The sequence below is a fragment of the Lutjanus erythropterus genome, chromosome 15 (genome assembly GCF_056507025.1).
Source record: "Lutjanus erythropterus isolate fLutEry1 chromosome 15, fLutEry1.hap2, whole genome shotgun sequence".
NCBI classification, from domain to species: Eukaryota; Metazoa; Chordata; class Actinopteri; order Lutjaniformes; family Lutjanidae; genus Lutjanus; species Lutjanus erythropterus.
The window spans coordinates 1,244,830-1,310,000 of NC_139331.1; the positions used below are offsets into that span (position 1 = coordinate 1,244,830).

Here is a 65,171-nt window from a genome sequence, read left to right on the forward strand (position 1 = left end):
ATCATGACCAGCCCGTCAAGTTCATCCTTCAAGGTGCCTGTCCTGGTCAAGAATGAGACGGCACATGACATTAAAGTGCCTGCAGGCCACATCATTGCTGAGCTTTCTCTTCCTCAGACAGTATCTCCATTGCCATCGCATGACACCAAAGCTTCATCAAGCAAGCCATCCCGCCCTGCACCAGCCTCTGCAAAATGCAACTCCATGAATGTGTCTGATTCTGGCAAACTCACCTTTGACTTTGCTGATTCTCCCTTGCCTGAGGAGTGGAAGGAGAGAATCACCAAAAAGTTAAACTCAATGTCAGAGGTTTTTGCCCTCAGCGACCTCGATTATGGCCATACCACTGAAGTTAGGCACAGAATCCGCTTGTCAGACCCATCTCCATTTAAACAGCGACCCAGACCAATCCATCCCTCTGACTACGAGGCTGTCAGACTTCATTTAAAGGAACTTCAAGATGCTAACATTATACGTGAATCAGACAGTCCCTTTGCCTCTCCTATTGTTATAGTAAAGAAGAAAAACGGTGACATCAGGTTGTGCGTCGACTACAGGAAACTGAACAGGCAAACCATCAAAGACGCATATGCTTTACCCAACATAGAGGAGGCTTTCTCAGTCCTGTCAGGGTCAAAGTGGTTCTCCACTATGGATCTCAAGTCTGGCTATTATCAGGTGGAGATGGAAGAGGAAGACAAGTACAAGACAGCTTTTGTGACCCCTATGGGTTTCTGGGAGTTTAATAGAATGCCACAGGGAGTCACAAATGCTCCCAGCACTTTTCAAAGAGTAATGGAGAAGTGTATGGGTGGCATGAACTTGAGTGAAGTTTTGGTCTTTCTCGATGACTTTATTGTTTTCTCCGCCACACTTGAGGAGCATGAGGATCGACTGCTGAGGGTACTACAGAGGCTGAAGGAATTTGGCCTGAAGCTTTCGCCTGAGAAATGTCAATTCTTCAGGACATCCGTCAGATATCTTGGCCATGTCGTATCAGCTAATGGGGTGGAGACAGATCCAGCTAAGATAGCTGCCCTTACCACTTGGCCCAGGCCAAACAACATCAAGGAGCTTAAGTCTTTTCTAGGTTTTGCTGGATATTACAGAAGATTCATAAAAGATTACTCAAAAATCGCAAAACCTCTAAATGACTTAACAGCTGGATATCTGCCACCAAAGCGAAAGTCAGCCTTTTCAAACAGCAACTCAAAGTGTCCCTCAAATGCAGAGTTCAAAAAGCCCTTCAATGAGAAGTGGACACAAATCTGTGAATGTGCGTTCAAGACTCTCATCCAAAAACTCACAACTGCTCCTGTTCTTGGGTTTGCAAACCCTGAGAAAGCGTACATTTTGCACACTGATGCAAGCATCCATGGTCTTGGTGCAGCCTTGTATCAGGAGCAGGAAGGCAGATTAAGAGTGATTGCCTATGCAAGCCGAGGACTCTCCCGTTGTGAGCGGAGATACCCTGCACATAAACTTGAATTTCTCTCTCTGAAGTGGGCTGTTACAGAGAAGTTTTTCGACTATCTGTATGGAGCGAAATTCACAGTTGTGACAGATAATAACCCGCTCACATATGTACTGACATCAGCCAAACTTGATGCAGCAGGACATCGATGGCTGGCAGCTCTTTCCAGCTTTGACTTTAATATCCAGTACAGAGCTGGGAAAAAGAACCAAGACGCAGACGGTCTCTCAAGGCGTCCACACCCTCATGACCAAGACTTGCCTGATTTCAGTTCTGAGAATGAACATAACCGTATTGAGAGGTTTGTTGCTCAGTTTTTGCAGGATGACAGACAGCCTGATTTCCCAACTGAGGCTGTGAAAGCAGTGTGTCAGAGACACCACCATACTCCATCTTCAAGTACAGAGCCAGAAATCATCCAGCTGCCTGTACCAGTTGAGTGCTTGGCCATTGAGGTCTCTGCCATACCTGAAAATTTCTGTCAAACTGATGTACTTGGTTCCTGTACTCTACCACAAATGTCACCTGAAGACTGGGTACGAGAGCAAGGACAAGATCCAGTCATAAGTAGAGTGATAGCTATTGTGAAGGCAGGAAAGCGCCTATCATACCGAGCAAGGCAAAGGGAAGACCGAGGAGTGCAGCTGATGTTGAGAGTAATGGACCAGTTGGTTTTCACCAATGGAGTTCTATACCGAAAACGTATCAGCCAAGGAGAACCCTCCTATCAACTTGTCCTTCCAGAGAGCTACAGAGAGCTAGCTCTTGAGAGCCTTCATGACGCTGTAGGGCACATGGGTGTTGATAGAACCCTGGACTTAGCCCGCGCCCGGTTCTATTGGCCCCGTATGGCCATGGATGTGAATGAAAAAGTCAGGACCTGTGAGAGGTGTACCAGGAGAAAGGCTCGAGCTGAGAGAAGTGCTCCCCTGGTGAATATTAAGACCAGTCATCCCATGGAGTTAGTCTGTATGGACTACCTTTCCCTGGAGCCAGATGGAAAGGGGACAAAGAACATCTTGGTCATAACTGATCATTTTACTAAGTATGCAGTGGCAGTTCCCACAGCAGATCAAAAAGCAAAGACAGTGGCAAAAGCTCTATGGAGCAACTTTTTCATTCATTATGGATTTCCTGAGCGTTTGCACAGCGACCAAGGTCGTGACTTTGAGTCCGCCCTGATCAAAGACTTGTGTTCATTGCTTGGCATAAAAAAGACAAGGACCACGCCCTACCATCCACGTGGTAACCCCGTGGAACGATTCAACAGAACCCTCCTGGAAATGTTGGGAACACTCGAAGAGGGAGACAAGATCAGGTGGAGGGATTTTGTGCAGCCCCTTGTCCATGCATATAACTGCACTAAAAATGACACCACCGGCTTTTCCCCCTACCAGTTGATGTTTGGCCGGCAGCCAAGGCTGCCAGTCGACATAGCTTTTGGTCTGAGTCCAGACGGACATAGTAAATTGTCCCACTCTGAGTATGTCAAGAAGTTGACAGAGAGTTTGACTGAAAGTTACAAGCTAGCTACTGAACATAGTCAAAAAAATGCATTACAGAACAAACAGAGATTTGACAACAAGGTGAGAGAGTCCACCCTGGCCACAGGAGATCGAGTTCTTGTAAGGAATGTTGGCATCAGAGGAAAACATAAAATTTCTGACCGCTGGAGTAAGACCATATTCACTGTTGTTAAACAGATCAGAGATTCTCCTGTCTATGTTGTGGTGCCAGAAAACACAAGTGGACCTGAAAAAGTCTTACACAGAGACTTGCTTTTGCCATGCGGATTTCTGCCCTCCACTGTGGAGGAGGTACCCCTTCCAAGACCAAAGTTCAGACAGAAACCAGATGACTCACAACTTCCTGATTCTTTTAGAGTTGGGAATGAAGAGGAAATGTCTGAAGTTGATGATGAAGTTGAGTATTACTCTCCTTATGCCCAACTTTTGGATGAGGCAAAGGTCACGGAAAATGACTGTGAACAAAGCAACAGGACTTTACAGGAGGAGATGAGACTTGAGGAAACTCCTCATGTTCAGAGACCAGCTACCAGAGACATTCAGATGGAAAATGAGTCTGTCTCAGAGAGCCAGGAAGCCGACTTGAGGTTGGATGTCCCTACACTAAACCCAGTCGCTCCTGAGTTCCAACCTAAGGAAGTCCTAGATGATAGAAACAGCGAGGTGATTCGAGTCGAGCACCCATCTGAGCCCGATGGAGGTGAGGAAGGCCTCTCAAATGTTGCATTCAGAAATCTGAGTAGGAACTGTGACATCACAAATGGAGCAGAAAGTGAGCTGGAGAAGATGGAGGAAAAAGAGTGTGGAAAAAAACAAGTGGAATCAGAAAAGAGTGGTTCTGACCATGATGAGCAAATAGGTTTGAGAAGATCCTCTAGAGAAAGAATAGCTCCTAAAAAGCTAACTTATCCAACTTTGGGTAACCCATTAATGACTGTTATGCACTCCATTTTAACTGGGTTAGACCAAGCTTTATCCCAAACCTTTACTTTAGATACTGCACCTCATATATGCCATCTAACACCTTTAACCTCTGAGGCAGTGTAGGGTGCAGCATGCAAGGATGCATGCAGATTTAGGGGGGGAGGATGTAACCCACTCAAAATAGCCTAAACTTGAATAAACTTGTTTTCAGTTTTTTTTGTGTGCAGTAGCCACTTTACGTCAGTAGATGGCAGTGGCAGTGCAGCAGAGAGAGGAAAAATCGACAATAGCAGCAGAGAGAGGAAAAAATCGACAATAGCAGCAAGTTGAAGCAGAGAGTGAAAGGGAATGTAAACAAAACACGTGGAGTATAAAAGTATGAGCAAGGAGTGAGTTTAAGGGCTCTTCTGAACAAAAGTTATTTTAAAGAGTTTCAAGGAGTACTGGTTGAACTTCTGTCCAGGATTTAAGAGTTTTGTATCCTGTTCTCCGGTGAGTGTTGTTGAAAATTTCACATGCAGTGCTAGCTGACATAGCTGAGCCGATGTCCTCTCTTACAAAGAGTAAAAAAGAAGAGTGCTATTAGCTTTGCTATTTTCTGTTGTTGTTGTTTGTAATTTTGAAATTTGTTGAGAACATTTACTAAAAAAACCAATCGGAGTATGACTTGTGTTACCTAAACTACAAGTACAATTAGAGGAAATTAAGAAGAACGTTTTTCATGCTGCTTTGTGTGATTTACATGTGTAGCAGTAAGATAATTGAATGTATAGTAACCTTGAAGGTACAGTAAATTTATTATTTTAGTTTTTTGAGTGATATAAATTCCAGGTCTGGTGATATATGAGAGAATAATTAATGTTGCCCTGCTTACGCAGGTTGGTTTTTATTTACCCTGACGAATTGAGAGAGAGAAAGACTGTTTCACTGAGCACATCGCCGATGGACATACAGTCGAGCAGAGGACGTGCCACAGAAGAGCAGAGATTATACTGCAGGTGTGAAGAGGAGCATCTTGCCAGTAGAGAGGATCATTCAACTCCACGTTTCTTCAGTACATCGTACAGATAAGCACTGAAATATCGTCACACTCCAATTAAAAGGAAAAGAAAAACACACTACCCGGGTAGATGAACATTGGTTCTATTTTATTTAGTTTGTTATTTTGTCAGAGCTCTGATCTTTTGTTTCTATTTTAATTTTCTCCTCAACCTGAACTGGTTGAAAGGTCAAGAAAAAACTACCAAGTTTCCCAAACTTAAAGGACAGAAAAAGGGAAAGGACAATTTAAACTGAGGTGACTAACACACTGAGCCGCAGCTCAGGTTTAGTGGGACTAAGGGAGGTTTTGGTGGTTCACTTTAAGGGTTGGTTAACAAGAATTGCGCAAAGGGAAGAAAATAGTATTGTGTTTAGCGTTGCTGTTAAATAAATGCCGGCTATATGTTCTAAAAAAAATCTAAGCAGGTGTCCAAGTATTTTTTCTCTACTCCTCTTTGAAAAGTACCTAAGTTAAGTGCTTGTGCAACTTTCTATAATTAGTAAAGGAAGTGTTACATAGGCAAATGAAGCTTTTGTGAAGCTTTGAACCATTTAAGCCAGTTGTACTAAAAATAAATTCATTACTCGAGGATTTGGTGACAAACAGTGACTTCTACTGGCAAAGTGCAGAGAGGTGCAGCCTAATTAGAGAGATCAGTGTCATCAATATGTGAGACTTAACACACATTCACATTATAGACCTTGTCAGTCTTAAGACATTTGACCTAAATAACTATCTTCATTATGAATAATAATTCACACTACGTAGCAGTATAGATTAAATCAATTAGTGTGTGTGTGTGTGTGTGTGTGTGTGTGTGTATTTGGGCAACATGGCAGAGTGTGTGAAAACAAGATTTTCTCAACTGTTTTTGGACTGAGGTGGTTTCTTTCATATGCTCATCTACTAAAATATAATACAATAACAATTGTGCATTGTTCTGAGTGCATATACAGCAGGAAAGCCCTTTCAATGTTCAAACTTTTCTCCCCCTTTCCACTAAGGGAATGGACCATTTGCTGCTTCAGACGTCATAGGTCACATGATTTTGTCCGCACCAAAGCACGTATCGGAGCATTGGTGTCTGGTTGCCATCACTAGCCACTGCCCTCTGTCCCCAACCACGACATCTGCCTCACTGTTCCTGGTTTCTGTTTGCCTGTCCCTGAGGCTGTTCAGCATTTCCCTGCAACAACATTGCAGTGTGAGTTTCCCTGTCTTCCTGCCTGTGTGTTTCTCCACTGGATTCCCAAATCTCTGCTTGGCCTCAACCCACCTTCTGCCAACATTACATGCTTAAATGTTAAAAATAAAAAAAATAAAACAAATTACCATATAGAAATTCCACTTAAACGTGGGTACTCTTAATCACTTGATAATTAATAATTTTTAAGGTAATTCAAATATATTGTAGAACTGGTGCTTAGTGAAGGAGTTGGCATATTTTGAACGTTTGTCAGGTCAAACTGAGCTGTTTTCTCATCAGTATGTCAGAAAACTGTCAGCAGAGGCGTGGTGAAGGCACCGATGTGGTTCTTACATCAGGCCTTTGAGAATGTTGGTGTCAACAAGGCAGCTCTGAAAGAAAGGTTTACTGGTCAGGACTCATGTGCTCAGCCAGGCGAGCAGTGCACTGGGCTGTGATAGACGTGTGGATTTTGCTGAGTTGAGGGGGTGATGTGATGTGAATGTACAGCAGATAGATTCACCAAACAGCTGAGCACATACAACTCATTACTGCTCACATATGGTGTACACAGGATACAGCTGTGTTCTGGCTTTGTCACCTCTACTGGAGAAAGGCAGTAGGCCTTTTTGGCCAGTGTGAGTGTGTCCAGCAGGTCCATGACCATGGCTTTCAGGGGAACCATATTTTCTGGTGTGTACGGTGACTGTGTGCCTGCTGTCAATTGTTGGGTTACTGCAAAAACATTGTAGGGTTACTACTCCAGACAGTTAGCAATGTCAACAACATTTCATACATGCTAAATAACAATAGCATAAAGCTACTGTTTCAAACTCAGTGGACCTAGTCAGATGAAAAATAAAGTAAATAAGCGAAGAAATCTCAAAATCAGCAGTGGGACACAGGCAACCTTCTGCTTCTCCTATTCACACCTTCAAGTCACACATCACATGGTAAATTCAATAAAGCTTAAACATTGTTTAGCAAACGTTTGCTTAATTACAGTGAAATAAAGAGACACCCTGTGCTTTTGCAACTTTTACAGCCTCTTATCAGGTATCAACATCACTGTATGTATGTGTTTGTGAATGTACACTAATACGAAAAGTTCTTGAATCAAAATTAAGTGAAACATTTGTTTTTATATAAACAAATGTTTGGAACTTGGAGTGTAATAAGATAATCAACAAGTTTTTACTACTATACATTTCAGGAACCTTACTTTACAGAAGAACATAAAATAGAACGTTAAAATAGCAGAAAATCAAAAGTTACTGTCAACAACAGACATGTTGATGCTGGAGGAGGTTGTACCTCTTAAGGAAGAGATGTGAACTTCTGTTTGTCTCACTTGTACTAGTGGCTGCACTGCTACACTGTCCCCATTAACCACCAGTGTTTGATCACTGTTGTGGAATTTGCCTCACTTGCCTCACTAGCTCTTAGATTGTTCCCTGAGTCTCTCTTTATATGGGTGACAACGCAGTCATGAAGGGTCCAGTCATAGGTCATCTAACCTGAACAGACACACTAGTAGTTGGTCACTCTGCACAACTACAATCCACAGCTGCACAAGTAGGAGAGTAGTGCATCCCCCAGATACTTTCTCCTGAGGTCCCAAGGTTATGGCTTATCGGGCAGACAGATTGTCTCCACATTCTCTAGCAGGGCACAATACATGAGCAAGGCCGACAGATACAGTGATTTAGAGCAAAGAGGTATGCATAGCTTCTTGTTTTGCACTTACCGTAATTTCCGGACTATAGAGCGCACCTGATTATAAGCCTCACCCAGTACATTTTTAAAGGAAAAACCATTTTGTACGTACATAAGCCGCACCTGTCTATAAGCCGCATGTGCCCACATTGAAACATGAGATATATACAAAGAAAGACGGTACACAGAAAGAGTTTTCAAAGTTTTAATAATATACCTTAGCTTTTCTTTCCCAACAGTGCCTGTGACGCGGCAGTAACACAGCAGCAATACGGTAGTAACACAGCACTAACAGGGCTGGTTAAAAAAACATACCTCACCATCGATTCATTTATGCCAAGTTTACGTGCAGCAGCTCTGTTTCCTTCTTTATCGGCCAGCTCGATTGCTTTTAACTTGAAAGCTGCATCATATGCATTTCTTCTTGCATTTTCCATGATGACGGTCTGTTCATGCTAATTATATTCATGCACAAAGCGCGAAGTTACATTAAACTTGCGTCTTCCTCGACACATATATTCCACCTGTCTCACTCTTACCTTTTCTGCTCGAGCACCCCTGGCGGCCGTTAGAAAAAATGCATAAATTAGCCGCATCATTGCATAAGCCGCAGGGTTGAAAGCGTGTGACAAAAGTCGCGGCTTATAGTCCGGAAATTACGGTATATCCAATAGAATTTGTGTACACATAGATAGACACATCAGGCCCATACATGGTGGCGTGTCAAATTCCAGGGAATGTCAGGGGACAGTTAAATACCTTCACTCGAGAAGTAACCTTCTTAATTGGGTTGACAGTCACAATATTCTCAGTGTATTGCTAATCTGAATTCTCCTCCATCGAGCTTCATTAAATGCTCCTGTGTAAGTCATCTGGGACTCCTGAACTCTTCTTCAGTGTCTGAGTGAACCATTCTTCAGAATTTCCACTACAATCCCTAATGCATTACTAACTTATTACTATAATATTATCACTTTACCCTGTAATAGTAGTGCTACAGATTACAATTTTCAAAATGCTAATTATATTATATTATATTCTAGCTACTAATCATAGTCACTCAGTTACTGAGGTACTTTTTGACCTAGGTAGGCTAACTTGTGATGTAATGAAGGAATCTAATCTGAAGGCCACACTCAGACAGCTTGACTTTGTTTACACCACAGCTGACATCTGGACAGCTACAACAAATGCTTTCTGGGTGCTAACAGTTCAGTGTGTATGTATGTATGTATGTATGGGTGGTGTGATGGTTCCATCAAACCCCTGAAGTGTTAGTGATGTTTTTAAATAAATCACTAGACACTAGTTTTTGGTTAAACATATTTATTGGTTTCCTTGATTTATTTAATGACACTGTTTCCAATTTGAGTACACGCATTTTGGTTAACATTTAGTAGTCATTGGTTTTTGTAAAGATTTTGAGTTACTAATGATGTTTGATACCTGTTTCCTTTGTTCTCCACATGCTGCTTGAAAGATGCCTGGTCAAAGGGGGAAGTGGAGCTTCGCATGGCCCTTTATCCTGGAGCACAGGAAGTGGAAGGTGCCAACTCCCAGGGCTCAGCAGGGCAACTCTGAATTACAGGGACTTAAATCAAAGCAGCATGTGGACATTTGTTCGGGGTTTTGGGTGTTATTGGCATTAATTTTTCCTAAGTATTGAAGATTTTTGGTCTTTGCTGGTAGTTGGGTTTATTTTGGGTTTTATATGGTATGGATTTAAGGTTTCTCCCCCTTTCTTTTATATGTAGGCTAGCCCATGTGTATATATAGCCCTTCTTTTGTGTCATTCGGGAGGTCAGGTTTGTTCAGTTCAGACTTTTGTTACTGTATTGTTTTTTGACCTCAATTTTGTTAAAGGGCCTGGAGTCATATTTTTGTTGATATTTTCCTTTTGCTTATGCATTTTAAACATTAAGATGTTGTTGATGTATGGATTGATTTGCCTAAATAAAGCCTTAAAGTTCTAAAATAAAGCTTGTGTCCCTGTCCTTACTGCTTGGTCCATGACAGGTGGACAACTCACTGCAAAGAAAACCTGAACCTGAAACTGAACCTGAGGTTTTCTAATAAAAAGACTGAATGCAACTGTGTATTGCAGACTAGTTGGACAATGATAAAATGTGTTTTGAGAGTTTTGATAAGCTGGAGAGACCCACGAAGAGGGTCAAAAACGCAATTGCCTATGCTTTTGAGGCGATAAGGGCAACTTCTGTAGAAAGAATGTTACCATGGAGTTGGACAACAGCGACGAAAGTGAAAGGATGCCTCCTGAACCTGAAATGAAGTGGATTGGAAACAATTGGTGGTGCCAGTGCGGAGCTTGTATCCCCAGGTCAACCTGGAGCATCTCACACAAGACTGCCGTATTACAACCAATCCAACATGTTGTGCAAAGAGAGTACTGGAGTTGTCGATGCTATCCCTGGGGTACGCCCAAGCAAGACACTGGTGCAACTGATCAACAGCTTAGCCTAATGACTACATTCAGCTGAAGGTTTCTTCTTCAATGACAAGCCACATAAAAAATTTCTCCACACAAAATTTCTGCTGTACCACAACAACAATGCCAGATGCTTATAACATTAGCTAGCAGCTAATAGCCACTCTAACCCAGCGGTCACGTCCACTGATCACAATATCACAATCAACATCAATCCCACCTAGAAGCCGAGTATAATTTCATTTTCTACATTTCACAACATTGTTGAAATAAACAAACTCATGACTCATCATCAGATCAACTGTCGGGGTTGTGTACCACTTAAAATTATCCTGTATCCATGTGCATTTCAGGTTTGCTAAGCTGCTGGTGCCACTTTAGTTTTACATTCATGCGCCCATCGTCTTCTCTGTGGAAATAATATATATTTGTCCTTGACATGGAGACACCAAAATCTTGCTGGCTCCTCAGTAAAAAACAAGAGCTCCATCCTTTGTGACAGAATGGACTTATGGGCTGGTTGTTGCTGTTATTGATGATGTTACCCTCACTTTAGAATATGAACTAAAGGTTTTACTCTGATTACTCCTCATCACCATTGTAATGGCTCTTCTCCCACTTAAACATATCCATATAAGTAATCAAATTCTTCTGTCAAAACATCAATTAAAATTGTGCATTGTCAGTATGCGCATTCTGTCTTCACTATGCGCATTGTACATACTAATTATATTTTATAGCCTAATGTGACAACTAGGGGTGTGTGATACTCAGAGGTTGCGCTAGACTTTTTTATTGTCTGTCATTTTGACTGACAGGGTCATAAAAATCCTGTCATAATCTATTTTTACCTGTCACTTTAATTTTTAAAATTCTAATAATTACATATTCAATAGCATTTAATTTTGATTCATTTTTAATTAATATTCAGTCCAAACAAGCTGAACAGAGAATACACACCGTACCTCTTTTATCAAAACCATCATCGTTATTGGGCTTTTTGAAGAAACTTCAGCTGCTGACACTCAGCTGCCGTGACACTAGGTATGTTCGAGATGAGCCAGGCCTGCCCAGAATTGATCAGCGGTGATCGCCACATAGTGCATGCTGGTTAGATTTGTGTCCCGACTTGATCCCGACTTGCACATGTGGGCAACAATAACCTCACGAGATCGAGGCGACCGCAGTTTGTAGAGCCAGATGCCGCAGCTGCTCTCCACTGACTGCAAACGCCTGGCTGTCACCTGATTGACAAGCTGACAGGCTCTGATTGGCTCATAATTGTAGTAGTAGTTGTATAAAATACTAATTTTCTGTGTAATTGTAATATTTAATGCTGGACATATCAGTCTTTTGTTGTGCAATGAAGTTTTAATCTGTCAGCAAGCAGATATTTTGTGTCTGATAATAATAAAGGTTATATATATATGACTTATCAAAAGAACAGTTTAGTGCTTTACAAGGCAGATAAAAGAACAGATGTTACATGTGTCAAAAGGAGGATCTCTTCTATTTTAACTTCAATCAACGATCAAGAATGCACTTTATTTCTTCAGCTATGATCATGATCTGCAGACTACAGGTAACCTACAAGTGATCTAACAGGATGTTCGCATCTCTTCCTCTACTCTTCCGGAACACCTCCCCAGGGAGGCACTCAGGAGGCATCCGATATAGATGCCCAAGCCACCTCAGCTGACTCCTCTCGACGTGGAGGAGCAGCGGCTCTACTCTGAGCTCCTCCCAGGTGACAGAGCTCCTCACCCTATCTCTAAGGGAGCGCCCCGCCACCCTGCGGAGGAAACTCATTTCAGCCGCTTGTATCTGAGATCTTGTTCTTTTGGTCATGACCCAAAGTTCATGACCATAGGTGAATGTAGGAACGTAGATTGACCGGAAAATTGAGAGCTTCGCCTTTCGGCTCAGCTCCTTCTTTTCCACGACAGACTGGCACAACGACCGCATTACTGCTGCCGCTGCACCAATCCGTCTGTCAATCTCGCGTTCCATCCTCCCCTCCCTCGTAAACAAGACCCCAAGATACTTGAACTCCCCCACTTGAGGCAGGGCCTCTCCTCCGACCCGGAGGGAGCAAGCCACCTTTTTCCGGTCGAGAACCATGGCCTTGGACTTGGAGGTGCTGATTCTCATCCCAGCCGCTTCGCACTCGGCTGCAAACCGCCCCAGTACAAGCTGAAGGTCCTGGTTCGAAGGAGCCAACAGGACGACATCATCTGCAAAAAGCAGAGATGTTAAAATTTAATGAAAGATAATGGTTTGTTTAAATCAGGCGTCCAAACTATTCCACAAAGAGCTGAGTGGCTGCAAGTTTTCCCTCCAACCACCAGCACACCTGACTTGACCAATCAGCTGTTTGAAGACTAAATTCAGTTGATTAAATGAGCCAGGCCTGGTGTGCTCCGGCTTGGTAGGAACGAAAACCCGCAACCACATGGCCCTTCATGGCATAGTTTGGACATGCCTGGTTTAAATTAGAACTCTCACAAGATCTTACGCAGATCAGGATTACCTTCTAGACACAACCAATTATAACACTAGCTACTGTCAAGAAAATGAGCCTGTCAGAGATATGCTAGTGACCTACTGGATCTGGGGAATAATGACAATAGTTACTCCTGGCTAACTCCTAGAGTGAGCCATGACAGTACAGTCTACATCTACTTGATTATTTGTCATACAAACCAATTATAAAGAAACAGCCTGACATGAAGTAATGTGCTAAAACAGAATCTAATCCCTTTAGCCCCCTGGGGGCTCAGGTCTGGTTAGTACTTGGATGGGTGACTGTCTGGGAATACCAGGTGTTGATGTCTCCTCATCAAAAAAAAAATAAAATAAATAAAAATAAAAAAAATAAAAATAAAAATAAAAAAACAACATTCATAAAAGGTCATGTCAAAAATGATGGAGAATTGAAAATAGGGTAGTTTTGATTGCTATTGTGACCTATGGCCACACCACCCTGAGCATGCTGGATCTGATGCCAAGCAGAGTTGGGCCTGGTTAGTACTTGGATGGGTGAGTGCCTGGGAATACCAGGTGCTGTAAGCTTTTTGGCATTTTTCATTAATATGCATACATTTTCATGAGAGAGATGATGGGCATTTAAAAATAGTATATTTTGAAATTCCATGTTGGCTTATGGCCACACCTCCATGACCATGCTTGAGCTTGTCTGATCTCAGATGCCAAGCAGGCTTGGGCCTGGTTAATAACACGTTTTCACTGGTCTGATAGTTGCCAGTGTGCATTTGACTGTGTTAAAGCCTTGCTGACCAAGTCCTGGCTGTGCCCACACTCGATTGTCCATTTAAACTCTCTGTTGATGCGAATGACACCTTGGTGGGCACTGTCCTCCTTCAAGATGGATACGATGGGGTGGAGCACCTGGTCTCATATTTCTCCAAGAAATTTAACCAGCATCAATGTGTGTATGATTGAAAAGGAGGCTCTCTCACTTATCTTGGGCTTCAAACATTTTGAGGTCCACTTGTCATCTCATGAAAGCCTTGATCCTCTGCAACAGTGAGGGGTGTCATGTCCTTGATGATCATCTGTAAAATGCTGCTGGAAAGTTCAGCAGACAACTGGGGTGTGCATGGATTAAGACTCAATTTGTGGAAAAAGTCATCCACACTGTTTTGCCTAATCCAGAAAAACAGACACATAAAGCACATTGGAACAGTGGCATATGGGGACATGGGGATGATGAAGAAATGTTTGACATAAGAAAATCAAACACTACCAACAGAAACATGTTCCACATGTTGATAATCCTAATATATTGTGCTTGGGTGTTGACAAAAAGCAAAAAGGACTTAGAGCATCCAAACTTGTTTTGGTGGTTAATAATGCATGTCTGTGGTATGACGACAAACTCAGAACACATTTATTGTTGCTTTATACAATCTTTAAGGGGAAACTTTTGAAGATGGAACATATCAGGTATCAGAAAATGAAGGATGTTTTGAAGCTTTGTCTTGAAATAAAGCATCACTGTACTATGAAGTGTTTCAGTTTTTAGCAGAATGTACAAGAGGCAGAGGTGCCAACATGATGTCATGTATGGTGTGAACACACCTAAAGACACATGTATCTGTGTGCCCTCTCTCCATGTTATGTCTGCCAGCATCCAAATCATTTTCACATGATATAATGACTTTCCAGTGTGCCCACACAGTCATGCAAACATATACACAGCAATAAGTAGCTGAGGGACTTTGATGACAACAGGGAGAAAAATAGGGACAAACAATAGTTTTAGTCTGCGTGGGCCTGATCCTATTTGGATGCAAATGCACAGAGCGGTTTTCTGCTCCGGTCCTCCATTTATTCTGCTTTATGCAAATGTTACAATTAGGCTGCTTATCTCAACAGGATGTGCAATTCCAAAACAATGGGACATAATGGATCCTATCAGAGGCAGGTCTCTGAGGGGACAGGGGGTATTAAGATGAAGCTAGCTCCATCCCCACAGATGATGAGCTTCTGTAAATGGATCTGTGGTGTGGTGTGTCTGCTGATGGAGACAAGGTGATTCTTGTAGCTTGTGTTTGTTTTTGTCACTGACAGGTTCTGATTGTTATTTTAAGTGTCTGACAACATTACGGAAAGGATCACTGCAGTGAGAGGTGTTTTTTTAAAGCATAAGATATGTTTTGTTTAACCAGAATTAGCAGATTTATTGCTCTCACTAAACTTAACCAAACTCCCTTTCATCGTCACCAAAAATGTCTTGGTTCATCTTTCCATTGTTCCAACAATTATCAACTCTGGTTTGGCTGAAATAAATCCGTCAAGGAGCACTGAGCCTGCTGGCCTGAAATCAGACATAACCAAGTGTGTATCATAATACACCATGTTACAGTGACTGCACACTAATTCTTGCATGAGTATTGAATATTGGCACTGGATATGTATTGGATGAATTATGTATTAACAAATCATCCAGTCATCCAAGTAGGGGTAGTTATCACTGTTTTAAACATTAAGCTTTTTTGTCCTTTGTCTCTCTGCCTCTTTTAGCTGTCCAAAAACTGCCCACACTGAAAAAACAATTAAGTCGGGGCCAGAATAATATATTGCTTTAAGACACAGGAGAAAAAAGATCCATCAAATGTGACGATGGTATCTGCAGGACTTAACTGAGCTCTGATAAGCTTATCACAATTTGTTGCTAAAAGACAACAGCCTGGTCCCGACCACAGCTGACAGCAGAAGGTTTGGAGCTTCGGCCAAAGGGGTAGTAAACTGCAAATGCACTAGTAGTCTAAGTCATTGGTCAGCAAATGCACTGTCATTTGGATATGTAGTAGGGACAATTCATATTATTTGAAGTGTGGTTGTATGAGGTACTTATCTATGGTCAGTGTATTACCTGCAGTAGGTGGTGGTTTACACACCCCTAGTTTGGAGGAGCAGCAGCAAATCCTATTTTAGACATCTTAAGAAACCAACAGCAGTTTATGTGTATGCTATATTTAGAATATTTCCACTATTTTAGCTTGTTGTCACTGCCTCTATATAAGCCAAATGTCATCAGACTCCTTTGTCAAAAACAGTAATTTTACCTCACAGAATATGAGAGTTGCTGGTCTACCTCCGTGGGTGCAGTTTGTGTTGGGTCAGGGTGATCACTGAATCCTTCAGTGGAACACTCACTCTGGTTTCATTATGTGGTATAGTGGGCTGCAGGGCTGAGCAGAGACCTTTGGAGGGGCAGGTGCTCAAAGTTGAAAGGGGGCCACGAATTTGCTCCATGGTGCTGATTCATAATCTGCCCTTTATTATTCGTAGTGCTAATAATAAAGTAAAAAATAATTAAATGATATAGAAATCATGTATTTAAATGTATTTGTGCTTTTATTCAGTTTGACTATCCACTTTGTGCAAGACAGCAAGGTTATAAAATTTATATAATTTATATTTATGCATATTATATTGAATTTGTGTGTATATATACAAATGTTATAAACAAGAACTGATATGTTTAAATGAGAGGTTGACAACAATCTATGCCTCATTGGAAAAACACTGCAACTCACTTGACAGTAAAATGATACATCTCGCTAATGTACTTTGCCCATGACAAAAGAAACATAAAGACAAAAAGAAACAAAAAGAAGCCTGACATACTTTTTCCCCTCAGCACACTGTGTGTGGTTAACTAGCGGCTATAACTTATGAGAGGTGTATGCAGAGTCAGACGCACACACACAGGATGCTCACGGATCGTATCACGGTTTTGAGTAACGGATCGGATATTTTCTTAGATCAGCAAAAAAGAAAAAACTGGTGGGATTAGGGTTAAATTATTTTAAAAATGCACTTGTCTTTGATCTTTGTCTCTCTAATTATCACCATAGTTATGTAATGTAATAATAATGATAATAGTAATGATAATGGTAATAATATTAAAAACTTCAAACTTATACAGTGCTGTACTATGTATATACTATACATATATTAGATCATTATACACTGTACAGTATAATACATAACTACACTCTGTAGTCTGGCTCAATGTCCCGCCTACAGCAGCACATCTGATTGGTTAGAAGTCACGATCAATCAGCAGACACACTGTGTCACAGACGGGGCGAGACAGAGCTGCACCGGTCAGCAGAGAGGAGCTGTGTAGAAGTTAAGACAGCTGATATCACCAAAGTTTCAATGAACATCACAGTTTTATGATCTGTTTCTTTGGTGATAGCAGAGTAACATCAGTGAAAAAAGTTATGGTCTGGATTTCACTCAAGGTGATGTGACGGCATTTAAATCAGTCGCTCTTCACAGAGATGCGCTGCACACAGCAGCATCTGTCCTGTCTTTTCACTGCAGCTCTGCATTGAGATTTCGGGTATTATAACTTAAACAAAAGTAACAGTGACAGTACAACTATGATGCTCACATGTGGTCCGCGGATCACATGCATGCCGATCCGTACGGGACACGGGTCATCTACGATCCGTTGCTTAGCAGCACTAAGCTACAGGGCACATCTGGGCACGTCAGGGCAGTGAGGGCAGTGAGGGCATGTCTACATGGATCATGTGACCAACTGAGGGTAGATCTGAATTAATATTATTTTGTTTTATTTATTATTTTGGGCCACACAGACAGACTTTCACACAAACACTTACAAAAAACAAATAAACAAACAAAAAAAAAAACACTTGACAAAAGGGCACTTTGGGCATCAAGGGGCAAAGGGGCAGGTGCTCCAGCACCCTCCGCCCCCCCCTTCTGCACGTGCCAGGTGGGCTGTAGTGATGCGTGGGTCAACTGACCAACATGTTGATTTACTAGAAAGTACTATTAGTTTCATGGTTCAAGTGACAAAGCAATGGTCTGAGAAAGTTACTTACAAAAACACTGCATACAGTAGTCCATCTCCCACTTTCTTCCCCCTCATCTGCAGCTCCTACTCTCTCGCAAACGCATACACATGCTGCAGTGCATGCAGCGACTAGTGCATCCAGTTCGGCCTTAGCTCAGTTGAATGGCACTCAGAGCTGATCTAAACAGTTTAAAAACAGGAATTCAAACTTCAAACCCTTTCGCTTTGCTAGCAGAATAGAAACTGGGAAAAACATATCTAAAATATTCAGAGGACATGGGAATATATTCAGAAAATATGTGGGTGTACTGTACTTTCTAAAGCATATTCATCAGCTTTGTGTGCGCACTGGTAGAACAGCTGTGTGTGTCTGTGTGTGTGTGTGTGTGTGTGTGTGCAGATAGAGCACACTGAACACTAATTAATTGATTCACAAGCACAAAACACTGTGAATTCAAACACTTATGACCATCAATTCAGTTAGCACAGTAATTTGTGGCTCTGCCATCTAAATTATTTACATTTACATTTTATATTTTAAAAAAAAGTGAAGCCCAAAGCATCAAGAATACTGGATTCAGACTTTATCCAAAACACTTCTGGCTGAAATACTGGTAGAGAGGCAGTATATGAGGGATTTAAGTTCAGCAGTTCGCTGTGGCAAAAAAGCGCTCCTCTCCTGAAGAATCCATCTGACATTTCAAACTGAGTGAGTAAGGGCTTTTTTTAATTATTTTTTATTTGTTTAATTATTTTTATAGGGTAGCTGAAGATATGACAGGAAAGGGGGAGAGAGAGTCTTTGAATGACATGTAGCAAAGGGCTGTAGGCGGGAGTCGGACCCACAGCCTCGGTACATGGGAAATTGAAAATACTGAATGACATGCTTTAAGGAATTTTGTTCACTTCCACGAGATCACAGACAATAAACTTTGTCTTTCATCTTGGCAGCTACGGTGAGAGTCAAACGCTGCACAGTATATATTTAGTTCATTATACTGTTGATTAATGTTGAAATAACATTCATCTGCCTCAACAATTATTAATTCCACCAGATAACAAACTAAAGCAGTTATGGTTTAGGATGCACTTTTCTCTTTGTTAGGTATGCTGTTGCCTGAAATATGACCAATGTGTTTTGACGGTAGCCGAAATTCTACCTTAAAAACAAGTTAATTTTTAGGGATTCCCAGAACTTCTTTTTCAGAGATAGAAAATGTCTTGTTTTTGGAAAATATTTATCCTTAGTCAGAATGTGAAAAGATACCCACTGGTATCCTGATTATGAATTGTTGCATAAATTAAACCACTATTGTATACATTACATTTCATCTAGATTTATTTTATTATAAACAAAATCACTCAATAACACTAACAATAACTAACTGTTTGAAGCAGCAGTAGATCAGCAACTCCCATGTTCTTTGCGGTAAAATTACTGTTAGTTACAAAGGAATCTGGTGGCTTTGGGGAGAACAATATTTGCCTTATATTACAGCAGACTCGAATCAGAAAAGTCTGTCTGACTGCAGTGAAATTATACTAAACATAGCACACACACACACACACACATACAATGGTAAGCTGAAGTGTATGCATGTGTCCGTGTCTGCTTCTCTGGAGTCTCTATTATAGTACAAAATGCAGCAGTGGGACTCTGAAAATAGGCTGTTGTTCATTAAAGATTTACCAATTCATCAAACAATCATTAATCACAGTGACTTCCATGCAACAGCAGCTGGCCTGAAAGCTGCCCCACTCAGAGAGCATAATGGATTACCTCTGCGTGTGAAATACATGCCTTCATTACAATACAGAATACATGATTCCATGCACGGGTATATTTCAGTATGCGTGGCAGATATGGGTTGTCAGAGAAAGTACAATTAGAGAGGCATAATATATAATATATATAATATTTCCTACATGATGAACAGTCAGAGGTTTACAGAGAGCTGTAAATTTAAATTTTGGACAGGCACATTGACACATCTTTTTCTTTATTGAATGCAAAAGTTCATACAGTTACAAAGGCAAAGCTCAATTCTAAATCCACAATAAAGACCACTCTATGAGCAGCAGAACAGATAAATATGGACACAAAATACATAGAAAAGACATAAAAACAAGGTAAGTGAGGTTAGCCCAGTTGATGTAAGGAAGATTGTAGTGACATATACCATAATCCTGCATATTTTGATTCCATACATACAAGTACATTATACAAGTTTATGTGAATATGTTGTAAAAGAAGATATGAAAGATCTATACTTGTATTTATAATTCTTTGCCAAAATAAACAGGTTGCCAATCAGAAAAATGTCACTTCTTCAGAACAAAAAGTGTAAAGATGATGATCTTTTCCAAATTGTGCAAATAAATATAAAAAAAAAACCCAAAACATACGGCAACATACGACACAGTCCAAATAAAAATTATGTGTAGCTACTATGTAGCAATTCATTCTGAATCTTAAAATGTACTTGTTTTGCTGATAAGAGTTTTAATGGTCCTCTCTCACCTGTAGTTTGGTTAATTTGGTATGGACACAGGGAGAATATTATACACGATTGCCTTCTAATTCTGGTCCAGTTCATGTCCACATGACGCTTTACAAACAAACCTGTAGTAAACATGAAGTTATACAGACTGACAGTGATTGAACAGTTTTGATGACTTTCATCCTGCAACATCAGCAGCAAATCAGGAAGTGGAGAAATCAAAATTTGAGTGACAGATGACATTGCTGCACCTCATGTATATTTATGTGTATGTTTAAAGCCCAGTTTCAGTATATTCTGGCTTTTTTATAATATTCCATCAGAAAAATGCCAATTATTCATTATGGTACTGCACCCTGAGACAAACTGTGTTTTGTAATTTTAAGTGGATGTTAAATTTGATGTGATTCAAGTGTGCACCATACCCCAGTGATAATACCGTCCTGCCACAGTGGGTTGGGAATGGCTTATCGCCGTGCACCCCATGAGAATGTGGCATTACCTAGTTAACTGTGGATGTAGCTTGTTCACTGCTGAGCTGGATGAAGGCTTGGGAAAGAACGGATGTGGGACTTTAGGAGACATGGATTACGCCAGACAAGCAGTATGGACGCATTTTATTGTTTCTTTCCCATTGTTTTTGTGTTTGAAAACTGGTCAACATTCACTTCCATTTTTTGGGAGATTCTGCAACACTGTTTTCCTGTGAAATTGCAGCAGTGTTTTGTGGACTAACAAAATAAACCTGTCCTTCAATCAGCATGAGGCAGAGAAGACAATGACTGATTTTTCATTTTTGGATGAACTTTCCCTTTAGGTTATTACCCTATTAATATTAATTATAGGTATCATTAACTAAGATAATCCATAGACCTATGAGCAGTTTCATGCTGGAACTATTTTCTTTCTAGTAGAAAAAAAGCAGTTCCAGTAGAAAATATAGTTGTTCTGGTAGATTCTACTGCAGAAAGTAGTTTCTACATGATACTTCTCACAACAATGTCTGTGGTTATCTTGAGTAACTGGGTCATGACATTTGGAAAGGTATTGAATTTCTCAATTAGCTTATGGTGCTCAAAGCACAAAGAAAAAAAACTGAGTGCCATTTAGTTCCATTATTCAGAGAGAAGGCAGACATCTCTACAGCTGATAGCTCAAACTCTGTAACTCACACCAGAACAGTCTAGATGGATAAACAGCACTATAGGCCAGGGGGAGAATGTGTATTTTTGATGTCTGGGTGAACTGTTCCTTTAAGAATAGGCATTGTGGAGGAAAGTTTGAGGGTTTTTTTTCTGTTGTGTTCCATGAATTATTGGGAATTTAAAGAAGCTTGCCTTTCACAAGTTTTCACTTTATTCCATTATTAAATCATTATTAATTATTAATACAATACAGTACATTGGCTATGCTGTCTCTCTTCCTGCCTCACAGTGGGCACAGCATATGTACATACAACATGTGACACGTATCCATGTGCAGATAACCATCAGCAGTCTCAAAGACAATGAGGAGATCCGTTGTTATTAATAAAATGTATGACGTCTGTATGTCACACACTTTTTATTAAACTGGTTGATTTGACTGATGTAGCCACAGAGTCTCAGTGTTAATACCTGGTGGAAACAGGGTCTTCACGTTAAACATGATGATAAATTATAACCAGAACATGTCCACCAGAGAAATTCCTCTGGAAGTATGGGGGAGTCGCCATAAAATATGGTTAGTGTAGTTCTAAACATCCCTAAAAGATATCAAGAGGATTCATCCACCCTGCAGCAAATGGTGGCTGGAACACTGGTTTAGTACCAAGTACATAAAAATTATAGTGATAGTTCACCCCAAAATGAAAATTCAGTCATTATCTACTTACCCTCATGCCAAATGAGGTCTGGATTTCTTTTGTTATTTTCACAAAACACTGCTGGAGTTTCACAGGAAAAGTGTTGCAGAATCTTCTAAACTATGTAAGTGAATGTTGACCAGTTTTTAAACATAAAAAACTACCTGAAAAACATAAAATGCTTCCATACTGTTTGCCCAACATGTCCAGCTGACGAAAAAAAAAAATGTTATTTACAGTGTTTTTATCCTGAATCTTCACTGTAGAGCTTTAGCTTGGAGCCACATTCATATGCACACTGTCTGAACCCTGTGTGTGTGACGGTGTGCAAGGGACTTTGGGAGACTTGGATTATACCGGGCAAGCAGTATGGAGACATTTTATTAATTTATTTTATTTTATTAATTTATTTATTTTTTGGTTCTTGTTTTTTTATGTTTGCAAACTGGTCACCATTCACTTCCATTGTTTGGGAGATTTTCTAACACTGTTGAAACTCCAGCAGTGTTTTGCAGACAAACAAAATAAACCCAGCCCTAAATCAGCATGACAGTGAATAGATAATGACTGAATTTTCATTTTTTGCAAGTGCATTGTTGTAACATCCACAGCATCAGTTTCTGTTTAATTCCTCATGACTTGTTTTCTCTGATGAAATCAATCAATTTGATGAATCAGACTTATATCTGTACTGTTTCTATCAGTATCTGCATATACGTTGACCAATATACAACTTTTTTAAAAATAGAACATAATGTAGATTAGTTTTATTTGTCAGCTTTATAGGTAGCATTTAATTATATTTGTTCACTTTCCCCTAATTGCACTTTAATATGTGCATATTTATATTTATATATATTATATTTATAGCAGTTTAAAATAATTAAAAATGGGTAAAAGTTTTCAGTGCTCTGATATAATTTTGGAGTCAAATTTATTGTTAAACCATAAAATATCCTGTCTCCGTTACATATTTTTGAGGAATGAAAGCAAAAAAATGTATGTTTATGTATATATTCTATATTTAGTTGTATTCTGTCACCCATTATTGAGAGTTGGGACAAATCATGTCTGACCCAAGAGGAAAATTGATACCAGCTCTCTAATTCCATGTTTTGGGTGAAAACCTATTTTTTAATGATTTCTATATATATGAAATATATGTTCATTTCTAAACTTGCTCTGTACCAGAAAACTGCCTTGTCCCAGACATGAATTCACAACTTCAAACAATTAAAAACTCTGAGTAAAAATTGAAACCCCCTGTACATACTGTATTTCTTTACTCCAGCATTGGCCCTGAATACACAATACTGACACAGATTACAGACCATAGTTACAACTGACCCCATGTTCCCCTACCAGTATAGCTATTTAGCACAGACTGGTTATTCACTGTTCTCTTTCTCTCTTCTTATCAGTTCACATTATTGTCATGACACAGACTTCCAATAGAGACAAAGACAAACAATGGTAGGTATTCACCAAACTTGTGAAGATGTGATCTCTAAATATAATCATCTGTGTGTGTGTGTGTGTGTGTGTGTGTGTGTGTGTGTGTGTGTGTGTGTGTGTGTGTGTGTCTGTACTTCAGGCTGTCACACCCCCCTCTCTGTCTGTCTGTCTGTCTGACTCCCTCCTCCTTGCCAGCTCTCGATGTAATACTCCGGACTCTCCACAGCCTGTTCTCAGTGTCTCCGTGAAGCAGCGTTTATGTTCTGTCTCATATCGAGGATAATGCTCCGCGTCTTCTCCAGCAGGACATCCTGTCCTCCTCAGCGGGAGTAGGACGACTCTCGACGCCGTTTCAGGAGGAGCAGACGCCGGCTATCCGCGCTGATAGAGCCGCCACCATGGACCTGTCCTTCATGGCAGCGCAGGTAAACTCACATTCTGTCTATCTTCTGTTCAGCGACCCCGTTAAAGTCAGATGGAAATACATGAACTGACGAAGGAGGAGCGAATTAATCCCAAGGTTTTTTGTGATAATAGAACTTTTTTCAGTGTGAGTTGTGATTTTAAACCTGACATATGACAGAGATATGAAGCAGTTTACTGCCTGTCAGTGCACGTTACAACTTTAACTTGGGGCTTCGCTGAGTCAAACGTTTATTGACACATTGCCAGTTTAGTTTTTTTTTTAATTGTTGGTGAAACAATGTTAGGAAGGCATGACGTGGATTTTGTTCAGTTTCTATGATAATCGATAACCACCTGTTTCTCATGACTGATACGGCAACGGTAATTTAGCATTTTTGTATTGTATTTTGTAATCTAAATCAGCGTTTCTCTAATTTTTTTAACAGCATGTATCGCCTCAGAAAATTGTAAAGGGATAATTGACCCAAAAATGAAAAATCAATCATTATCTACTCACCCTCATGTCAACTGAAGGTCAGGTTTAGTTTTTTAGTCCACAAAACACTGCTGGAGAAAAACAGAATCTCCCAAACAATGGAAGTGAAAGGTGATCAGTTTTAAAACATAAACAAACAACAGAATAAAAACATAAAATGTCCAGCTGGCTTAATCCAAGTCTCCTAAAGCCCCAACATACCAAGTTGATTAAAAAATGTTGTTTACACCATGTTTTTAGTCTGAATCTTCACTGTACATCTTTAGCTTGGAGCCATGCTCACATGCACACTGTCTGAACTGGGTGTGTGTTGTGTGACGGTGTGCTCACGGAGGCTTGGATTATGCCAAACAAGCACTATGGAGGCATTTCATGTTTTTATTCTGTTGCTTTTTTTTTTACATTTGAGAACTGGTCACCATTTACTTCCATGGTTTGGGAGATTCTGCAACAGTTTTCCTGTGAAACTCCAGCAGTGTTTTGTGGACTAACAAAATAATCTTGACATTGAATTTGCTTGAGGGTGAGTAGATAATGATTGAATTTTCATTTTGGGGTGAACTATCCCTTTACCCTTTTCAAGTACCACTATCATGACTGAGGTTGAAATTCCATAGTGTAGATCGACTTAACAGCTACAGATACAGACAATTTACACAGGAAGCAGGTTTGTTTCTAATAAGATGAAATTTGAAGTATTAAGTTTAAATCTCTACACCAGAAATTTTGGGCCCCTGAAAGATTAGATAGATAATACTATTAAAATAATATTGATAGCCCTCAAAGGGCCCCCTGTGAGGCCCGGGCCCTTAGAATCGTCCTAACTTCCCTCCCCAGCGGCGCCCCTGACTATGGGTCATCATGGAATATGTATAGCTGTGTTCATGATGTTGACTAAGTACCAGGCAAAAATATAGGAAAAACAAAACTTACATTTTAATCATCTCATATTTAAAGTATTTTCAAATCCTGACTGTGATTTTCAATACCATCATAACGCTCCTCTTTCTTTTAAACTGATACTGAAATGCTGTATTGTAGTGTGCAGCTTACTCCACCAGGGGTAAGTCTCTACGCAGCAGTGCAGCTGAGCAGACAGACATAGCTTTCATGTGAAGAAGAAACACGATGTTTTGGAAGTAAAGTCACAGAACTAACTAAAAAGAAGAAAAATGCCTCTGTCCCTGCTCTGGATTATTTTGGATTCAGTCCAGAAGAGAAAGGTAATCTAACAAACTGCAGACTGCTGATTGATCATTTTGTCATGAGAGTGTAACTTTGGCGAGTGTCACAGATGGCGAGGGGGCAGACTGACTACTGGTGACAAAATTATGGTGATTGCACGCTGAATGGCGGGAAAGGTGAGCAGTGAAGTTGTCAGCCTGGCAGAATGTGTACAGAGACCGCGCTGTAAATTACAGTTAAGATGAGTTGATGTCGTCAGTGAATTAAGGCTTCTCAAAATGGAGCTCCTGTGTGTGTTGTCTCCCAGCTGTGGGAGTAGTGCTAATATGACAATCAGCTCTGCCTGCGTGGTGAGAGTTTTAAGTACAGTGGAGTACAGTGTAGTTGAGCTGTTTCTCTCCGTAGGAAAATAATGGGACAACCAGCGTCAAAGCGTTTTTACCGCTGACCATGTGTAGGGGCCTTAAGACAATATCAGCACACTTGTTTATTGCACTAATGTGTTTTGTGATAATGTACTGATTCTCAGAAACACTGTAGCATGATACATGCAAAGATCAGTGGCAGTGGTTCATTTTGTGTTGTGTTTAAACCCCTGACTGCGAAATAGCAGTATTGTTACCTATCTTCACTGTTCTGATTGCATAAAAAGTTTACTATTCAGAATGTATGCATATTGTGGTGTGTTCTTCATACATTGACAGCCTCACCTTGCTTACAGTATCGTAATATATTCCAATATATTGAATCGTAACCCTTGTATTGTTACATGTATTGTATTGCCAGATTCTTGCCGATACACAGCACCGCTAGCTGATAGTTATTCTGCAGATTTTACACCCCAAACATATTGCCACTTTATAAAATATGATGCATGACTACTAAAAGCCAGGGCTGCAACTAATGATTAGTTTGATCATCAATTAATCAATTAATTTTTAATTAATTATTTTCACAATCATCAATTAACCATTTAGTCTATAAAATGTCAAAACATTATGAAAATGTTCATCAGTTTCCCCAGACCAAATCTTCATGTTACTTCTTTTGTCCAACCAACAGTCCAAAACAAAGATTCTGTCATCAATGCCAAAGAAAATGTAATTGATTAATTAGTGCAGGGAACTGCACACTAGACACTTAGAACTGAAGAAGCTTTATGGATAAGAAGCTCAAACATCTTTAACCTCAGCCTCAGTCCAGTTGCTGTTGTACAGCTCCTAGAGATACCTTGACCTGGATGACTGAGAATCTTGTAGGGCTGCAACTAATGATTGTTTTTCATTGTAGATTAATCTATTGATTATTTTCTTGATTGTTCAATTAATTAATCCAGTCTTGTCAGTTGTGTAATGTTGTGGGTCATGGACCTATTTTTTTAAGTCTTTTCTCAATGATTATTTTCATTATCGACCAATCTCTTGATCATTTTCTCCGTTCACTGATTTGTTGTTTGGTCCCTGAAATGTCAGGAAATAGTGGAAAATGCGTGATCAGTCTTGATCAGTCTTGATCAGTCCAAGATGGCGTCCTCAAATGCCTTGTTTTGTCCAGAACCAGGCAAAACCAGAAAATATTCAGATTTAAGAAGCTGAAATCAGAGAATTTGGACTACTTTTTCCTAAAAAAAAAAAAAAAAAAAGGAAGAGGAAAAAAGACAAACCAAAACCAAATCAATTACTAAAATAATTGGTGATTGATGTAATAGTTGATTCATGGCTTGAAAAATAACTGAACCAAATAACAAATTAAAATGACAATAGTTGTCCTTTTTATTTTTTATTGCATTTCTATGCTGAAGTTTCTATAGGCTTTGTGTAGCAGAGTGGTTCTATAGTCAGTGCATTTATTAGGTGGTTTCAGAGAGTTACCAGGTTCTGTAAATGCACTGTGAAAACAATAAAGCAATGTATTTATATTAGAAAATGTACTTTGTAATTTGTACTTTTGGATACTTATGTATTTTTAAAGGCAAGTACTCTGCTACTTTAGCTTGAGTAAAATTTTGACTGAGCATCTTTCACTTGTAGTTGAGTAATATTTCACCAGGAGTATCTATACTTTACTACCACTGATTAATGATGGCAGCTGTACTACAAGCTCAGCCATACAATAACTGTGCAGTAAAATGACGACACACCATAAAAATCATAAAACTATTGATTTACACAGATTTGACGAAATAGTAGGAATGGGAATTGAGAACTGTATCCATTTGAGAACCAGTTCCAAATTTTCTGATCCATGTTTTTCGGATAGTTGCATATAGCAAAACAACAACGTCAAACTCATGCTGAATGGTGGAGGGATGACATGGTCCAAATCGCAGCATCAGGAAGCAATAAGGGAATCGAAAAGAATGGGACATAAGCAGAATTGATAATGGCATGGCTATCAGTAAAATCTAATCAATTCCCATCTTAACTTGTGTCAACGTTTTTCTTTCTCTCTCTTTTTTTAGTTGGCTGTTTTTATTATGTCTGACCGTGGATGGATTAGCTGCTGCTGGCACCTGTAATGTGTATTAGTATGCAGGTACATTACATAAACCGAGAAACACTGTGAAACATGATTGGATACAAATTAATTCAGGAATATGCATCATGCAAGCATAGCATCAGCTAAAATAGTGATGGTCTTGAAACTAGATTTTGACCTTCTTCAATACATGGTCACAAGGTGAAAGGGATAGTTTGGGTTTTTTGAAGTGTGGTTGTATGAGGTCCTTCTCCACAGTCAGTGTATTATCTACAGTAGATGGTGGTTGACATGCCCCCAGTTTGGAGAAGCAGCAGGAGTACTGGAGTAGGAAGCTGAGCAATGTACTGCTGTGGACTAACATGACACACCAGGCAGTTTGTTACACAGAACCATCTGTCTATCACCTCTGACACGGGCTAATTTCAACCAATCAGATCAAACTCTTGTCAGTCAGGAGAAGGGTGAAATGATCTTTTCCATGGAGAGAAGCCTTAGTGCCATTCTGTGATGGAAGGTGGAAAATCTGACAGTGTTGACAAACATGTACATTTCACAGAATAGTCGTATTGAGGAGCAATATTATTTGTGGAAAAATAGAAAGTTTACCAGTGCTTGAGCAGTATTCCCATCTTCTGACAGAGTTGACAGAAATCTGGGATACAACTTTAAAAGCCAACATTTTCATAAAAATATATTTTAAAACAAAGATGATTATAATAACTCATTTTTATACTTATATACTATGTTATCAGTAGGTAATGTAAGTTTTAATTTGTGAAGGATTTTAACACATTTTTAAGTCGTTTGAAGTTCAGAATTCTTTTTGGGACAAAACAGAGCTATATATATATATATATATACATACATACATACATACATACATACATACATACATACATACATATATATATCCTCCTTCCTAACACTGACTCCTGCTGCTGTCAGACAGTAGCTGTCACCATGTACCTGAATACAAATACATTATTCTGCTGAAAACACCAATGTTCCACAGGTGTTAGATTGACTTCATGATCAAATATGGAACCTGCATGGAGCTGAAGTTAGGGACCGTCTCAAAACTTAATGCTCTCTAAAATTTATCATAGCTTATTCAATTTTATGCCTCTGTACTGGTGATAGCCATGGCTGGAGGCATCAAGTTTTTTTGCTTGACCATCTGTTTGTCCCATTCTGTGAGGCAGGAGTTTTATTCCATTCATGACATGTGGGAGAGAGAAAAAAGAAGCTGCAACTGCAGGTCATTGCTCTAACCTTACATGTTAGGGCCCAAGCACCGAATTGTGCACGTACCCTTTTGGATTGGCTCAGATTCTTCTTCTTTTTCGTCCTCTTGAGTCACATTTTTGAAGGGCTAAACAAGCTCGATGGTGCATGAAACTTGGCACATGTTAGTCACAGTGAAAAAATCTGTCTATTATAACTTTTGGTGGTGGGCATGGTCAAATGGCTTGGCAATGCCCTCTAAACAGCAACCCCCATGGCACGTTCCACTGTCATGCACAGAAATCAGAACACACATATATCATGCCCAGACACACAAAAACATCACTGTAGTCCTCATCAACAGATGAGAGGAAAAAGATTTGATTTGGGGATGAATGTCCCTTTGTTTATACACCAGTAGTTTTACCAGTTTGGGTACATTTCTGTACATAGCTGGATATGCAGATAATATTTTGCTGCTCTGTACAAGTGATGTCTTAAAAAAAAAAGTGCTAAATGTTTCATGACCACAACCACAAATGCTAACAGCCTTGCTAACGGCCACAAATGTTAACAGCCATTCACACTCACCTGCAGAGGTTCATTTCATCTGCAGTCAACTACACTCAAACAATTCATCTTGTTATTTCGCTTGTATTCTCACTCTGTTTAAATGGAGTGTGCACATTCCCACACTGTGGGGTTAAACCAGCTCTTTTCTGTTACATTAACCATGTGTTTCTTTGTCTTTGACTTACTGTGGTTGTTGGGGGCAGTTCACTTCCTGGTTGAGCAAAAGGTGTGTCTGAGGGGTGGAGACTCTTAAGTCTGTAAGCCAGCTCATCAGACTAAACCATGTGCTGTCAAGTCAGAGGGCGGGTCAGGCTTTTGTCATGTATTAGTTGTAATTGGCATCCATCTTGTTTTCCCCTTGTGTGCATTTGGTTTGACTTGCTTAGTATATATGTTCACTGCTGTTCCTTCCTCGGTCACAGAGACAGCTGCTCCATCACAGGTATGTTAAAAAAATTATTTAATTAATTTTATGACATGTTTATGACCTCTTTTAACTTCTTTTACTTTTGTAGCTTTCATAAATGTTATGGGGAGTCTAGATTGTGAGCATAAAATTGTTAATAGTTAACACTAAACATTTGTAAATTTATCTTAAGCAGTTGAGCTCAAATGTATAACTTCCCTTTGAGTCTTGAATTATGTATAATTGAGGAAATAGAAAAAAAGAGAAAATGGATTTAAAGCTTTCATATAACAGCTGGAATATAACTGTGATCAAAATGATTTACATAAGTGTCCCTAATGCTGCCTTTTTCATTGACATAAGAAATAGCACCTAACTTGTGTCAGTTGCTCTGAAAGAGGTATGAAAGATTCTGGAGTGAAGAAGTGAGCCTGGTCACCATGTATCGAGTAGCCCCTCGAGTGTGCCAGTGGGTGGGCAACCTCACCACCACTTCTGTGGCTCGAGTGCAACTCATTCAAGGTCAACTTCACTGTGACATCATTATGTTCATCATCTATCAGGCACTGTAGTCCTCTGTTAAAAGTTATTAAAGGATTTGGTTGTAATTGAAGGACGTCACTGTGGCATGGCGTCAAGTTTGGATGTTGCACCATGAAACAGGAAGTTGTTGTAACTTTGCACTTCATGGTCGAGTCCACCCCAAATGTAACATGTTTGATAAGATACCTGGCCTAAATACATCGACAGGACAATATTCAGTCAGTGATGCAAAATGGCTCCATCGTGCCCGCTACGATATTTCAGTGAAGTCTGCCATTTTTGAATTTCGTGGTGCTTTCCATGCATTGTATTTTAACAAACTCCTCCTAGAGAATTGATCAGATTGACTTCAAAATCAGTGTGTGCCATCTAGACTAGTTTGTGATCAAAAGTTCTTAAAATATTTGGCTGTTGTTGAAGGGCGTAGCATGGTGTAGAGTTTTGATGTCTTTCATGACACAGGAAGTCACTGTAATTTGATTATAAATGATCCAATCAGCACTTCACATGATTGATAAGAGTCCCTTCATGATCATATTTTCGTCAGGAGTTATACTTATTGCGCTACCTACTGGCAACAGGTAGCAAGCCTTATCTGACATTTGTCAAATTTTCAGTGTTGTCTATACTGGAATATAACATATAATTAGTGGCTGTTCTGTTGTGCCACTTTGTGGAGACAGGGATAATTCAGAAGTAAATATTAGGGTTGGGAACGATAAACTGATATGACCGGATATCCAGTTTTAAAAGCGAGAGATACGGTTGTGTCGGTAGCAGACTCCCCAGTCAATACTAAGCAGCCACAAATCCTTAGATGAATCGATTGTAGAGCTATGGATTGGCTATCGCGAGACTAGGAGTCGGTTGCCTGAGGCTTTACAGTTTTCATCTCTAAAATAATGCGAGAGCTGCCAAAACGACTGTCGCGCATGCTCCGTAACATTATCTTCACAAACCAACTGGACGCCCGCTGCTGCACTCACAAAACAAGTGCTCTGTCCTCCCTCTCCTGTGTCTCCTTTTCATTTGCTCTTAACAGACGGCGCTGAAAACAGCGACAGAAGTGACATTGTACCATGTCGCACCACCAAACTTTAATAACGCTCAAGTGTAGACTAAGTTTGGGTTTTATAAGAAAGATGAGAAACGCTGCTGCAAATCATTTATATGAAACGTGTCGGACAGCAGAGAACAGAGACACGAGTCTGAGCCACAGAAATGTCATGTCACTGTGAGAACAGGTAACACAGAGAATCACTGTTCCTCCACACTAATCAAAACCACACCACTCTTCATATGAAGCAGAGCAGCAGATCATCTTGCTGCAAAAATACTGATATTTTAAACAGTTTTTAAGTTTCTCATTTATCTCATCTCATTTACACGAGACTCATAATAAGATATAAACACCACTGCAATGTCTCCTTCTCTCTGTCTCTACTGTTACTATATTTAGTAAAACTATCTGGATTTTTTGGCATCTAACAGCACTCTACATTTTGATTCAATAATGCTACATTTGTAAAGACTGACACATTGCATTGTCTTGTATTGCATCGTATCGTATCGTATCATATCGTATCGTGACAGAGCTGAATTGTATTGAACCGAATCGTTAGCCACTTAAAGATTTATAAAATATATTGTATCGTTGAACATGTATCGAGAGAGGGTGAGATTCCCACCCCTAGTAAATATGATGCACATGTAACATTTTGGGTGGAATCTTGTTGTCGTATTTTAGATTAGATTAGATTGTGAATCTATTTTAGACTGAATTAATTGAAAAGGAGACACACTTTTCAGTCTCTTGCTTCAGTTTCCCTGTGTTACACTATGAAAACTGGCAATCCAATGTTCTGCAGCCTTTTTATTTTAAAAAAAAAAAAAAAAAAAAAGTTCACTGCATTAATAAATTAATTAATCAATCTGAAATTTGAATCCTACAGTCCTCTGCCTGGATGACAACAAAATGAAGGGGGAGGTGGCATGTTTGGCTGTGTATGGTGTTATTAACGTTGTGTCTCGAGTTGTTTAATGCCACTGTTTGTTGCTCAGCCTTTGTCATTTGTTACTGTTGCTTACTCCTACTCTGGGTTGACATCCTAACGTCTCTGGGCAATGGTTAAAAGTATCCACAATACATTTAATGTTCATCTCACAAACCAAAACATGATTTCAACCGCTGCCTTTTGAGAAGATGAAGTCTACCTCTCCTAGTTAACTGCTGATAAGTCTTGCTTGTGTGTGCTGTGGACTGTCGAGGTGCTGCACTGCCATCAAAGCTGAGTTCCACCTTTGTCGCTTCATCAACATCATTTTAACTAACATTTAGAAAATCGATTTTTGACATTTATGAATTCATTCAGAATCTTTCATGTCCACATTGTGATGCATCAAGGATTCAAAAAAGGGTAACTATTCCATTACAGACACAGAAAAAAATGCAATCAGATTACAGTTACATTTAGTTATTAAACAGGATTAGCAGGAGTACAATTTTAAAATAAAGAACACTGTTCTACCATGTACAGGTCTTTCACACTACATTCACTACACGAGACAACACCAGTCTGGTCCTAGTGAAACTAGCTAATCTTACATTCAGTTCACTATCATGGCCTCTAGTGAAAAAAAATGCTTCACTGGGTGTTAATTTCAATTATTTTGTCTTTAAATCAGAAAAGATGAACAACATGTCAGTATAGAGACAGTTCTGCCTGGCCTGGCCTGCCACCAAAAAAAATTAGAAAAATTGAAAAATTCAAACCAGTGTTTCTTTCCAAAAATCCTGACTCTCATGATTTCTCAAGACAACCCACTGACCTTGTTGTGAGCATTTTCAGGTTTAGTACTTTGAGCACCACAAGACAGTTGCCATTTAGTCCTAGGGCCAATGTCTCCAAAACTCTGTAACTAACACCAGTAAATAGCACTACAGGCCAGGGCCAAAAGATGTATTTTAGCTTTTGAGGTGAACTGTCCCTTTAAACAAATGTCTGAGTGGGTATTTTGTCAAGGTCTCACATTTAATTTGATGTGTCACTTTCCGAGGCTGAGGGTGGCCCCATCAATATTAATGGTTTGTGTCTTACTACCAGCCCCCATCATACCTGACCAGCAACAACACGGCAGAAGTGTGTGTGTGAGAGATGTTAAGAATAGAATCTGTCCTCTCTTAAGCTGTGTATTAGCAGGGAACAGGGGCGACATATAAGGCAGGCATAATAATAAGCTGTCAGCACTGCTAGACTTGACTGTCCTTCACTGGTGCATATGGGCTGGGTGTTTAATGTTCTTTTGTGGGAGGATTTTCCACTGTTTGTCCCCAGTTTTTCTCTAGCCAAGATAGAATGAGCTCTAATCCTCAGCCAATTGGCTCTTTTTCAGTGCCTGCATTGAATTTAATGTCTTGCCTGATTAGTTCTGGCAGAGGATGAAGGATGTTCTACTTTTTGTAATTTAGTCTAATTACATTTGCTTTGTTTTGACTTCCACCACTTTATTTGCTTGGTACAAGAAAATGTCATGCTTTTGATACTAAAAGTGTAGCTGACAATCGTCAAGGGCACCACATGAATTGAATTATTGTCTCTTGTTAAGTCATTTAATCTCACATGTCATGGACAAATAATTTTAGTTGTTTCCACTGCATTTTAAAGCCGCAGTTGGCAAAACCTGAGCAAACCTATGCACAGCCAGAAAACCGTGAAGAAAATTTTAGTTTTTAGCACCAAGAGGTACTTTGTGATGTCTTGACTATCTGCCCAAACTCCAAACCATTCAGTTTACTCTAATGTAAGACCAAGAAACCTTTAGACCCATACTAGGGCCTAAAAGTGAGTCTTTTTAATTTTTCTTTTGTGAGTCTCTGTCTGAATGAATGGTTACACAGCAGTCATCACCCACTCTGTGCGGTTTCATGTCATCATGAGTGACAGGTATGGACAGACAAAAGAGAGTGTGGAATACCAACTCAGACAGCTTCAGCCAACAGACATCAACTAAACGTGTGGGAAGTCTGATATTGAGTCCACTCCAATCGCAGCCCTCACTGTAAAACTTACTGGTGATTTTTCTTTTCTTAAGCTTTATTCTGAGGCCTGAGGATACTTCCACAGTACAGTGCAAAATGAAAATGGCTCATCCTACAGGGAACATGACTATGTTCAGTAAATTCTAGAGATGCCCCAATGCCTTTGACACAGGAAACCACTGGGTAACTTTCTGAAACAGACAATCTAATGGAATGTTCAGACACTTTTAGAGTACAACCAAGTACAACACTGTGAACATCTTCAAGGAAAGACTGTGCACTGTTATTCCTATTTGTTCATATCATTCATGAAAGTCTTGGCCCTGTCTATGATGTCAGGCTTTTCAACCAATGCTGTGTGAACATTTGGAACAGCTATAAACAGTCATTGGACCAATGTCCACCATGATGGCTGACAAGGATTGACCACAGACCCATCCAAACTGTGACTTAAAGGCTTTCTGCTTTTGAGGTAGATGTGGTGAGATGACTCTTTGTAGGAATCTGTGTGTTTCAATCATAGTTTATGGACATTTTTCATCTGAGTAATGGTCCTAAGTTGTTCCTGAATCAGGATGTGCATGTAAGAATGTTCTTGTCACAGACTCAAGTGTTGTCTACAAATTTTACAATGGACTGCCTTATCAAGGCACTCACCTAACCAAGTAATTCCAAGTAATTTGGGATTCTCTAAATTCGGTTTGTGTCTTGTTAGACTCCACAAGTCTCTAAACACTTTGTTCAATAGAGACTGAGGACAAGCTCCCAGCATTCATTGGTAAAAGTGGGTGAGAACAGTTTGAGAGTTAAACTCATCAGATGTCATGTGTTTACTATGAGGAGAATGTGAGCATTGTTTCTGGTAAAGTATATCCTTGAGAACATGTTCGGGATGTAGGTTTGTTAGCAGCTATCCTGCTGCTGGTCAAGCCACTGCCTTGCATTTAGAAATCGAATCAACTGATGAGACAGTCAGTAGGCAGCGAGATCTCTGACTGTCTGGTATTGTGAGACTAGTATATTTCTCAAGAACAATTTGTGTGAACAGGAAGAGTCAGGAACTCTCTGATTATTGGATGACCTGCTCAACCTGCTTTACCATACCTCGTGCCCTATGTTATGAGAGGCGGCAATAGGGAGACCAAGGTGGGGCACAATACACAGCCCTGTAATGCCCTGGCATTCAGAATAAGGGTGGAGGATGCAGGCTTTCCTAATGTGGCTGTGTGGAAAGGTTAGTTTAAAGGTCTAAGATCCAGTTGCAGACATGCTGAGGTTCGGATTATGTGGTTAGCCAGTGGGGGATTATAGTGTTAAAGGAAGAGCTACAGTATAATCAACAAAAATCATCCAGATATAGCACAATATAATATGATAGGATTCGATACTAAGTGTCACAATATAGGCAGACAGAATAATGAAATACCCAGGCCAACCTTCAGCATTTCCCACCTATGCTCCTCTTTCTATTATTACAGCAATGGAAACAAGTTTGTGGAAAATGATGACACTAACTTTGTTCCTCTGACAGGGTTGTCAGGGTGCAGAGTGGGGATGATTATTAAGAGCATTAAACTGAGCTCTTTGATCATTTAAAGTGAAGAGATGTGCTCAGTCCTCAGTAGGTGCAAGAGAGCATAATTCAGCTGTTACCCTTCTCCAAAGTGCCAATGGTTTTTTAATATACAGACAAATTCAAAGTCAAGTCAGCTAAAGTAAAACAGAGAGCCCTCACCTGCTGATCTACTGATAAAGTGCCTTACTCAACAACACATCGGCATTGTTGCTTAGACAAATGAGTGCAATTTGTGGTATTTACTGCCAGTAAACAAGGCATACACCTGCTAGTCCCTGGCTAAAAAATTAGATGTGATTAGGTTGCAGGAGTAATATCTAAGCAGAAGTGGCCTGTTCGTAGAATCATGGTTTTTCATTTTGGAACTATGCATAGAATAATACATGGGTATTGTGTAGGGCAGGTCTATAATACATAATATATTAACATTTGACCTGATAAATATAACCATAGATTTCAAGTGTATTTTGTACACTGTGTGGGTCTCATTGGTTTTACAACATTCTGTGTCTGATCTATTAGATATCGAGTATCGAACCAGTATTGTTTCAGTCTCTGGACTGGATTCAAGATGGCGCCTGTGTGTACGGCCTGCCGTCTGTCTCTGCCAGCATTGTGTGTGTTTGCGCTGTTTCTGTCTCTTGTTACCCAATATGTCAACTCTCTACTGGTGTACGATCGCCAAACACTGATGAATCTTCAACTTTCTACCCAAGATCTGGTGAAGTCAGATGATACGGGACATAAAACTTTGCCCCCGTTTCTATCGGGGATCCCAGCTCACCTTTGCCGCACCCTAGCTCCACCTCTCCGGCGTAAGCGCCCCCACCGCCAGGGTAAACGCAGTGGTCAGCTGGTGAGGCTGAAGGCCTGCATGGCGCGTTTTTCTACGGCTTCCTGGACCCTGTTTGGAGCGATGCCTCGCGTCTATGTTTCTTGGTGCCCGCTGGACTCTGTCGACTCCTGGCTGGTACCCGTTGTCGGCCTGGATGAGGTGTTCCAGACCCGCGGCCCCTGGTCTCCCCATCCCTGCTGGCACGGAGTGAATCTGTGTAACCTGCGGCCTCTGAGTTGGGCTCCCCGGACAGCTGACGCCGCGGAACCGCCGGTTCCTGTCAGGATTGGCCTGGTTAACGCTAGATCGCTAGCGAATAAAACTTTTGTTCTTAAGGATTTCTTCACGTCCCGAGGATTGGACTTTCTCTGTGTGACTGAGACCTGGCTGAGTGTTGGTGAGTCCAGTGCTTTCACTGAACTTTTACCTCCGAACTGCTGCTATTTTAACTCCCCGCGGACATCGGGCCGAGGTGGAGGAACTGCCACTGTTTTTAAGAGTCACTATAAATGTAAGCAGCTATCGTTACCATCCTCGTTCACCAGCTTTGAACTGAGCCTATTTGAACTTTGTCGCTCTCACACTGTGTTGTGTGCAGTGGTCTATCGGCCTCCCAATTACAATAAGGACTTTTTAAATGAGTTATCTGATTTCCTGGCAGAAATCATGATTAAATATGATCATGTCCTTATTGATTTTAATGTTCATGTGTGTTGTCCTGATAAGCAAATGGCAAAGGACTTTTTAAGCCTCATTGACTCTTTTAATCTTGTGCAGTCTGTGTCTGGTCCCACACAAGAACGCGGACACACACTTGATCTTGTTTTATCTTTTGGTTTGCCTGTTTTTAATTTGGAAGTTTGTGACGCAGTATTTTCTGATCATATGCCTGTAGTATTTGAGGTTGCCCTTGCTTGTAAAACAGTTAAACCTCGCGCTGCTGCCCGACCTTGTCGCATTATTAACCCTTCCACTGCTGTTCAGTTCTCAGCCGTTTTCAGTCAGACTCATAACTATGTCACTGAGTGTTTGGACAAAGATACGGAGGAGCTCACCTCATGGCTGCAATCCACCTGCCAATCCATTTAAGACATCGTGGCTCCGTTAAAAACCAGGCAGTCTAGGATTAAATCTGAACCCTGGCTGAATGACACAACCCGTGCTGTCAGACGTGAGTGCCGTAGAGCTGAGCGGAAGTGGAAAAGGGACAAACTGCAGGTGTCATTTCAAATTTTAAGGGACTGCTGGCGTCATTATCAAACAACTGTGAAAGATGCTAAAAGAAAACATTTTTCTGATATTATTCTGTCCAACTGTCATAAGCCTCGTGTCTTGTTTAAGACCATTGACTCTGTTCTTAATGCCCCACAGACTGTCTGTATTGAGTCCTCCCCTGCTGTGTGTGAAAATTTCCTTCACTGTTTCATTGATAAGGTTTCCTCCACTAGGGCTTTAATCTCACTGTGTCTGACACTTCAGTCTCTGTGTCCTGCTCTGCTGTCTTCAACAGGTTTGAGCCTGTAACCCTGTTGTTGTTACAGAAGACTGTTGGTCTGTTGAAGCCCTCAGGTTCTCCGAATGATGTGGTCCCTCCTCGACTTTTTAAAGAGGTTCTCCCCACTATAGGGTCCTCTGTTCTGACACTTATCAATAGTAGTTTGTCCTCAGGTGTGGTCCCTAAAAATCTCAAACATGCAGTAGTACAACCTTTGATTAAAAAACCAGGACAAGATACTACTATTACTATCTACTATTACTATCCACGCCTTTGTGACCACTAGGCTGGATTACTGTAATGCACTTTATGTGGGGGTTAGTGGGTCCTCCGTCGCTCGTCTTCAGATGGTGCAAAATGCTGCGGCACGTCTTTTAACTGGCACACGTAAGCACGAGCACATTTCCCCCATTTTAGCCTCACTTCACTGGTTGCCCATCCATTTTAGGATCAGTTTTAAAATTCTTTTATTTACTTTTAAATCCCTAAATGGTCTCGCCCCGCCCTACCTCTCCGAACTGCTGCAGCCTTATACACCCCTCTGCTCTCTCAGGTCAGCTGATCAGCTGCTCCTGAGTGTACCTAAAACTAAGCGAAAGCTCAGAGGTGACCGTGCCTTTGCTGTAGCAGCTCCTAAACTGTGGAATGATCTGCCTCTCCACATCAGACAGGCCTCCTCGCTGTCTGTTTTTAAATCACATCTTAAAACCCATCTTTTCTCCCTGGCTTTTAACATCATGTGAGATGTTGAATGTATTGTATGTATGTGCATATGTATGTGTGTATGTATATGTGTATATGTATATATATGTATGTTTAATTTTATTTTTCTATTGCTTTAAATTGTATAGTTGTTTTATGTCTTTTAATCTGTTCTTGTATTTTATTTCTGTACAGCACTTTGGTCCATTGTGGTTGCTTATAAAGTGCTTTACAAATAAAGTTGGATTGGATTGGATTGGATCAAGTATCATTTTGATATTGAGTATTGTGATACTAAACTTGGTATTGTTATCAAAGACAAAATTCTGGTAACATTACAACATTAATCATTATTGACTAGTGGTAGGCATTGGGAATAACTTAAAAGGAAAAGGACAGTCTTCTTGGTTCTTGGGCTTGTTCGCTTATGTGGGTCATTTAAAGACATCGGTATTAAATCAAGACTCATTCAAGCTAACAAACTAAGTACTAGTTATTTAGGATGTAGAAAATTGATTCAGGAAGCAAAAAATAAATTAAAATCCTAAAAAAAAACAGAAATAATCATGATACTGAAGTAGATAAAAAAAAATTTCCCACCCTACTAACAAACATAATACAATTAGAATGTTGTCAAATCAGCATGACAGCACACCGTGCTCATCAAAAATTATTTCTAAGCCCTGAGAAGGTAATTATTCATAAAATTAAATCACAAACTAGAGTGAGGCTATATAGATTATGACCTGTTATTTCTTACAGCTGTTTACATAATATTTTTAGAATAATTAAATCAACTTTCATATATTAATATAACACACAGCACAGCATCAGATTGTTGTAGACCATCCCTTTTAGTGCAGGTGCTGCCTCTGGTGTGTGTAACAAGCTAACAAACAATTTTGTGACTTTGCTGAACATGTTGTTTTTGAAAGGTTAAATCTTTTTTTCAATTCACTTTGACTTTTGGACAATGCTCTGGAATTACTTTAAAAGGATCACACACAAACTGTGTTCACCCAACTCAACTCGACTACAGATGCAGCTAGCTTAAAAATACATATGAATTTTGCAGATGAAGTAGCTGAATCTGTACATGTAAAAAAAGATTTTTTTTTTTTTTCAGCAGATATCTTGCGAGGCAGTTGGATTTGTGAGATCATGAGAGAATCCTTCTTACCAGGCTTCAAGTTATCACTTTGAGGACAATGATTGGCTGCACCAATTGTAGGCACAGAGGGACTACTGGCAGGTACAGGTGTGGTTTCAGGTGTGACGACAGCAAGAAGTGTCCATGGAAGCAACTTGTCTTGAACAAACAATGGCGGCTCCAGAAGAGGTTAGCATAGATACTGTGATAGCATCAGTAACATCACAACTGGAGAGTATTTCTTAATTGAAAGAAGAGCAAAGAATAACACTGAAGGCTTTTGTCCATGGAAAAGATGTTTTCACTCTTCTCCTGACAGACTTTGGCAAGAGTTTGATCCAAGAGGTTTAAGTTAGCCTATGTTAGACGTGACAGACAGATGGTTCATTCAATCATCTACCAAGTGTTTTTTGTAAGTGGATGCCCTTTTCCTAACAGTTTCTAAAGGCAACTTCCCAGATGGTTATATGTAACAAACCATGTTTATGTCTTAGTTACAGCAGGACTGAGCTAACAAAGCGGTTTAGTGTTTGTATGTGTGGTATTTATTCAGGTTGGGAAATCCCACCATCTGTGAAAATCATTAATTTTAGTTGAAGTTGGCTGCTGACTCAACAGGGACTAGAAATCATCTCTGTTGCTGGTCATTACAAAGAGTCTACCATCTTGCTGGAGTAGTAAACTAGTTTTCATTACACAGGAGTTGATTGATTCTTTCAAGTTATTATTCAGGCCCCATGTGCTTCCTGGGAAATGGAGATAACACTACCAAATGATTTTGTTGGTAACTTGTTGTATAATCACACTCCAGTCCACTCGAGGGTGAGCTTTAACATGATTATTCACATGCTGTGCTAATAACCAACAATGCTATAATGGCATTGAAGCACACCATCTTATCTAAAATTGCTTTATTATTCCATTTACTTCAAAGCAGCTCAGGATCAAATACAACCCTTTGACGTCAGTTCTTATCCATGGAAAGTTTTTTTTACAGTGAGAACTCTACAGATTCTATTTAGATAAAGTGTTCTCTAACAACCATTTTGCAAACAGGCTAATGTGACAGCAGATATCAGCAGATGATGACTGTTAACTCAGGACGACAACAGAAACTCAAAGAGGTGAGGCACAGTCTGAAAGCCACATTTCTTGCTGCGGCTATGAGAAGAGCCAGCATAGGAAAGATGCTTATAGGCCTTTCACTTAAAGAGAATGGAAAAGGAAGAGCAAATGAAAGTGGCACTGAGTTGCAGGGAGGAAATGACATAAAGAGAATGAGTCATCCAGTGAGCCAGTGGGGTCCTCTCTGTCTGACGGTGTTTCAAATTGTCTGCTCACTTAATGGATCCACTGTACAGGGGCCTTAAAACAGCAGACATTGTAGGCTTTCATCCAGATATGCTCAAGTAAACAAATCAGACAGTGGCTTCAAATGTGGTTCAATGGGGTTTTTTATCCTGTGGGTCAAGACATTTTGGTTTTCAAGTTTTGGGTGTCATTAAAGGTCCAGTGTGTAAGATTTAGGGAGATTTCATGTCAGAATATGGCAGGAATGGAATACAATATTCATAAGTATGTTTTCATTAATCACCTGAAAATAAGAATCATCATGTGTTTTCTTACCTTGTACCATCATGTTTCTACAGTAGCCCAGAATGGACAAACCAAACACTAGGTATGGCCTATTGTGTACAACCTCACAGCTAGAGTCCACTCAACACTCTGGTCATTTAATATACTATACATTTTCAGCCAATTTCTTTGTCTTTAAAGAGCAATTTAACAGAAATCTTATTGTATGGTTACAGGTGCACACTTCAAACCACACCCAATCACACCCTCCAGTGATGCTGCCCATGTTCAGAGGTAAACCAGACTTGAAACTTTCAACTAAAAGGCAGTGAAACACAGTTACTAACTGTAACGGATAAAACAAAATATCAATCACATAAATGTTTCTCTATAATCAAATTAAATACACTGCTCGTCTGAAAAAAAGTCACACATTCTCATATTTCTTTGGACTGCCATTAGCTTTGAGTACAGCTCAGATTCACCATGGCATTGTTTCAGTAAGGTTATACAATGTCACAACATTAATTTCTGTCCAGAATTACATTACTTTTTCACCAAGATCTTGTATTGATGATGGGAGTCAGACTGCTGCGTAAAGTCTTCTCCTGCACATCCCAAAGATTCTCAGTGGGGTTAAGGTCTGGACTCTGTGGTGGACAGTCCTTGTGTGAAAATTATGTCTCATGTTCCCTGAACCACTCTTTCACAGTTTGAGCCTGATGAATCCTGACACTGTCATCTTGAAATATTCCCATGCCATCAGGGAAGAAAAAATCCATTGATGTAAAAACCTGCTCATTTGAGCTGAACTCATTTTTTGGCCACATAATGTTACTGAACCTCAACCTGAGCAACTGAAGCAACCCCAGATCATAACACTGCCCCCACAGGCTTGTATGGTAGGGACTAGGCATGATGGGAGCATCACTTTGTCTGCCTCTCTTCTTACCCTGATGCCCCCATCACTCTGGAACAGGGTAAATCTAGACTCAACAGACCATATGACCTTCTTTACTTAAAGCTACACAGCTGTTTAGTCTCAATACCTTGAGTTCTCTTTGCATTGCGTGTGGAAATGCTCTTACTTTCACTGTTAAACATAGCTGTGAGTTCTACTGTTGATTTTTTCTTATCTGATTTCACCAAATGTTTAATTGATCTCTGATCATGATCATTCAAGATTTTTTCAAGACACATTTTTTCCTGGAAGATGATGGTTCACCACTATCCTTCCAGGTTTTAATAATGTGTTGGACGGTTCAATTTTAGTATTTTAAATAATTTGACCCTTCTGAAACAGAGTAACATCTTTTCCACGACCACAGGATTTGTCTTCTAACATATTTGTTTAAGAAATGAGAAGCTGCTCACTGCATCAGTTAGGGTTAAATAACTCATCAGCTGAAACATATTAATCACTGCAGTAATTATCCAATGGAAGGTGTTTACATCTTTGCTTAGTTAAATCCACAATATGTAGCTTGCTTCACTGAAAAGTTTCTTACGTGTCCACATAACACAAATCAGTCATTGTCCAATAGGTGACGTATTGGACAATGACTGGTTTCCAAACTAACTGTGATGTCTCATGGTGTTACCATGTTTAGCAGCTATGTGGCTGTTCCACACAGGTGTGTGTGAGTTTGTGTTGCAGCTGTATGTAAATTTACTTGATAGACATGCCCTGAAGGTAACAATATAGCTATGTGTGAAAAACATAGGAATTCATTTTCTTGGTAACGCTGTGCAAGTGTGATCAGCACCCATTTAGGCTGTCAGGTAGAGTGCAGTCAGTGCACTATATCCGATTTAGATAATGATGACATGCAATTTTTTTTTCAACTTACCAACCAGCATACTCTTAGACCATTCAGTTGGTTGAGGAGTACGTAGGATCTCAGTCAACCAAGAATTTCTCTGGTTGATAGAGCCCTATTGTACATTGGAGCTCAAACATCCAAGTGAAGTAAAAATAAGCAACATATTTTAAGTGGAGGGGGGACGGAAAGTCACAACCACAAGTCGAATCACCTCACCAATATTTCATGGAAAAATTATTCTTTCAAAACTGCAAATGTCATAACTGATACTAGAGGAAACCTAACCCTGTCACCTAGACACTGAATGTATATTATATTAATTTGCAGCAGCAACTACTTTTTGAAGGAAAGATAATAATGTCTGGATAAAGTTTTCCATAAACGCACAACAAAAAATTAAAATTAATGTTAATGAACATGTCTAGCAAGTTGCATAATGTTCACTGACAATGTATTTTCTTTGTCTCCCACCACAACATATTCCAATACAACATCTGCTCATAACTCCTAAAGCATGATTAAACAGCATGTGTCACAGAGAAATAGATCAGGCTCATTAATATGTAGATTAAATATTGCTCATTCAAGTGCTCACTAATGATGAGAAATATAAATATGATAAATGGGGTTCATTATCCTGGCACATAGACTGATGTTAAAGGAACATTTAAAGAAAGCATTATCCTGTGTTTTTCACTTTTTGATTTTCCGTATATAGATTTTTCGCATTGGTTTGGGCTCATTCATCTTCATCCCTGCTATTTGAATTTTATGTTAATTTTTGAGGAGCTTTGTGTTAGTTTTTTGTTTTCTGCCATTTATAAAAAAAACATCTGTACACAGACCAAATGAAGCAGAAGAGAAGTTTCTCTGTCTGTGGACAGGTCACATATATCTCACTTATTGTGCCCTATTTAACTCTATTTTGGTTCATATATGTGTAGCATGAGGTAAAAGGGCTGAGCGATGTGGAATTTAGATCAGGGTGTGTAGTGATTAATGGATACACTTTCAGTCAGTCACATCACTGGGCTCATAACTCTGTAATAACAATTTACAATTAATTAATAATTTAATGGTAGAAATAAGTAGTAAAAAATAATGGTAAAACTTCATTTGAAGGAGTGTGCATAGACGGACATGACACTCAAAACATGAAGCTAAATAGGTGTCATGAAATAGTAATAACATTACATTATGCTGTTATATGTTGTCTGTTTTGATACAAGCTGTCATGAGACCATTGTAACTATCATGAAAATTTTCAGTGATCTTGAGTACAGTGATATGTTTTGGACTTGTCATAAATGAACAAATTTGACAAACACTGTCAAATGTTTTTATAATGGTGCCATGAATGACTCAACCTCAGTGGTACCATTTATACTTGTCATGAAGAAGTAATTAAATGTTATAAGGCCAGTTTGATGACATATAGGGCTTTTCTAGAAGATTATACATTTTGTCTGGTCTGTTTGTGGTCATGACTGGACAGCATTCTGCATTTGGTGATCTTCCTACTGAACATCATGTCTCAAGCAGACTAGTTGGTGGAAATATGCCAACCTCAGAGTTAAAATCAGTCTGTGAACAGACAACACAAAGACCCCTGAAGCTTGAACTGTGCATATTCATTAGAGACGACCCAAAGTAGTTGTGCTTTTATCTCGTACATTTCAGGCATCTAAGTGGCCCTTATACAAAGCATCGTACAATGAGCAGCAGGGGTCAAGTACTTTGCCAGAGGACACTTGAGCACGACACATGCCTGATGAGAGAGAGTCTAGTAGATGGAAAACGTAATGTTTTACCCTTTCATCAGTGCTCAGTCATACTAACCACCTTTAGAGAGATATATTAAAACCCTGGAATAGGGCTGAAATTAACACTTATTGTTATTACTGACTAATATGTTGATCATTAAAACTTTTTGACTGATCCATGACTCCAGTTCAATATTTTTTTCATCACTATCATGGTCATTATAGTCTCAAATGTTAAAAGTAAATCTGTCTAATGAATTTGCTAAGCTCCGGCGCCATCCTCAGATTGCTGATTCTTTGTATTGACATGACTCCTGTTTTAAAATGTGATACTTAATCTCAAAGGTGTACACCAAGGACAATAAGATGTTTAAATTCTGAACCTCCTCCTCAGCATTTAACAAAAGGGTACAACAAACAGTTGTGGAGGTTTAGAATCTCAGAGGCTGCTACTATCAGCCTGTTGCAGTGTCACATCAGTCAAACATTCAGTCAGCAGGGAGGTGAAGAATAAAGATTAATGTTGTTATCTGTTCTAGATGTATTATATGTGACTGCATGGCTCTATGCTGCCAGACCTCATTCAGTCCCAATCCGTTATCAGTCCACTCTAATGGAAGGACAAATGAAAGGTGAATGAGGTGTCTCAGCCACCGTCAATGTCTGCTTCCCAAAATACTCAGCAGACGGTTAATATATCTGAATAATGTCATGTCGACATTCTGGTCGCCACTCTGTCTGCATGCACTGTTGCTTTGGATAAGAGCCTCATCTAGACGGCTAAATTGTAACGTGTCAGTGTTGCTGTAGATGATAGTGAGTTTGTGACAGGTGATAGTGCTGAGGCTACATTCTAATAAAGATAAGCTTCACAGGCAGACAGGCCAGAACCTGAGTCAGAATGTAGGCCTGTGTCCCAAATAACTTCCTATTTACTCTCTAGCAGAGCTGGGACCAGGTCATTGTTTTGCAAGTCACAAGTAAGTCTCAAGCCTTTGCACTCAGTCCCAGGCCAGGACGCGAACTTTGAGTGTCAAGGCCTAAATAAGTTATAAAATATATATAATAACAGTGAGTTTTAGCCTGCTTGATTTACAAAGTTATGTAACTTTACTTTTAAATGTAGAATAAGTTGGAAGTTGGTCTTCCACTGTAATTTTGGACACGCCACATACTGCAATTATTTTTTTTTTTTTTGTTTTTTTTTTTTTCGTGTATCACAGCAGTTTTGTTGAACAAAATTACCTTTAGTATCATTTTTTTAAAACTGACACTCAGTAATATAATGTTAATTGTTCATGGTTCTCTCCTGCAGCGTGATTGGATGCTATCAGATTGGTTCAAACAAGGATTTGAGGTTGTTGATGTTTCAGGGAATGAAGGTAAATGAACTGATGCATGGATTCACACTTTCTAAATAACAGACTTTTCAATCTTTGGACTTGGGTGATGCTATTTTCGAGTCAAAGGCCCAAGTCCAAGTAAAGTCATGAGTCATTGTTGTTAAAGTCCAAGTTTAGTTGCAAGTATATCTTGATTTTGTCAAGTCTAAATTAATCAAATTTAGGGCTCAAATCCACACCTCTGGGTTACAGTGCACCATATTTACTGTTCATCATTTTATTTAAGTGTGTAAGTATATCCTCTTTATCAGCGCTGCACAAAATGTGTCTCAGGGCCTGGATGCAGCCCACTGAAAGGGTTCATGTGCCCCACAAGGCCATCATTGAAATGCCAAAAATTAAAAATCTAGTAAAGACAGTCAATAGCATTTTGCTTACCATGACTCTGTCCAGCTTTATTTTGAAAGGGTCTGGGTCTGTGTTCATTAGTATTGATAAAGAACTGTATATTTTTGTATTAAACTGTAACTTTATTCACTCAGTGGTGTGCATCCATGTTTATGTTATTCTTCGACTTTTGCTGCTTGCAACCTGTATGCAGCCTGCATGGTACACTGTAAAGTTTTGGACATTGCCAACAAAATGTTATTCCACAATTCATCACCTGGCAATTCAGAGAGGGTGACCAGCAGTAGAAGTGCCCTATTTAGAACACTCAATTCCATTATTAGAGGTTTGGTCATTATTAGGACCTGATATCATTTGTGTCTGGCCCATGGCAGCCTCATTGCCTCATGTGGCCCCCCATGAAAAATAATTCCCCACCCTCTCTCTATATGGTGATCTCAAAAGTTCCACACTGGAATGAAAAAATAATGTGTCCACAGTATGAACAGTACTTTCTGCTAACAGTCCCACACTGCAGTGTGTTTCATTTTGTGTTCACTGTTGCAGGTTAGCAAGAGATGTTTAATGAGCTCTACACAGTGCACTTTAGAGTTGCTTTAATATTTCTGTCTGGTCTCTCATGGCTGACTGATAGACAACTTGTGTGGAGGACCACTGTGCTAGTCATTAGGTGGTGTGTAGTATTAAATTCAGCTCTGTTCAACTCACCAGCGGCTTCTTTCATTCTCTAATGTCACACAAATTTAAAACACAAAAGTCTGATTCACTCAGAAAAAAACAAGACACAATGCCATGTCTATATTCAGTATAGCAATTATAATAAACTCATCAGTGGCATGACACATTACCACATATGCAATATTGCAAAATGTCAATATTACTGAATCCATTCCTTAACCTTCTCATAATATGCATGACAAATGACTTCTGTTCATTAAGTGTCAGGAGCTCATATTAGAACCTGTAAAAAGAGCGTCATTATAGATGGTCAGGGTAGAAATCCAATAATTGCACCACCATTTTCAAAATTAGCTCTTGGAAGCAGAATATTAGAGTATCAATAAGGAAAATAGAGGCAGCACTGGGAGACTTGAGGAAATGCAGATATTAAAGTTTCTTTGTCATTTGAAGGAAGACTTGAAATCAGGTTACACATATAAGCAACCATTAACATTCTGCTGAACTGGCACTGAACATTTTATGTTCCCATAAATCAAAATGTTGTTGCTATTAGCTATAAGCAACATAATGAGAAAAAAAATGTAGAGAAACAAAAAGCAGCTGGTCTTTATGCTTCTATTCCCTTCAGTCAGTATAAAAAGTTTGTTTATAAAATAACTTTCACACAAATACACAGATTTTCTTTTTTTATCTGACAGAAAGGCTAATTCTGACACCTGCTTTTAAAATAAATGCTATCTGGATCTGGACTTCTGGAAGGAAAATGGATGTTAATCCAAGGTGTAAATGCGTCATGATTGGGATGTGATTAAACAGGTGTAAATGCAATCTGTTTAATGGGCTGGCATCCGTACACACACTCTCCACGAAAACCACTGAGCACTCCTCACACCAGAAGTCAGCTAACCTGATTGAAAATTTAAGTAAAGTAAGGATAGAAATTAAATATTGACTTTCCTGGAGCCATTTGGAAGTAAAATACTCAGCTTTATAGGGTAGCAGTACTTGCCAAGCAAAACTGGACAGTTCCTACAGAAATAGGCCTTTTTTCGAAATCATTTCAAAACAAATGGAAGAACAAGGTTGGCAGAGGACCTGGGTAGAATACCAATATAAAGTAAAACATCTTAATGTGACTAACTTGAAACCTAAAATATTGATAACAAAAGAGGGTGGTCAAGGACAATTCACAATTTTTTTTTATGGACAACATAATATCCAACGGTACAACATTGCAAACTACTTTAACATTAGACTGCGAGGAGTCAGCAACCAACAATGACCCGTACCCCTTGTCTAGACCACAAGCATCAGCATCACACCACACTGAAGTGTCTGTCTATAGGCTCCATATTGTCTGTGCATTTCAAAGCATCTAACAGCGAATGAGCGGCCAAACTTTCTGTGCAATATGCTTTTTTCCTTGGATGTGTGTGAATATTCCTGATCTGTTTTCCATCAACACAATGCAAATGATTGTGACATAAGCGTGTATGTGTGTGTTTGTGTGTGTTTGTGTGTGTGTGCACACGCAGAGTGGGTGGAGATGAGCAAAAGAGAGAAAGGAAAAAAGTGTGCTGGTGGCTGCACTCAGGACAGACAGGTGTTGGCGATCAGAGCAGAGGGATTAAAATTTAGCAGTAAATTTAGCAGACTTGAAGTCTAAATAAATGCTTGAGCTCATGTTTCTGCCTGTCGAATGCAGCTGGGATGCAAGCACAGCACTTGTGCAGACAGCTGCACTGATAAAAATGAAAGGGTTTCTGGTGTAGTCAGACCCATGTGTCTACATTCTGGTACAAAAACACATAGGCATTGTAACTTCAGTGGCTAACATTAGCCTTTAGAGGGAGAAAGTAAAAAACAATTGGTCTCTAGGTCCCATGGTGGTCCACTGGAACACGGTCCACTGGAACATGGACCTCTTTGCATTTGCTTAAGTGTTTCCTTAGGCTTAGATTTTCCCACTTTAATACCAATACAAGTTTGATAAATCATACTGTTTCAATTTTAACAAAGCAATTTGAATAAAAAAATATGAAGCAATGTGCCCTATAGTTTCTCTGTAAATCCATTGTGCAGGAATACCGAGCCAGAACAACAAAATAAACGTGTTGCTGTCCAAATGCCGACTGCTTGGTACATTCTGTTTTGAGAACAACAGGAACATGAAGTGAGCGCTTAGGCTGATCTCAGTGAACAAACAGCTGCTGCAGGCTCTCTTACTCTGCTGGAGAATACAGTGCATCATTTCCTTGTGTGTCGTCCCTGCAGGCAACCAATAGATGAGCATTTAAAGCACAGAGAGCACTTAAACCTCCCATGACTGTCATCCAACAGGAGGCTTATTTGTTGCCCATAGCAACATCAAGATGTTCAGCCTTTGCGACAGCTGCTTTGTAAAGGGCTCTCTGAGTCAATGTGTAGGACCACCAGGAGACAGACAGTGATATGCAAACTGTGAGGGATGTCCGCACTGATGAGTAACTGCTCCTTCAGTGGCACAGTGTGGCCATGTGAATTACAGTAATGCAGTCATTCTTCTTTTGCTCATCTGACACAAGAAATGCAAATGGTGTACAGATAGCTTTGCACTCTGTGTAACCCTGAGAGACAAGACAAAGTGCACAAAGGGTGCATTCACAGACTGAAAAGCATGGATTTAATGTTGGTGATGTTACCAGTAGGTTTCTGAAGGTGTGTTTGAATTTGATATCTGGATTTACAGCCACCCGCCAGCCAGTGGTGGTCTAAAGGGTAGAGAAGCTGACTCCCAAGATAAATTTGGGGGTGCCATCTATAGTAGTTTGTCTTCATTGGCTAAGGAAAGTGTCAAAATAAATATTTTCTCATTGCCTTTAAAAACAGAGTGGAATATACAGCAGCTGTCTGCTGTTTGGTGTTGGGTAGGGAGTGCTCAGTGGCTTTATCAGAGTTTTTTACTCTGCTGCCTGCTGTTGTTGGAAACACGGAAGCATGAGAGCAAAGTTGGTGATAAGGCACCAGTGTTTTGTGTGTTTTGTATGAATCCTATCTGCAAACCAATTTCCCTATAAGGGATGATAAAACTATTTTGAACATTGATAATTCTGTGACAGAATTAGCAATAAAGCAGAAGCAGAACTAGGAAACAGCACACTAATGTAAAACTCAAAGTTTTTTTTTAATTTTTAAAACTATTTGTAGATTTATCATACAAGACATTAGCATAGGTTGTCATCTCAAGTTGTAACTATGTGCAAAAAGATAAAGGATACTGGAAGGTAAGAAAAAATAAATAAAACCAACAGCAACCAAACCAAGAAAAACACAAAGAAAAAGAAAAAAACACAAAAACAAACATACAAAAACCGAAACAAAACAAGTGCATCATAGTGCAATCAAGCATAGATCAGACAGTCCAGAGTTCATCATTAGATAAGATTCCAAAAATGTTTCTCACTGGTGTCCATAGTGCAGTCAGCATTCTGGATCGCTCTCGCGGTCCTGCTCGCGCTCCATGGATCTGAGCAAGCATCGACCAAACAGCTATGTCACTGCATGAGATGGACCAGCATCATGTTGATAGAAGAGGTAAGTTACACTGTTTTGACCATTTGACAAACTTTATATTCATAAGAAATTGTATTTATAAATGATAACATTATTATTAGCTTGTTGGCTAGCACAGTATAATGTAGAGTTATTTATGTTGAATGAATCACCCCTTGCTTGATACATTCAAATGAGATGTTAGTTTTGGCCTGCTAGTCAGCTTTATCAATGGCTGGTCTAGCTTTCAGCGTGAGCCTCAGTAGTGTCAGCTCAGCTGAATTTGCTACATGCTAACGCTAATGTTTAGTGAACTCGTTAGATGGAATATTTTAGCCTAATCGTAGTGTTGCCACACTTCATTATTGACACAATTTTCAATTTCAACTCTCATTTAGCTGAATAGATGCGCTGTTTCGGTGTAATACAGCAGAATTATTTTCAACTAACTTACTGACACAAAGACAATCCTAAACTGATGTCAGTTATAACAGTCTATTATATGTTATTCATGAAGCCCAAATTCACAAAATAATTAATCTCATGTGGCTTTACAACCTATGCAGATAAGAACAGAGTTACAGGTTCTTAAAAACATCCTGTAACATAGTTTATGTATTCATCATTTCTTGAGTAATAGTAGTTTACTTTGCTGTAAACTATAAATCCACTTACTATGGTTATTTAATTGTTACTGTCAATCAATATATATCAAATAGGGAATGTATTACAATGAAACTTGTAATGTTATACACTGTCACTGTTTTCATTTCAGGATTTCAGTTCTTGTCTTGTCAGAGTATGCAGCTGCTCTATAACATGAGGAGTGGGAGAGGAAAGGGCAGTTTTTTACAGTGTCTGTACAGAGGTTTATTTTTTGTACAATAGATGTGTGTGTATATGTGTGTGTGTATCTGTACCTCTTTTATCAACACCATCATCGTTATTGGGCTTTTTGAAGAAACTTCAGCTGCTGACACTCAGCTGCTGTGACACTAGGTGCGCTTGAGATGAGCCAGGCCTGTGCAGAATTGATCAGTGATGATCGCCGCACAGTGCATGGCGCTTAGATTTGTGTCCGACTTGATTCCGACTTGCACTGACATGCACACATGGGCAACGATAACCTCATGAGATCGATTTGTAGAGCCAGGTGCCGCAGGTGCTCTCCACCAACTGCAAATGCCTGGCTGTCACCTGATTGACAACCTTACAGGCTCTGGTTGGCTCTTAATTTTGACAACAAACACTATGTGTTGTATAAAATACTAATTTTCTGTGTAATTGTAATATTTAATGTTGGACATATCAGTCTTCTGTTGTGCAATGAAGTTTTAATCTGTCAGCAAGCAGATATTTTGTGTCTGATAATAATAAGGGTTATATATATGATTTATCAAAAGAACAGTTTAGTGCTTTACAAGGCAGATAAAAGAACAGATGTTACATGTGTCAAAAGGAGGATCTCTTCTATTTTAACTTCAATCAACGATCAAGAACGCACTGTATTTCTTCATTTATGAGCATGATCTGCAGACTACAGGTGATCTAACAGTATGTTCATGTCTCCTCCTCTACTCTTTCATAAGTCTGTTGAAAACTGTCCAACTTGACTGCAGACTTTCATCACCACCTCCTGCTGCGGCCACTTGATCTTGTCTACTCTCCAGGCAAGGCGCAGTTCATCTCGAACGTACCTATTTTTCCGAGTGAAGCCAACAAGGTCATGCATCAAGAGAGACAATAGCTAATTAAAGCTGCAAGCAGCTGTGAACGGGCCCTTGCACCCCCGCGCCACTCGGGGGGGCCGGCCACCGCTGCCTGGTGGCCGGACCCGCCCCGAAAACCAAACGGCGCTCGATACCCAGTCACCCCCATGCCGACGCAAGGACGGGTGAAGACCTCAAGTGCACAGTACGCTACCTGAGCTTCGGCAAAAATCAGCTGCGCAGCCAAATCCGGTACATGTCAAAAAAAAAAAAAAAAAAGAACTCAAATAACCCACAAATTGTCTTTGTACTGCTTGTGTGGTGCGATTTAAATGTCTGTAAGAGGTGACAGTAAAATGTACCCTAAAAAGACACCATTTACACCATGTTTTCGGCCCAACTGTCAACTGTAACCTCTCAGACTGGATGCACGTGCAGCACAGTTGAAGCGGGTACACAAGCTGTAGCCCAAATGGCACAGCAAAGAAATGATGTTCCTCTTCTATGTTGAAGTCCTCGGACATTTTCTTTTTTAAGGAATTCAAAGTTGTTTTCTGCTCCCAGTATTATGTAGATGTGTTCAGGGCAAGTTTGATGCAGATTGGACAATTTACACTAAAGTTATAGCAATTTCCTGTTTCATGGCGAAACGCCAAAATTCGCCGCCACGCTACAGCCACAGCATTTAACACTGACCAAATCCTTTAATAAGTTTTAATCACACACTTGTCTAGATGCTACACACCAATGTTGAAGTCAACTGAAACATTTCTGTAGGAGGAATTAGTTAAAATAGGAAAACGCCAAAATTGAGCACGAAATTCAAAATGGCTGACTTCCTGTTGACTTTAGCCTATGGGTCCAAGAAACATCGGCGAAACTCACTATTTGCGGTGCCGCATGTCAAAGGGCGTGGCCAAGCCATTTGACCACGCCCATGGACAAAACTCATATCACATGTTCAGACCAGGACTGTTAATGAACATGTAAAGTTTCAGGCAGTTTTGACCAAGTACAGGGAGGTTAAAGCCACTTCCTTTGTTTTGGTGAAACGCGTTAATGGGCGTGGCCAAGCCATTTGGTGTTCAGGGCTGGACTATTATCAGATGTGAAGTTTGGTGCAAATTAGGCCTTTTATACAGAAGTTATAGCAAAAAATTAAAAAATTGAATTCATGGTGAAATGCCAACATTCGCCACCATACTATGGCCATGCCCTTCAAGGTGAGCCAAATATTTCAATAACTTTTGATGAGAGTGTAGTGCAGAAGGTAGCCAGCGAATTTGAGGCCGTTCTGATCCTTCCTCTAAGAGGAGTTTGTTAAAATGCGAGACAAGTGAACCGCCAAACTTAGCAGGAAATTCAAAATGGCGGACTTCCTGTGGGGTTTGGCCTATGGGTCCAAGAGACTTTTTTGTGCGTCTGGGTGTGATACACATGTGTACCAAGTTTCGTGCATGTTGGCGAAACATGGCGGGGGGGCTGCTGTTTAAAGGGCGTGGTCAAGCCGTTTGGCCACGCCCATCGACCCATTTCACCCATTTCATGCTGATGCGAACTTGTACACAAAAGTTAATGCTAAATATGTCGGGTTTTTTTCGAGTTGTGGTCCTTCGCTGCTCCCTAGCGTCGACACCCTCCGCCAGACTGTCACGACCTTCAAAATGTAGCATCACCCACTTATTAAAGTCTTCTTGACCAAATTTGAGCTAGAAATAATCAACATGGTTGGAGCAGCACGTCAAAACTTAAAAAAAGTAATTTCCTGTCACCAGCAGGGGGCGCTATGACAGTTATGGAATATTTTCATATATGTGAATTCAGGCCGATACACTGATCATACACATGAAGTTTGGTGCAGATCCAACCATGTACCCCAAAATTATAGCAATTTCCTGTTTTATGGTGAAACATCAAAATTCGCCGCCACCTGACGTGCAGGCCCTCTATCAAAAACACAAGCCTTCAATAACTTTTGATGGTAGCCAGCAATTTTGAAGTCATTATGAAGAATCGTGTCGGACGAATTCGTTCAAATACGACACGTGCGAGATGCCAAAATCGGCCGCAAAATCCAAAATTGCCGACTTCCTGTAGGATTTTTTGTACGTCCCGGTGTGTTCTATCTGCGTACCAAGTTTCGTGCATGTCGGGGAAACATGCTGTCGTCGTCTGTAGATGGCACTATTGAGCCATTTTGCCGCGCCCATTTTCGAGACCCTTAAAATATGTAATTTTTCACCGGGACTAACGTGCCCGCCAAATTTGACGTTCCTCTGAATATGATAAGGCCCCCAAAATTGAGATTCATTTGTCAAGCGAGAAAAAGAAGAAAAAGAAGAAGAAGAAAAATTCCTTCGATTACAATAGGGTCCTCGCACCGGTTTCGGTGCTCGGGCCCTAATTAATATGCTCACTCGCCACCAAGTGGACAGGGGTGTGAATTGCAACCTGTCAAAATGACAGATGACCTTCAAATTTTTCCATCACCGTTTTAAAAAAATGGTCGACGACGGAAAATATTTGGTTAACGCAACCCCTCAAATTATATATATATATTAAAGCACTGTCTTGCTCCCATTGTTTGTCATATAGCTGAAGTCATTTCCTTTATGGAGAGAGCGAGAGAGAAAACAAGAATTATAACCTACACAAATGACAAGTGAACCAGTAATCAAATTCGTTACATGCCTGTACATCAGCAGAAATCTGTGAAGTATTAGCATGTGTGTCATATTGGCAGAAAAGAGAAATCATGAGGATGAAATTTAATGAAATTAAATTAAAGTGGCATAGGAGGCAAAAGGAGATTGAGTAGATGAGCCAATACAGATCATGATTTGTAGCCCTGAATTTGATATTGTTGCATGAACCATAATCAAACACTGGCTCCTGGTGATAAGAACCAGTCAGATTCTCCTCCAGTTATTGATGCTGGATAACTAAGACTGGACACTTACTTGGCGTAAATATAGTGGGGCCCTGACTTGCTATTACTGTGTTTTTTGTCTTATGGTAGCTGGAAAGAAAATACAGCAATATATGAAAATAATGGAAAATAAATTACAAGAACTGTACTTTCTGTAATGTTCCTAGATTTTATTTGAACCATTGGCTCCATGATACAAACTAGTTTGTCATTTGCAATTTACTTTTATCAGCTAACATTACAATAATGGGTCCCAGGTTTTATAAAATGTCTTTGTGGAGCCGTTGAGGGTGCATCTGATTTTTTCCAGCTTGATGTTCTGTTTCACATCCTTCATCCTCAGTAAAGTTAGTTTGGGAGTTTACTAATCTTCTAGTTTTCTTTTACCTATCTACTGCCCTCTTACCTAATATACAGCAATGCATCATGGTCTATAAGACCATTAAATATCTGTAGCATGACTGTCCTGTGAGAATCATGTATCTCTAAAAATTTTCAGTTTTCAGTTTTCAGTTTGGTGGATTAAAAAATTCAGTATTTTCCTCTGGGATGGAGTGTAGAAGCATAAAGTTGGATAAAATGGAACTCAAGTAAAGTATAAAATTAGTACAGTACTCGATGTCAGTGTATTTAGTTACATTCTACTGCTGATTACAACTCTAAAACTATTAATTTCCATTTTGCATTAGTTCAGAGTGATTGATAATTGATTAAATATTGAATTTAAAATCAATTACCTGACAAATTACTAGAAATCAGACCCAAAGCTCAGTTTTATGATTTAATACTTTGTACATTTTATATATTCTAAAATTTGTTATTTATGTTTATGTCTATATTGTTTTTGTACCTCATTCTGTTCTTTATAGAACTTCTTCTGCTTCTTCTTCTTTGACTGACAGAGCAAACTGTTTTAAAGGAGAGAGGACTGTAGTTGGAGCACTGGGCTGTCAGGTGTGACTGTGTGGCAAGTGGTTTACATGGATCTCCAGTCAGTTAGGAGAGCCCCTTGCAGATTTGCAGAATTTTGCTTAGGGCCCCATGGAGGTCAGGACCAGCTCTGAGATTTACAAAGGGAACATTGACTGCAGGTGCGCACTGCTTTATAAGTTTCGTCTATATTATTTGTCCAGTGTTCCCCAGTGTGGTTAATTAATTTAAACGCATAAAATGCTATTGCAATGCTACAAGAATTGTAATGAAAATACAGACACAAATACAGTCTGTTAGGTGGTCATGACCATGCATATAGCATGCATGTAGCATGTCATCCATTAGCTAGTTACAAGCTACAATGTAATGGCAAGATATTAAGCAGAGATAAAATAAGAGAATGAAAATTACTTGCTTCAAAAAACACTTAAGGAGTGCAGCTCAGGAGGAGAGTATTTGAATATTTAGAGCAGCTGTGAGGAAAATGAAGTGGATGACAGGCAAAAGTCCACACAGTCTTTACTCAAGTACAAGTAAAGATACTTGCATAAAAAGGTAAAAGTAGAAGTACTGATTCAACTTGTACTGATTCAACTTGTTTACTGTAGTAAAAGTGAAAAAGTACAGGCTCTGAAATATACTCAAAGTATAAAAGTAAAACAGAGCAGTCTTTTACACTTTCTTGTTTTTGTTGCCTCGTTTTTTGTTGTGTTATGTCTCTATCTTTTACATTGTTTTGCTTCTTGTTATGTCTTTTTTGTCTTGTTACTTCTTTTCGTCTTGTCTTTTTTACTTCCCACCTCTGACAACAGTGAACTGAGCACCTGAGTAGGTTTAAAAAATAAAACTACTTGGTTGAGTTTAGAAAAATATCATTTTGCTAATTAAGTAATTTTGTCTGTGGTTTCGCATTGGACACCCAGTCTCCTGGGTGAAAAGTTTGTCTGACCCAACTATACACCCCATCTCGTCCATACACAGACTTTCTTGTTCCTTCTGTCTTGACCTTGAATGCACATTTAAACATAACACTAAAGAGGTGTCTCCAGATATTATGTTAGAGGGGTACCTACAGCATCATAGCTTGAAGTTTTGAAGCACTGACCAAGCTGCTGTGTTTAACATGTTGTGACCGATGGCTAAGTTCCACCAGGCACAGCTGCAAAGCATTGCAGCTGCACCACAGCCGCACCACAGCTGCACCACAGCAGCCGGATCTGATTGCGTTCATACACAATGTTTGTGATTCCATCAGTAATGACTCAGTGTCTCAGAAGCAGCTCTCCATTTATATATAAATATGGACTATCTGTTTTTGACGGATGCCACATCAATCTGCGCTGAGCAGATTTAGCAGGCAGGAAGTCAGAGACAGAATGAGAGATTCTGGTAATTTTTTGAAATAAAATACCCCATGCAAACATGCGATCATGAAGACAGACAGAAAAGAAACTACTGAACTACATAGTGTTCATGGTGTAGAAGCACAAAGAGCAAGGAAAGAGGACCAAATCAGCAAAATCTGAGCAAGTAAACATAATCAGGTGGGCAAAATGCTCTGCTGATGAAATCTTAAACTATTTCCAGTCTGTCCTACTTTAATGATATTGTCAATGAATCTCACCACTTTCTGTGCAAGAAGCCTTTTTTACATCTTTATTTGTGTGTCCTGGCCACTAGTTGAATATCAGCTATCCTGAGAATTAACAGTATAGTTTTAACAGGACTAATAGTGGTTTGAACTGCCTTGTCCTTTGTTGTCTGTGCCCACAGATTCCGGTGATGACAGGGGCCTTCATGGATTCATCTCCAAACGATGACTACAGCACTGACCACTCTCTGTTCAACTCATCTGCCAGCGTCCACGCTGCCTCCATGACAGCTCATGGCCAGCCTGAGGAGCCCCAGTCCATGTCCGGGGATGCCATTTGGCTGTGGATCGCCATCACTGCCACCATTGGGAACATAGTAGTTGTGGGCGTAGTGTACGCCTTCACATTCTAAAAGTTTGTGCTGTGCGCCGGATGTTTGGAAGAACATGGGACAGAGTTTCTTAGTATCTATGAACAGGAGTGAGCTGTGAGTGCACACTCTGTTGAGCTGATGACTCATCGAATGAAATGTTGTCACAGCACACATAAGCAAAATTACCCAGCAGTCATCAGACACAAAGCACATAATGGATAATGTCAAAATAAACCTCTGCCAGCTAAGTGTGAAAGAGTGCAAAAATGTACATTGCAATGTCTGCATATACATATCTCCAAGGACGCAGAGGTGGTTATAACAAACGTGATGTAAAATATCCTCTTTTTTTGTGTATCTATGTGCTTCAAAGTAGTTTTTTTTCCTTTGACAGCCTATAGGCTATGTACTGTAAGATGTTTGCTTACATTTTACTGCTTCTTGCTGATACTTGTACATGTGTGAAGGATTCAGGGTGGGGGTGAAGGGATGGCGAAGTGGCACTTTTAAAAGGGGTTGAAATTAATGTAACGATGAATGAAAAGTGATGTAATACTGTATCACACATCAGGGTAGTGTGTGTGTGTGTGTTTGTCTGTGTGTGTGTGTGTGTGTGTGTGTGTGTGTGTGTGTGTGTGTGTGTGTGTGTGTGTGTGTTTGGCTGGCAGTCTGACTTTGGCACAATGCCCAGCAGAAGACAGGAGCAAAGACACAGTTTTGTTCCATTATAAGATTAGAAAAACCTTCATCCTGAAACAGCAGATTCAAGGACAAACTTTTAAACCTTCCAAATATGTTATTTCTTGAGTTTTTACTGTTTACTCTGTCTGTAAATACAATTATCTAAAAACAACAATACACTTGGATGAATGTTTGGCCACAGACCCTTTACAGTTGTACTAACACTACTGATAAATCAATTTAAACTGTTTTTTCTTTCTCAGCCAGGATTAATATGATCTTCTCCATGCTGATATATCTTGTTCTCTTAAAATTTCAGTTAAACATGAGTAGTAGCATGATTTTCCAGTCATTGTAAACAAAATGTATACTCCATTATAGCAAATCTGAAAATCTAATTATATATATTTCTCCAGGAATTCACAATGTGCAACTTTACCTCTGTTGTTAAAGGTGTAATGTAACCTCTGTTAGTTTTTTTCAGTTAGCTGTGCAGCTAGTAGCAGTTCTATTAGATGACTCTGTTTGGACTGTGAGCTTGGAACAAGGGAGTGTGGGTGTTTTTATGCCTACAGCACAGGAGCTCTGCATTGGCAGGGAGGAGATTTCAAGGGGGTGGGGCAAGGGGAGACCAGCCGGCAATGCCAGTGCCAGAACAGGCACCAGAAATGGAATCACACTCAGCAGCCTACAAATGAACATGGCTAGACCAGGTGTGAACACAGCCTCCAAGACCAATGGATGGCAGTTTGATGGCTGGAAATATTTGGAAGAGGAAGAATATTTTCAAATCTAACTCTGTGAATTAAGATTTTATTTGGTGTAAAACAGACTTGGTGATTGTTGGGGCAGTGGAAAGATGAAACAAGATGGCTTTGGTGAGTTTTATTTTGTTTCTGTCAAGTTTTAATGAAGTGTGTTTTACGATGAGTTAAAACAGTTAAACTTATCTTCATGTGGTAAAAGACATCAACTAGAAATCAGAGGGTGAACAAGTGTATTTTTATGTTTAATAAAGAAAATGGATGTAAAAATCTTTACTTTCTCTACATTTTCTCAGTTTATTTAATTTATTTACTGGACTAAAAGAGCAGAGAGAGCTTGTTCCTTAAGTGGATTGTCATTATTAGTCCACATTCTGCTTTTTTATTAGATAACTGTGCAGGGAGTCTATCATCTAGCTGTCTTTTTTGTGTCTTGTGTAAAAACAATTGCACCAGCATTCAAGATTAGAGTAAGAATTGATAAAATTTCTGTGATTCTAAGTTCTGCCAGTTTTGACTAGAAGAAAAGTTCATGTTCAATGGCGGCAGCTTGAAAATGCATCACCGCTATCTTTTTGGGCTTTTAAATTTAGCCACAATATTGGCCCCATCCATACTGTAAGTCAGTAACATCTCAAATGAGATTCTGTGGCCTTGAATATGTGAGCAGCCCTGATCAGAAAATCACACTCATCAGTCTTTCTCTTAAGCCATTATAATGAAAACAGTCTGGATTGCATTATCATCCTGTCTTTTCCATAATCTCTGTCCTTGGTCTGCTCACTGGCAACAGCCAAATTGCTTTCCAAGCAGAATATACTGTAATGAGCTTTGGGGTGAAACTTGCCTGTTGCCATAGTGATACTGATGGCATCATAGAACCAATGCTAGATCAAAGCACAGGGTTTGTGATGTCATCACATTCCCTTTGATGACGTCACAGCCACCTAACATTCTGATGTGTTCACTTGTGTGTGTGTGTGTGTGTGTGTATACACCAGAGTCTGGTTGACCCTCTTCCCGACCTCGTAGAGCAGGGCTATTCAACTTCAATACCAAGTGGGCCGAATAGGAAAATCACTGGGGGTTCGTGGGCCACACAGAATATTTGTCAACTAATGGCTAAAAATAACTCTTATCTTAGTAGATATATACATGAAATAAACTAGTGACACATATTCCTTTTCTTTCACTTTAATACTTTTACATACGGAGCTTTTTAACCAAGGTCCCTAACCCTCTATAAATGCTACATTCAGGATGACCAAAACATAGCCATCAGACCAACAATAAATAACATAACATAAACAATTCCAAACATAGCAGGTCCAAGTCCATATTCAAATGTGTTAGAGGTGAACAGAGGTGAACAGTAAAACAGACAATCAAAAGGATTAACATGAAACATATTTGTCTGTATTTTCAAGACAGCATCACATGCCTCAATCAGTTGCTAATAAAAAAAGTAGCATACATCACACTGCTGTCATTTTGAGCCTTTTCAGTTAATGGGAAAAATTGCACTGCTTTGATCTTGCTATTTCAGCATAGCTTGGCTCATACGTTGTAAGGGCAATCCCGAGACACTCATGCAACTTTTCATTAGTCATGGAGCAACGTGCCCTTGTTTTGATGGCATTCATATGAGAAAAGCTGGACTCACAAGTATAAGTAGACCCAAACATTGTCAGTATTAGCAAGGCCACTTTCTTTATTGTGGGGTACTGATACTGGCTCACATGGTTTGACCAAAAGTTCTCTGCACCCTCAGATTGCAAGTGCTGTTTTAAAGCAAAGGATGACTGCACATCAACCATTTCCATCTGAAAGATCCATTTCCATCTGAAAGATGCTCTCATCAATAGAAGACATTACCTTTTTTGCTTTTGCACAGAAGTCTGCCTCAGGTTAGATGGAAAAGGGGTCACGAGCAAAGTGCAACACCTCAATGGGAATGCTGAACCCTTGGAATCTCTCAGTAAAATTCTCAGTCAGTTTTGTCATGAAATCTGTCATGACGGGCGTTATCCGTGCCTCAGGTGCTGTGTTCATGAATGCACGCAGTCGTGGGAAGTGCATCGATTCTGTTGCCGTTAGGTCTGTTGTGAAAATTGCTAGCTTTGTCTTGAAAGCACAAAGCCTCTCAACCAGATCAGCAATAGATTTTTCTCGACCCTGCACTTCAAGATTCAGAGTGTTCAAGTGTCCGAAAATGTCACACAGAAAGTGGACTTCTGCCAGAAACTTTTCATCCAGCATGCGCCCCAGGAGGTGTGCTGCCCGTTTGTGTTTACACACGCGGAGGAAAGACACAATCTCGTGGCGGAGTTCACAGAAACGGTCCAAAACCTTCCCCTTGCTTAGCCACCTGACATCGTTATGAACAAGCAAGTCCGTGTGTTCAGCAAACGTGTCAGCAAGCATCATACGGAAAAGGCGATGTTGTAGGCTGGAGGTTGAGCGGATGAAATTCACAATGTTCATGACGGTGTCCATGGTGTTTTTCAGATCCTCACTGAGCTTTGCACACAACACAGACTGATGAATGATACAGTGTAAAAACTGCATATGTGGGGCTACGGTTGATAGCCTCGCCACCAGCCCTTGTGCTCTACCAATCATAGCTGGAGCGCCATCAGTAACCAAAAGGCACACTTTCTGTAAATCCAGTTCGCGCTTGTTAAAAAATGCGACAATCTTTTGAAAAATGACTTCACCTGTGGTGTGTCCCTCCAACGGAATGAGCCCCAAAAGTTCTTCTTGAAAGCGCACTCCGTCGTGAAACCTGACATAGATGCACAGCTGGGCTATGTCGGTACAGTCAGTTGATTCATCCACAGCGATAGACATAACATCAGCTTTTTTGAGGTTTTCCAAAAGCTTGCTTGAGACATCCTTTGCAAGTAATTCCACTCTGCGAAGAGTTGATGTGTCCGAGAGAGGCACCTTTTTGATGGATGAGGTGACACTTTCCTTTACTTTCTCATCAACAACCACTTCGTCAATGACAGCAAGCATGCAATCTTTAACAGTCTCCGCCTCGGTAAAAGGTCTCTTCTGTCTGGTTAATGTCCAGGCGACACGAAGGGATGCTATCATGGCCCTCTCTTGTTCCGTGCAAAACTGGCCGAGGGCGACTTGACACCGTCGGAAAGATGCTAGCAGACCCTGTATTTTTCTTCTCCGTTCCTCCGAACCCTCTGGAAAACTGGCGGAAAACGAGCCATGATTTGTCTTGTAGTGCCTCTTCACATTGTATTCTTTCATGACAGATATACATTCGTTGCACAGTAAACAGACCGGTTTATTACTCGTCGCAGCAGGTAAAGTAAATAAATATTTCTCCGTCCACTCGTCCTGGAACTGCCGATTTTCAAAATCAACTTTCCGTCTCTTGGGTTTTGAGAGCGACATGTTGCAACACGACGTTAGCTTAGCTAACCAGACATTACCTCTCTCATCCGCGACCCCTGAGTGCAAGTGCAGAGCGAGCGCGGCAGCCAATTACAGCACACCCCTGCCCAGCATATAGTTGCGTGGTGTGACCTAACATTGATGTAGAGCTGTCCAAGTCAGATCAGAACCGTTGAGCCTGAAGGGCTCGGGTAAGCTCAGAGATGTAGGTTACCTTTATTTTATTTTATCACATGTATGACACACATGTAATCGTGATTTACCGGCAGTCTTGCGGGCCATAGAAAAATTCAAAAGGGCCGTATCCGGCCCGGGGGCCGCTAGTTGAATAGGCCTGTCGTACAGACTCGGTGGTGATACCGATGGATCCAGAATGTCCGCAAATGACGGTCAGAGATTTGTTTCAAGTCTCTACCACCTTCCCTTCAAAAGTTATCCTCCGAAAACCTGTCAGGGTATGCACCAGGGGTCCTCAAGAATCTGGTTGACCCACTTCCCAACCACATAGAGACACGAAGGTGGTATCGTTGGATCCGGAATGTCTGCAAATGGGGGGGGGGGGGGGGGGGCAGAGCCTGGTTTAAAGTCTCTACCACCATCCCTTCTAAAGTTATCCCCCGAAAACCAGTTGAGGTATGCACCAGAGTCCTCAAGGTTCTGGTTGACCCACTTCCCGACGTCGTAGAGACTCGAGGGTGGCACCGTTGGATCCGGGATGTTAGAAAATGGGGGTGCAGAGCTTGGTTTCACGTCTCTACCACCTTTCCTTCAAACGTTATCCTCCAAAACCAGTTGAGGTATGCACCAGAGTCCTCAAGGTTCTGGTTGACCCACTTCCCAACGTCGTAGAGACTCAATGTTGGCACCGTTGGATCCGGAATGTCTGAAAATGGGGGTGCAGAGCTTGGTTTCAAGTGTCTACCACCATCCTTTCAAAAGTTATCCCCCGAAAACCAGTGGAGGTATGATAATGACATGGTGCTAAGGTTATAACCCAACACTGATGGCATCACAGAGCCCATGCTAGATCAAAGCACAGGGCCTGTGACGTCATCACATTCCCTTTGAT

The 65,171-nt window shown here is 40.0% G+C and overlaps 1 protein-coding gene across 1 annotated transcript; it reads left to right on the forward strand.

Annotated features, from left to right (window-relative positions):
* The first annotated feature begins 23,699 nt into the window (after positions 1–23,699).
* Positions 23,700–60,322, forward strand: LOC146313737 (uncharacterized protein C14orf132). The gene is made up of 2 exons (XM_084737705.1): positions 23,700–23,898; positions 59,052–60,322. The coding sequence occupies exons 1-2, from the start codon at positions 23,872–23,874 to the stop codon at positions 59,280–59,282; spliced, it is 258 nt and encodes an 85-aa protein (XP_084593831.1). The 5' UTR covers positions 23,700–23,871; the 3' UTR covers positions 59,283–60,322.
* Positions 60,323–65,171: the final 4,849 nt, after the last annotated feature.

Bases quoted from the DNA above. Each gene is read 5' to 3' on its own strand.
- LOC146313737 (XM_084737705.1), top strand. From the start codon at position 23,872: ATGGACCTGTCCTTCATGGCAGCGCAG. The intron at 23,899-59,051 runs GTAAACTCACAT...CTGTGCCCACAG, and splicing joins TGTCCTTCATGGCAGCGCAG to ATTCCGGTGATGACAGGGGC.